At 42.0% G+C, this 61,498-nt stretch overlaps 1 protein-coding gene across 1 annotated transcript; it reads left to right on the top strand.

Moving 5' to 3' along the window:
- Nucleotides 1–19,851: 19,851 nt before the first annotated feature.
- On the top strand, nucleotides 19,852–27,912 carry LOC147432376 (aspartyl protease 25-like). Its single transcript, XM_086491917.1, has 5 exons — nucleotides 19,852–20,002; nucleotides 20,058–20,197; nucleotides 26,389–26,617; nucleotides 26,757–26,944; nucleotides 27,505–27,912. Exons 1-5 carry the CDS (start codon nucleotides 19,852–19,854, stop codon nucleotides 27,910–27,912), a joined length of 1,116 nt encoding a protein of 371 aa, XP_086348043.1.
- The last annotated feature ends 33,586 nt before the right edge of the window (nucleotides 27,913–61,498 follow it).

Raw genomic sequence — 61,498 nt, 5'->3', positions numbered from 1 at the left:
CATTGTATACACTCACATGCAATTTTTATGGCCGGATTTCTTTGTTTTACCAATATTTTGCTCGAAAAATGACTATTTCTACTTATATACACACTCTTAGGGGCTTGATTTGGCGTTTGGCCCCATATACCTATAGATACATGCTGTATAAGGGCATATAAACTTGGGTTAGTCCAAAAAACTTCGCAATCAAACAACAACCCTTAAAATAGTCAAAAATCATTCCCTTTTTTGCTCTTTCTGCTATTGGTTCCGCATTTGAGAATGCCTCCCCCCCCCTCCTAGTCGGAGTCCTCCCGGACGACAAGGTATCACCTCGGAGTATGTGCGGTGCATAGGTTGAAAAAAAATTGTGCTAATGCTTGGCCGATTGATGTGGCCCTATTTTATGCATACTCGGTCAATGCATTGAAAAATTAATGTTGTGCAAGAGAAGGGAATAAGCAAGATGCTTATTGGCATTTGCCGTCGAGGTTTCCTGTTTTCTTTGCAAGTAACAGCTGTAACTCTATTGCTCTCTGTTTAATTGTCTTTTTTGCAAAAGGCAATACTGTTGACATAGCCGTAGTTGTTTCTATGGAGAGGATTGGCTTAGCCGGAATGGCTATGGACCGTATTTCCTTTGCTTTCCATTGGTATTTTGTTTTTTTCGGTTTTTGTAGATGTTTTGCTACTTCCTGTTGCCACAGTTTTGTTGCTAATTGGCATCCACATAAGTCGGTTTCCCTTTTTCAAATGCAACTGTCTGCCTTTCGTTGTCGCTTGTACTGAAGGGAGTTCCTTTTGCTTTTGTTTTGGTATCCAAATGCGAGTGACATATGGGTTATTGCTGAGCATTTTCTTTGGGATCCATATCTGTTTTATGCCCTTGGTTTTTGGTTGAACTATCTGCTTCGGTTGAATTCTTTCGTTGCATTGTTGTTTGTCTGCCATGTCATTTCTATCCTTCCGCATCCATACTTGTTTCCCTTGCTTTGGTAACCTAGATCTTTGCATTGCGGTCGGTGACTTCGTATGTATGTAGCTAGCATGGTTTGCTTTTACCTGTTTGTTGGCCTTGGATATCATGTTGTTCTTTGGTGGCATTTTTGCTTTTGGCTCTTTTTCCAGTGATTGCATTGCTTGTAGCAGCTGATTATTCCGGTATTGTTGAGCAAAGGCTATCACCTGTTGTTCTTGTGCATGATGAATTTTGACTGCATTCGCATTCCAATCTATCTACACATTGTACTCTTTTTGTCAAGGTTGTCCCAACATGATTGGGTGTTGTGTGCTTTCATCCCCCACCATATAGAATTTGTGTGGGTAAATATATTGATGTACTTGTACATGCAATATAGTCCAGTCCAATGTTGTCAACGAGTGTGATGTACTACTTTCCAGCACTTGAGGAGTAGGATGAAGTTGGCCTGCAGATTTGAGTTGTTGGTATAATCCGTAAGAGATCAAATTTGCTTGAGCTCCAAAATCAAGCAATGCCGTCGATTCAACTTGATTGCTACCCAGTGTGACTGCAATTATTGGCTCCACTGTGTCTTCATCCAACTTCGTTAGTCGAATGGCATTGATTTGCAATGGCGCTCCACTTTGTTGTTGTTGTCGCATAAGTCTTCATTTTGCAATGTGTTCCTTTGCTTCTGCTTGAGCTTCCTCTCGTACTCTCTGTTTTTCCTTCATTCATTGTTTTCCTTGATGAATTTGTTGAAGCATCTCCTGTGTGAGTGGTAGATGATATTTCTTCAGTCGACATCCACTAATCCAGTTCGGCATTTCTTCACCTGCTAATGTAGCAAGCTTGACAGCTCCGCTTTGTGATAGATCACTAATCACAAAGTGTCCCATCCCTCACTTTTTAAGTTTTTTGGCATGTTGCTTTAAAGTATAAACAAGTACATAGTCACCTGTTTTGAACTCTTTAGTGCGCACATGCTTGTCAAAAAACTCTTTTTGTATTCTTTTTTTAGCATAGATTGAAGCTACAGCTCTCAAGCAGAGTTCATCTAGCTTTTCAAGATCATCTATTCTTGAAGAGATCTCATGCCCTGTCCATTCTAAGCGTTTCGCTACTCGTAGAGTAGGAATTTAAAACTCTATGGGTAGTATAGCATTTAGGCCAAACACCATGTTGTACGGTGTTGTTCCTATCGATGTTTTGTAAGCTACCCTGTATGCCCATAGTGTTGAGTGTAGCTGTTGATCCCAGTCTGTTCTTGACTCTGACACTATTTTAGTAAGAACTGTGCATAGTGTTTTATTCGTGGCCTCGGCTTGTCCATTGGCCTGTGGATGGTATGGAGCAGATTTCCTATGTATGACCATGAATTCCTCTAGCAGATATTCAATGACTTCATTAAGAAAATGTGTCCCACAATCACTGACAATTTCTATTGGTAAACCCTATCGTACAAAAACATTCTCATACAGAAATTGTGCAGTAGTTCGTGCATTTGCTTTTTGCTTTGCCTTGGGTTCCGCCCATTTTGTGAGATAGTCCGTAGCCACAATGATATATTGGGTATGGATGCAATATGCAGGGGGTGAGATAGGTCCCACAAAATCAATGCCCCATTTTGCAAATGCTCTTGCCCCCATCATTGGCCGTAGTGTCATCTCATCTCTCTTTATCGGCACCTTGGTGCGCTTACATGCGTCACAACGCTTTACAAACTCTTCAGCATCCATGTGCAATGTAGGCCACCATATACCTGCGGTTAAGACAATTTTTCCCATCTTATCGCCCGAAAAATGGCCTCCACTTATTCCGCTATGTCATGTTCTAGAATCAGCAGGTATTCGCTTTCACTTGCACAAATTCTAAGTTGATTGTCCTTTCCTTGCTTATAGAGTTGGTTCCCAATTAACTGAAAGTCGCGAGCTTCCAGCTCTATAGCCCTTTTTCGTGCTCTTGTGATGTTCTCAGGAAACGTCTTGGTGGTTAAGAAATCAATGATATATTGACTCCATGCAGGTGCAATGTTTACCTGAAACAATGACGCATGATCCACTGGTCGTTTGGCACTACATATAGTACAATTGTTCACATAAGAATGTGTGTCCGCATACATAGTTGGCCAATAAAACCCTAACTGTTTCAGTCTCTGGTGTGTTTTCACTGTTGAACAATGAAATGCACAATCCTGGATATGTGCTTCTTCAAGGTAGCACTCAAATTCTTCCGGATTTATACATAATCGTAGGATTTGGTTCGATCCTAGAGGATACAGCCGTCTTGCTATCAACTGGAAGTTTTTGGTTTGTCGAATTGTTTGTTGTTTGGATCTGTATTCCGTATTATCAAATCTACTTCCAAAGAAAAGAATGCTAACAATTTTTTGAGACCATTTGGGTATCATTTCAATGTTTAAAAGATAAGCATCTGGTATGTCATCATCTAGTGCTTCAGGAGCTCCCCCGTTGTGTATCCTTGAAAGATGATCCGCTCGTAGATGGGTTTTACCCTTTTTGACCACCACTGTGAAATCAAACTCTAGCAATATAATAAACCAGCGTACAATTCTCCCTGTATTACATGGTTTATTTACCAGATACAAAAGAGCATGATGATCTGTAAAGAACACAAAATTGTTTGCGAGCAAATAATGCCGGAATTTCTTTACAGAATAAATCATTCCTAACCCTTCTCGTTCGGTGGTTGTGTAGTTCTTTTCCGCAGTGTTTAACTATCGGCTTGCATAACAAACTGGAAAATCCATTGTTCCGTCTCCTAGTTGAGCCAAAATACTGCCGATTACATATGCAGAAGCATCAATGTGAACATGGAATGTCTTTTTCCAATATGGTGCTTTCAGTACAGGTGTTGATATAAGGTTTTCCTTCAGCTTTTGGAATGAAGTTTCACACTCCTCGGTCCAATCAAAATTGACTAGCAAACGATACAAAGGTTGTGCGATAACCGCATACATGTATATGAATCTTCGATAATATCCACAGTGTCCCATGAAGGATTGCACTTGTTTAGCATTAGTAGGCCTGGGTAGGTCTACTATGACTTTGACTTTGTCTAGGTCAGTGGTTATGCCATTTCTTGAGACATTGTGTCCTAAGATGTGGCCTTGCTTAACCATAAATATACACTTTTCCGGGTTAAGGCAGATTCGATATGTCCTGCATTTTTCAAAGACCTTTTGCAAATGGTCAATATGTTCCTCTCATAGAAGAGAGTGTACACAAAGATCATCCATGTAAATTTCTAAGAATATTCTTAGGTATTCTTTGAACGTGTGCGTCATTAACCTTTGGAAGGTGACTGGGGCATTAGCTAAGCCAAACGGCATAACTCGATACACATAAATTTCCCATTCCGTGGCAAACGCTGTTTTGTGTTGATCCTCCCTTGCAATTGCCAGTTGGTTGTATCCTGAAAACCCATCCAAAAAGGAATAAGCTCGTTTTCCAGCCACCCGCTCAAGTACATGTTCTATGATTGGCAAGGGATAATTATCCCTTATGGTGGCTACAATATTTACCTTTTTGAGGTTTACACACACTCGCAGTTTTCCGTTCTTTTTGGGAACTACCACAATGGGTGACACCCAATCTGTATGTTCGACTTCATAGATGGATTCAGCTTCCATCAGCTTATCAATCTCCTCTTTGATTCGTTTAGCAAATGTGTCAATATATGTATAAGGACGTTGTTTGCTAGGTTTTGCATCTGATTTCAAAGGAATTGTATGTTGGCATATCTATGGATCAACTCCTTTGAGGTCTTTATAGGACCATGCAAACACATCTTTATATTTTTTGAGAAGTTGTGTTAGCCGTTCTTCTTCTTCAGGCTCTATATCCTTTGCCATATAGACCGGCTGAGGTTTTTCACCTAGTTCCGCGAGGTCTATCCTTTTTGCATTTTCTGTCCCATCGTAAAATTCTTGGTTGGTTCTTTCCTTGACTAGGGGCGTCATAATGATTTTTCTGTCCTGGATGGTAAATTTCCGATAGTGTGATGGTACATTCATGTTTCCCTTTTCTGACTCCCCTTTACCATCACTATCTTCTTCCGTAGTCCATATCTCACGTAAAGACCGTTTCAGTTCTTGGTATTTCTATTTACGCTCCAGTTTGGTCCCCTCTTGATCTTTTGTTGTTTTTTTTATTTTTTGATATTTTTATGATTTTGTTTCTGTTTTAGCTTTTCTTTCCCATTTTATTTCCTCTCGCGTTCTTTCCCTTCGATCTTTTGAGAATCTTCCGGATATTTGATCTTTTATACAATCCTCTCCTTTTACAAGCATCAAATAGTGAGTTTTACCTTTTATCCTGGGCATCAGGTTCTTTCTTGCTTTGTTTCTTGCTCGTTTCCTCCTATAGCATTCCTGGCGTCTAGGGTGCTGATTAGCAGAATCATAAAACTTGATATTCTCGGTTTCCCTTCCAAGCTCACTGGAGGTATCTGAACACTCATTATCTGCATCATCATTTACTTCCAGATGTTCAGAGGAGTTATAAAACTCTTCTTGTCCTGGTGGTTCTATCATCTCATCTTCTCCTGGCATAATGTTTAACATGTAGTAAGGTAGCACATCATAGCCATCCTTATCGCAAAATTTTGTTGTTGGACTATCTGTAATGGTACAGACATCCCAATGTTGCTAGTATGTGTTCCCATTCTAGAGGTTCCAAGGCATCTTCAGGGAAAGGTTCCAGAATATACTCCTTGTCCTCAATTGCTCTTTCTAAGACGTATTCCTCTCTTCTTAAGCTTCCACAATGTGAAGCTTGTAGGATGCAAGAGAGCTACACAAGACAAGCACAAAGCACACAGAGATGGAAAGCTTCTTCTTCTTCTTCACAGAAAAGAGAGTACAAAATGACTAAGTGCTAAACCTGAAAAATAGCACATATGTACATGCGGTCACTAAGTGTGAACTCGCTAGAAGCGTACTAGGCTGGCACTATAAGTGTAGTCCAGCTGTAGAATCACTGGCAGAGATCCTCCGTGTCGGTCACCTAACGCGCCAGTGAGTAAATGCCGTAAGCGGCCAAGACCCGTAGTGGATGCCAGCTCAAGGTGTAGAGCTCGGCATCTCAACACTCCCCCTCGAGATCTGCATGTCGCAGAGTCCAAGCATAGTCCGAAAACGTCGAAGCTTCTTAGCTCCGAGGGCCTTGGTAAAGATATCCGCTATCTGCTCCTCTGTGCTGACGTAGACCAAGTCGATGTCGCCCGCCAACACTCGCTCTCGAACGTAGTGGTAATGGACCTCTATGTGTTTGGTCCTGGCATGGAACACTGGGTTCCTAGCCAACTGCATGCTGCTGAGGTTGTCACAATGGATGAAAATCTGCTGGTCCACCTGCACTCCCAAGTCCTCAAGTAATGTGCGTAGCCAAGCTACCTCGCACGCCGCAACTGCTGCACCTCTGTACTCGGCCTCTGTGCTCGATAAAGCAACCGTAGGCTGCTTTTTGCTGCTCCAAGTAACAGCAGCACTCCCAAAAGAGAACATGAAGCCACTCGTAGATCTCCTATCAACAATGCTACCTGCCCAATCTGCATCTGTATACCCATACAATGCTAATGGTGCATCTGCTGCATAGAACAATGCGTAGTCAAGAGTCCCTTGCACATACCTAAGTGTGCGTCGTACTCCATCCAAATGTGGCTTCCTCGGAAGCTGCATGAACTGACTCTCCAAGCCTACTGTGTAGCTCAAGTCTGGCCTCGTGATAGTCAAGTAGATTAGACTACCCACAATCTTCCTGTACATGTTGACATCCTCAACAACATCACCCTTTTCTGCACTCAGCTTTGCATTCACATCCAAGGGAATAGAAATTGGCTTACAATCAGCCATACCATACTTTGACAACATGTCCAAAGCATACTGTCTTTGTGATAGCCATACACCCTTTGGAGTCCTGATCACTTCAATGCCAAGAAAGTAGCGCAACTCGCCTAAATCTTTCATTTCAAACTCCTGTTTGAGAAGACCCTTCACATGGTCAATCTCCATAGCATTGTCACCAACAATAATAAGGTCATCTACATATATGGTAATGACCACAATCCCCACATCACTCTCACGTACATAGAGTGAATGATCAGCATGAGCTCTCCTAAAACCAATACTGACAAGATACTTGGCAATCCTGTCATACCATGCTCTAGAGCCCTGCTTCAAACCATACAAAGCTTTGAGAAGTTTGCATACATAATCTGGGTAACCTGGATCGACATAACCAGGTGGCTGATCCATATACACTTCCTCTTGCAACTCACCATTCAAGAAGGCATTCTTTACATCCATTTGATGCATAATCCATCCTCTAGATGCAGCCACTGCTATGACAGCTCTCACTGTCATCATCTTTGCCACTGGAGCAAAGGTATCCTCATAGTCTATGCCATACGTCTGTGCATAACCCTTTGCGACCAGCCTTGCCTTGTGACGCTCAATGTTACCATCAGCCTTATGCTTGGTTTTATACACCCATTTACAGCCAATAGCTTTCTTGCCACTTGGCAATGGCACCAACTCCCATGTGTCATTTGCTTCCAATGCAGCCATCTCTTCATTCATTGCATCATCCCAATGCACATTTCCAACTGCATCCTCAAAACATGTGGGCTCCACATCCTGTATCACCTTAGCCATGTAGGCTTGGTGATGCGCTAGATACCCATCATAAGTCAATTTCTGAACTGGATTTCTGACTCTATTAGATCTGCGCGGTCCTGGGTCACTCCTTTGCCCTCTAGCATCTTCTTTTACTTTCCTTACACCAGGTGTCCTGACAGCCGGAATTCCAAATTCCTCATCAAGACTTTGTTCAGAACCATCTGAATCCATGTCTACATGTGAAAAACCTGATGATGCATCAACCATAAAGGGAGGTTCATCAACCATTTCCTTTCCTTTTCGTGATACATTCCATGTACCTGTTGGTGGAGTAACCTGCGTACGTAGTCTACCATTCCATGGTTTCTCAACAGAGCCACGAGAAGAGGACTCTTGTGGTCCACTCAAAACCTGTGACTGTGGCCTCACATTTTGTACAACCACATCATCTTTTACATCAGCCCCAATAGTGCCATGTGCATTACTGTACCAACTGCTCATCTCATCAAAGACTACATCTCTGCTCACTCGTAATTCTCGTGTAGTAGGATTGTAGCACCTATACCCCTTTTGTTCAAGGGAATATCCCACAAGAATACATTTCTCTGCTTTAGGATCCAATTTCCTACGCAACTCATCTGGTACATGCACGTAAGCTATGCAGCCAAACACTTTCAAGTGTGCCAAATTAGGCTTTGTACCTGTAAACTTTTCCTCAGGTGTTACATCATGCACCGCAGCTGTAGGTGTCCTGTTCATAATGTACACAGCTGTATTTACAGCTTCAGCCCAGAAATGATGAGGCATGTTCTTCTCATTCATCAATGCACGTGCAACCTCTGCAATGTGCCTGTTTTTCCTTTCTGCGACCCCATTCTGTTGTGGAGTATATCTGCATGTAAACTGCCTGTGTATACCATGCGTTCGCAAAAAATCTGAAAAATCATTGGAGAAGTACTCTCCCCCTCCATCTGACCTCAATGTCTTGATTTGCATATCTGTCTCCTTCTCAATCATGACTTTGAAGTCTTGAAAGTGACCAAACACTTCACTTTTGTTACGCATGAAGTAGACCCATACTTTCCTTGTATGGTCATCAATGAAAGAGACATAATACCTGCAACCATGTATACTTGCAGTATCGGTTGGACCCCAAACATCTGTGTGCACCACCTCAAGTGGCTTTTTACATACATTGCGCTCATGTGGAAATGAGCCCTTTGACTGTTTTCCAAACTGGCATGCTGCACACACTTTATGCATACCATCCACCTTGAATTTGGGCAAACCTTTTACAATCTGTTTTGATTGCATGCTGCGCAATCTCTGCTCATTGACATGGCCAATGCGTTTGTGCCAAATGTCAACATCAGCCACAACACCTGTGCCCTGTGCAAATAATGCAGCTTTTACCTCAGGCATGTCTACATTCAGCGTAAACATTCTGCCCACACATTTGCCCTCTGTGATCAGCTTACAGCCATTCTGGAAATCTTCTACATAACAGCCATTTGGATTGAAGCGAACCTGCAAACCCTGCTCAACCATTTGTCCAACAGAAACAAGATTCTTTGTAATGTTTGGGACATGAAGTACATCTGCTAAGTACTTTGATTTCCCACTCTTCGTATTTAGAGGTATGTCCCCTACATGAGCAATGGGGTGAGCTGTGTCATCTCCTGTCTGCACATAGCCTGACACATCTGGTTTGCGCATATCTCTAAACCACTCTCCACGAGACGTCATGTGATTAGAGGCACCTGAATCCACATACCAAACATCATCTTGGGTGGAATTCTCTGCAGTCATTGTATTCATTACATGTTGCATAACAAACATGCGCTCGTTTTTGCTGTCATCTGCATCTCTGCTAGTAGATGCATAGTTGCCCTGTTCTCTCTTTCTACTTGCTTTTCCCTTTGGACAGTCACGTGACATGTGACCTCTTTCACCACAAGTCCAACATTCTCTACTATCTGGAGTATGTTGCTGCCTGCTTGATCCTGCACCACGACCTCTTTGACTCCCCCTGCCTTGAGACTGGTTTCCCCTGCCACCTGTATTGTTTTGATTTGATTGACCTTCCAGAAATTGGCCCCTGCAACCCCTTGGGCCTCGACCACGACCTCTACCTCTACCTCTGTTGGAGTTAGAATAGAAGGCCTGTTCAGAATTATTTCTGCCATGAGAAGAAGATGTGTCAAGGTTCTTCTCCTCAAGAATAAGCATAGAAATCAAATCTTGGAACACGGTGATGTCGTCTCTTGTATTCATGGAAGACCTAAAATGTACATACTCATCTCCTAGACCATCCAAGCATGCACGGACAATGTCATCGTCTTCCACTGAGACTTTAATAGATCCAAGAGCCTCAATGATACTCTTGATCTTCAAAGCATAATCATTGATGGAGAGGTTGTTCCTCTTAACCTGATTTAGCTCCGACTTTAGTTGAAGCTTCCTGGCCTTGGTGTTCACCTCGAACACTCTGCCTAAGTTTCTCCATGCAATGGCGGGGGTTTCCGCATCCTGTAGATAGCCCATCATGCCATCTGTGATACTCATAGAAATCCAATACATCACTTTGCTCTGGCCTTGTTGCCAGTCCCTCAAAGCTTTCCTTTGTTCTGCTGTAGCATTTGCCTCGGGAATCTCTGGTTCCTTTTCATTGTCTCCTTCTACATAGTCCCAATAACCTTTTCCTTTTAGGAAATTTGTTATTCTGAACTTCCGTGCAGGGTAGTTATTTTTCTCAAGCTTCTCAGTAACAATCTGACTGAAACCGTCAGACATCTTGAAGCACTAAGACAAAATAGCTGCAATCTGCAAAAACCTGCAAATCTGCTGAACCTGCTATCGTGGTTCCTGTAACGCTTTCTACACTCAACGAGTGTCCACAATCAAGCGTACATACAACCACTGTACTTGTACAGTAAATCTCTGTATACTGCACTTTGGAGATTTACTGTACAAGTACAGTGGTTGTATGTACGCTTGATTGTGGACACTCGTTGAGTGTAGAAAGCGTTACAGGAACCACGATAGCAGGTTCAATAGATTTTCCCAAATTCAAGGTGGATGGTATGCATAAAGTGTGTGCAGCATGCCAGTTTGGAAAACAGTCAAAGGGCTCATTTCCACATGAGCGCAATGTATGTAAAAGGCCACTTGAGGTGGTGTACACAGATGTTTGGGGTCCAATCGATACTGCAAGTATACATGGTTGCAGGTATTATGTCTCTTTCATTGATGACCATACAAGGAAAGTATGGGTCTACTGCATGCGTAACAAAAGTGAAGTGTTTGGTCACTTTCAAGACTTCAAAGTCATGATTGAGAAGGAGACAGATATGCAAATCAAGACATTGAGGTCAGATGGAGGGGGAGAGTACTTCTCCAATGATTTTTCAGATTTTTTGCGAATGCATGGTATACACAGGCAGTTTACATGCAGATATACTCCACAGTAGAATGGGGTCGCAGAAAGGAAAAACAGGCACATTGCAGAGGTTGCACGTGCATTGATGAATGAGAAGAACATGCCTCATCATTTCTAGGCTGAAGCTGTAAATACAGCTGTGTACATTATGAACAGGACACCTACAGCTGCGGTGCATGATGTAACACCTGAGGAAAAGTTTACAGGTACAAAGCCTGATTTGGCACACTTGAAAGTGTTTGGCTGCATAGCTTACGTGCATGTACCAGATGAGTTGCGTAGGAAATTGGATCCTAAAGCAGAGAAATGTATTCTTGTGGGATATTCCCTTGAACAAAAGGGGTACAGGTGCTACAATCCTACTACACGAGAATTACGAGTGAGCAGAGATGTAGTCTTTGATGAGATGAGCAGTTGGTACAGTAATGCACATGGCACTATTGGGGCTGATGTAAAAGATGATGTGGTTGTACAAAATGTGAGGCCACAGTCACAGGTTTTGAGTGGACCACAAGAGTCCTCTTCTCGTGGCTCTGTTGAGAAACCATGGAATGGTAGACTACGTACGCAGGTTACTCCACCAACAGGTACAGGGAATGTATCACGAAAAGGAAAGGAAAAGGTTGATGAACCTCCCTTTATGGTTGATGCAACATCAGGTTTTTCACATGTAGACATGGATTCCGATGGTTCTGAACAAAGTCTTGATGAGGAATTTGGAATTCCGGCTGTCAGGACACCTGGTGTAAGGAAAGTACAAGAAGATGCTAGAGGGAAAAGGAGTGACCCAGGACCGCGCAGATCTAATAGAGTCAGAAATCCAGTTCAGAAATTGACTTATGATGGGTATCTAGCGCATCACCAAGCCTACATGGCTAAGGTGATACAGGATGTGGAGCCCACATGTTTTGAGGATGCAGTTGGAAATGTGCATTGGGATGATGCAATGAATGAAGAGATGGCTGCATTGGAAGCAAATGACACATGGGAGTTGGTGCCATTGCCAAGTGGCAAGAAAGCTATTGGCTGTAAATGGGTGTATAAAACCAAGCATAAGGCTGATGGTAACATTGAGCGTCACAAGGCAAGGCTGGTCGCAAAGGGTTATGCACAGACGTATGGCATAGACTATGAGGAGACCTTTGCTCCAGTGGCAAAGATGACGACTGTGAGAGCTGTCATAGCAGTGGCTGCATCTAGAGGATGGATTATGCATCAAATGGATGTAAAGAATGCCTTCTTGAATGGTGAGTTGCAAGAGGAAGTGTATATGGATCAGCCACCTGGTTATGTCGATCCAGGTTACCAAGATTATGTATGCAAACTTCTCAAAGCTTTGTATGGTTTGAAGCAGGGCTCTAGAGCATGGTATGACAGGATTGCCAAGTATCTTGTCAGTATTGGTTTTAGGAGAGCTCATGCTGATCATTCACTCTATGTACGTGAGAGTGATGTGGGGATTGTGGTCATTACCATATATGTAGATGACCTTATTATTGTTGGTGACAATGCTATGGAGATTGACCATGTGAAGGGTCTTCTCAAACAGGAGTTTGAAATGAAAGATTTGGGCGAGTTGCGCTACTTTCTTGGCATTGAGGTGATCAGGACTCCAGAGGGTGTATGGCTGTCACAGAGACAATATGCTTTGGACATGTTGTCAAAGTATGGTATGGCTGATTGTAAGCCGATTTCCATTCCCTTGGATGTGAATGCAAAGCTGAGTGCAAAGAAGGGTGATGTTGTTGAGGATGTCAATATGTACAGGAAGATGGTGGGTAGTCTAATCTACTTGACTATCACAAGGCCAGACTTGAGCTACACAGTAGGCTTGGAGAGTCAGTTCATGCAGCTTCCGAGGAAGCCACATTTGGATGGAGTACGACGCACACTTAGGTATGTGCAAGGGACTCTTGACTACGCATTGTTCTATGCAGCAGATGCACCATTAGCATTGTATGGGTATACAGATGCAGATTGGGCAGGTAGCATTGTTGATAGGAGATCTACGAGTGGCTTCATGTTCTCTTTTGGGAGTGCTGCTGTTACTTGGAGCAGCAAAAAGCAGCCTACGGTTGCTTTATCGAGCACAGAGGCCGAGTACAGAGGTGCAGCAGTTGCGGCGTGTGAGGTAGCTTGGCTACGCACATTACTTGAGGACTTGGGAGTGCAGGTGGACCAGCAGATTGTCATTCATTGTGACAACCTCAACAGCATGCAGTTGGCTAGGAACCTAGTGTTCCATGCCAGGACCAAACACATAGAGGTCCATTACCACTACGTTCGAGAGTGAGTGTTGGCGAGCGACATCGACTTGGTCTACGTCAGCACAGAGGAGCAGATAGCGGATATCTTTACCAAGGCCCTCGGAGCTGAGAAGCTTCGACATTTTCGGACTATGCTTGGACTCTGCGACATGCAGAGCTCGAGGGGGAGTGTTGAGATGTCGAGCTCTACACCTTGAGCTGGCATCCACTACGGGTCTTGGCCGCTTACGGCATTTACTCACTGGCGCGTTAGGTGACCGACACGGAGGATCTCTGCCAGTGATTCTACAGCTGGACTACACTTATAGTGCCAGCCTAGTACGCTTCTAGCGAGTTCACACTTAGTGACCGCATGTACATATGTGCTACTTTTCAGCTTTAGCACTTAGTCATTTTGTACTCTCTTTTATGTGGAGAAGAAGAAGAAGCTTTCCATCTCTGTGTGCTTTGTGCTTGTCTTGTGTAGCTCTCTTGCATCCTCATTCTTTACAGCTTCTCCATGAACCCATCTCCCAATTGCAATTTCATTCTGGTAGCTCTCAAAGCTGGTTTTTCCCATTTTTTCCAGATTTCCTTGGTGACGATAACAACTCCTGCTCCACTGTCAAGAATAGCTTTGGAAACTACTCCTTGGAATTCTACTGGTAGCGTGGTTTTTCCATCTTCTCCCTCGCAATACTCTCCAGCCTTGTTTAATGGTACTGGCCTAGTGTTTAGTTGAGGCATGTCCAACTCTTTGATCCCTTCCTGTAGCCTCAAGATGGGGTCTTTCACTCCAAATTTTTCTAGGCATTTAACTACTGTGGTCCACATGTTTGGTCGTAACCTTAGGAGTTCTGCTAATGTGATTGTGCATGCCACCGGGGTGGACAATAACTCAATCAATCCTTGTGAATCCATCACTTTGTTAGAAGAAACTCTTTGAGATCGGACTGATCTCACTTCAGACTTGGCTTCATACTCTCCTAGGTAAGAGGGTAAACGAGTCTGGTTGGCTGGGCCCCGAACTAATTGATCCTTCGTCTCCCCCTTGTGAATGTATCTCAAAGCTCATTTGTGACCTTGCCTCAAATTCTTCAATAGGAGGTAAGATTACATTCTTTTCTTTTCTCGTGCTATTCATGTGGTTACTCATCCTATTAGCCTCGTTGGCCTCACGGATTTGCTTCCACAGATCGTCTAGGCCGTTACAGTCCTTACCCATTTCTGTCAATGTTTTAGGCTGGAACCCGTCACTTGCCTCATCTGTTGTATTTTTCACTATGATAGGCTCTCCTCTGGACTCATAGGCATTAGTGAGTCTTTCCTTTGTTTCTACATGTTCCTCTAAACTTGGTTGGATAGGGGTTGGAGCTGGTGCCTCATGCCAATTTGCAGGTTTATCCAGCAGGTCTTCCATCAATGATTGAGCTGTTTTGATCATCTTTTTACACATTTACAACCTTTGTTTTTCTATTTCCACATATGGATAAGGCATCCACCTTTGCTCTTGGGTTTGGTTCTTTTTTAGTCTAGCTTCATAAGCTTTTAGAAGAGCATCCAAATGCTCATTTACCTTGTTTGCCAGTACAGATCCTCCTGATCCTGCACTTTTGGGCTCTGCTATTTCCTTGGGTGCTATGGTTGCCGTGGTGTGTGAACTTAAGCTAGCTAAATCCTCTAACCGCTCTAATCTATCCTTTGTATGTTTCAACTCCTCGGATAGAGATGTTTGCTCTCGTTCCTTCTTGGCTTTCAGACGCGCCTTTCTAGCTTTCCAAGTGCTTCTCTGATTTTTGGTTTCTGAACTTAGGGCATCGGTTTTTGGCTCTTCAACTATGGGTTTGTTCGTCATTCTTTGAGCTTGGGCTCGTGTAACTGCCTGAATAGGTATGATTGTTTCATTTTCTGATCCTCCACTAGATACTGTTTCTAGCATGTTCAAGGTGGTTTTTGCTTCTTTGCTCGCGTTTTTAGGGCAATTGGGAATCAAATGAGTAACTCCACACTCGGTGCAATATGCGTTGACTCTAATGATTTCATCATGAGGACAATCTCTTAGCCAATGGTCTCCACCACACTTGTAGCAGGGTCCCTTGGGTTGTTGAGGTGCTCCTTGAGCTCCCCTTTGTTGGTATGCATGTCTCTGTCCGCCCATGCCTTCGTTGGCTATGAACAACAATGTTGGCTCATCTAAGCTATATCTCCCTTCTCCTGCTACCTGTGCATCTGTTGGTGGTCCTATACTTCCTATCATGCTCCATGGTTCTGGTGTCAAGGGTTCTTTCGGTGGATAATAGACAGAGTTTTCCGCATATCCATTGGGATCTTCATAATATGCATGCATAGGCACCAAATCCTTATCCTCTGATTCGGTTACGGTTGGTGTGTATCTTATACCGACTGGTCCTAATCCTGGTAGGGGTGGTTGTTGCCCCAACACCGGTTGTGGTCTTTCTACACCTACAAGTCCTAGTAGGTTGCCTGCTTGATACCTAGGCATCGGTGGAACTTGAGGAGAAGCTACCGGAGCTTGGGGAGCGTAAGGTATCTCTCTCACATATCCCTTGTTATAATAACATTCCTCGGTCCCATGGTTTGTCCATTTTTGTTCAATAGCACACCACTTGGGCTGTTTAGCCTGGGGTTTGGTGTACAAGTTAATCTTTCTTAGCACTTCATCTACAAGCAGCTCTTGGTTTACAGCTACTTCTCCTTTCGGTACCGTCTTAGAAGACTTGCTTCCACTTTGGTGTGAAGATGAATCGTTGTCAAGGTCCTTGAACTCCCTCTCTTTGTAGACCGCACAATTTTCCACAAGGTAAAGAGCTTCCTTGGTCAATTCATTCAACGTCGTGCTTCTCTCCATATGTAAGTCTTAGATCCGCATTCCTTAGTCCTTGGATGAATATAAGCATAAGTCTGGATTGAGTTGGCATTTCTTCCACAGGACAGAACTTAACATATCTTTTTAGTCTTAGGGTTACCTTTCGTACAGATTTCCCATCTTTCTGTTTGAATTTATGGATTTGTGAGACGATATCATGATCTATCCCCTTTGTGAGAATTCCTCGATAAATTCGTCAAACACTTCCTCCATAGACTCAAAGTCTCTACGCTCTACAGAGTCAAACCAAGTGGCAGCTTCATCCTCTAGGGTTAGTCCAAACCCTGCAAATTGGGTAGGGAAGTCTAACACCTCTTCAACTCTAATTAAACGCACAAAGGCTGCTACATGATCTCTTGGGTCTCTGCTTCCTGTGTATTTCTTGTTTACCCATTTTTGCACATGAGAAGGTCTAATTCTACGATGGTCTACAAATCTCATCATTGGATCTCCACGTCCCAATCGATATACCTCCTCAGGTCTTCTGTAGTAGGCTGGTTCCTCTCCCAGTGGTGCTCCTAAGCCATAATTTCTAACTGTTCTCGCCAGAGATGGTTCATCTCTTCGAACTCGTTCTATGGGTGGCCCGCCAGGCTCTGTTGACCCTTGAGTCTTTGGCTTACTCTCTCCTTGATATCTTGAATAGAGTGGTGGTTCTTGCAAATCCCTTAGCCCTTGTGCGGCTTGATAACCATCTCGGGTTCGGTCTTGTTCCAATGTTGCACTCTGTCGAAGCCATGCTTGCAATGATGGCTGGTTTGCTGATTGGTTTTGGCTGTTGGATGCCTGCGGGTCGGGTGGAATGTGAGGTGGTGTCATAATATTCTGAAAAGGGATTTGTCGAGTTGCTTGGGGTGTAGGGGTCTCTTGGCACTTCCTCAGGGGCATATGTTGATGCTCCTGGACCTGTTGCCCTTTCTACCTCCTCTGAGAGAATACGTTGGTATTCTCACCCATATCTATCAACAAAAACTATACCCTTCCCCATAGCAGTTTCATAAGAGAATAAGTAAATAACTTTGTCTTTTCTTAATTCGTTTAAGTATGGTTCTTTGTTGTGAAAGTAAGCGACTATACCCTCACTCTCATGCTTGTAGTTTCCCACGTTCTCATTATAAGTTGGAACCCTAGTTGTTTTCTTATCATACATAAAAATAGCTCCGGGCCGATCAATGTTTGGTGGCGGTTCTTGAGCTTCTGAAACCATTTTCCATTTCGCCACGTTATCTCCATATCTGTTGTAATCTTCAGGGTTACTAACTATCAGATAGTGGTTCCCGTTTTCGTCTCGGAATCTATCTCCATCATCATAGACTCGAATTATCTCCAATCTCTGAGCCAGCATTTCTTCGCTACAAATGCACTTGTGTCCTCGATAGTAAGAATAGACTAGGCCTCCCCTCGAGTTTGTTCCCTCTAAGAAGATCACACTGATCTTGGAATCATTCAAAGGATTTAGGGAGGTGCTTCCTCCTGGCATTGGTCCGTCATGGGTGAAACCTCCTAGCTGTTGACTACCCATCATGAAGAAATATTTGTCTGACGAAGTGTCAGTATCACTACCTTCCTCAATAATCGGTGCTAGTGGATCTAGCCTTGCCTAAGTTACACTCTCCTCGGTGGACACTAAGCTACCTTGGTCACCTGCCACCTTCTGGTCTCTAAAAATGTATCTTCCTGATCGTAAATTCATTAAACTTATCAATGCAATTTATCACAAATCCAACCACTCACCTAGCAAAGGATCAGTCTCTACACAACTTCCTGCTTTGCTGCTGCTGAATATACCTGTACACAAGCGTTTAATTTCGGCAATCGAATCAAAGCATTTATCTGCTAGAGGTTATCTTAGTAATGATTGGTATAACTGGAAAGTTAATCTCAACAACTACTGTATTTTATACACTGTTGATGTTCTGGATTAGGTCTGCTATTCTGGAATTGTACTTTCCTCGGATGTTGGTCAATTTACGTGATTCGCACTAGGGTGCCTCAAGCAGGAGGCCCCTGGCGACCTTCGACCAGATGGATCTTCACAGAGATGCGCAGAGTTGGTTTAAGCAGGAGACTAGAGGACCGCTTAGCTGTGAGTTTGCTTCGACCTTGGCAGCATTTGCGACGAGGCCTAGAGCAGCGACAACCTACTTGCATGGAGGAGCGCCTACGACAACCCCTTGTTTGGAACCCCATGGTTAGCACTCATAGAGGCCACTCGTTTGGTAGTTGGCCTCATGTTTCCTGGGGTCCCATGGCAGCGGGTCCAACACACTCTTTAGGTGACTGGTTAGAGTTTTCCCGCTTGTCAAAGGAGCTGCAAGGTTTCCAGCTCTACAGGGCATGAGAGGGGTGTAGAGCATGTGCGAGGACATCTCATAGGTAGTTCCAGCAGAGTGGCTCACACCTCTCGATCTAGTAGTGCCCAAATGGATGGGAGCCTTCACGCGACTGGAGGTTCTTATCTCAATTCAGGCCTGTACAGAGACTGCTCCCTCCCTATTTTTCAAGTTACACGGTGAGGGATGCTTATAGCGAGTTGCAGTAGAGGCCCCGCAGGTGGCAGAGTGCTGTTTTCAGAGGACCCGAGTGGTGGGCATCTGTGGGAGGACTTGTGTCATCGATCCTGACCCAGCAGCTATGGGCTTGGGAGTGCTGTCCACTGGCACGAGTACAATGGGATTCTGGAGAGTGGCTTTGGAGGGGCCCTTTCTCTTCTACAGACCACCTAGGCGTCCCTTTCTTTCAGTACACTATTTGACTGGGACGTCACATACTAGCAGCACAGAGAGAGGCTCACCCTGCTGCAGCACCTCATTGGCATGAGGAGAGTCTCACAGCTGAGTTCTTGGTAGCTTTTTGGGAGAGGTTGTGGGACTCCAGACAGCCGAGGCAAGTCACCTTGTTTTAGTGGCTGGTCGCACACAGAGCTACAATAGTTGGGAGCTGGCTTTGCATAGTGGTCTTTCGGCCGCATGTGCAGCTTGTGACCATCTTGTGGAGGGTCAGCATCACTGTCTTTGGGAATGTCCTTTGACACAGTAGGTGTGGGTTTGTGTTCTTTGGTTGATGCCTGCTCTTTCCACGGCTCGACATTACACTTGGGGAGCAGCTACTTGGTCCACCCTCACGGGCCCGACACCTTAGTTTGAGCTATCTTCCACCAGCAGGATGATAGTGATGCAAGGGGGGCGACCTACACTCCAACTTGCCACACAGCTTACTCCACTAGAGTGGTGCACTGAGAGAGAGGAGTGCTGGGAGCTCATCAGTGGCCTGACACTCTGGTTCATTTGGCGGGCCCGCCTCTTGCGCATCTTTGAGGCTCGCCCTGTACCACTAGCAGAGACTGTTCGCGATCCTTGTCTAGAGATAATCCACACTCTCAGAGGACAGCTTGAGAGACTCCAGGGCAGCTCCGACCGCATGCGGGAGCCGCAGAGAGGCTTTCCTTCGACTCTGGAATCCTGGGCCTTTTTACACCATGTTCTAGGGTGTACTCAGATGGCACTACCGTCCACCTGTGTGGCTCTTACCTCCTCCCATCTCTTGATTTACCCTCTTTGTACATTTGGTGTTTTTTCATTGGAAGAGTCTCCCCATCATGGTTGTTTTAGCCCTTTCTCGAATAGGTGGTTGTAGCCCTATGGGCAGTTTCATTAACTAATAGAAGGATCTTTTTCTCGGGGGAAAAAAAAAGAAATGGAGGAAGAGGAAGCACAATCTCCATATGTAGCCACTGTGGCTAATCGTGAGGTGGATCAAGTTTTGGATCAAGAGTCTGAAGAATTGCCTCCACCAAAAGTTGTTCTTGTGGAATTAGATGGCAAGGAGGATTTGAAGGACGAGCATGGTCCTTCTCTCCAAATCGGTACATAATTTTGAAGGAGATGAAGTTGTTGAACCAGAAGTTGATAAAGCAAACTTGGATCACAAGCGAGTAGAGGTAGTAGAAGAGCAACAACATAGGTTGCAAGACGTTGCAGCACGTTCTGTTGTTGGGGCGGATGATGATAGTGCAGAGCTGACGATGCTATCCTTGATTCAGGTGTGGAAGTTAATCTTAATCTAGAGTTGCAGCTTTAGTGGTGGCATGACAAATATCAACCCTAGAAACCTGAGTATTTACATGGTGAGCCTAAATGTTGTTGGGCTTTCTTGACAATACATGCAGCCCCTTGGCATGATCTAAGCCATTGCTTTTCACTCAAGCTGGATGGCCTTAGTTATTATGAACAACACAAAAAAACAGCGTTGCTGCTCAAAAAAAAAAAAGCAACCAACACAGCCCTGAAAAGAGCCGTAAGCATGACGAGCTAAGCATTGTTGCATAACCGTTTCATTTTCACTGTGCGCTCTATTGCACCTCTCTCCGGCTTCTCAAAAAGCATTAGATAATAGGTATGCTCCTCTCTCTCTCTCTCTCTCTCTCTCTCTCTCTCTCTCTCTCTCTCTCTCTCTCAAGCAGTGCCACCGTTGACAACTTAGTAATTGTCTTCTTTACTTTAGTGCTTGATGAGTACGGCCGGCGGCCTTCGACGGCCTCTCTCTCTCTCTCTCTCTCTCTCTCTCTCTCTCTCTCTCTCTCTCTCTCTCTCTCTCTCTCTCTCTCTCTCTCTCTCACTTTATCGCGTGCACAGGAGCTTCTCTCATTTTTGGAATTTAGCCTTCATCTCGTAGACTTTGACACGTGTAAAGGACACTGATCCCTCTCTCATTATAAAATACATTAAGATTTGTGTATGTTTTATAGATGTACTATAGCTACGCCCACCAAGAAAGACTAGTTGAGGAAAAAAGTGCATACTTTGATCACTCTTATATCCCTCTCAAACACCATTCATTCTCGCACACATAGCTTCTACCTTTTTTTCAAAGCTTCATAATCTCATGGCAAGTAAGAGGGCTTCCTAGACCCCATCATCTTCCTAGTGGAACATAACCCTATTCTTGGCAATAATCCATGGCCTATCTACTTTAAGTCGCCCAATCCTTCCAAAAGATAGTCTGCATCGTTGTGATCCCTTATAGTTGGGACAGAATCATGTTGAGTTATTGCTTGTACTTAGACACCCACTAGTGGTAATTGGTGTCTTCATCTTTGGGAAGGTACTTCAACTTCTCTAATGTATACTTCACAAATGCATATGTATCTTGTGATTTCGTGAAAATTGATGGGTGTGTAGATACACATTCAAGTACAACCTATCGATATTTTTCAGTATGCTCTTCTTATGTGGATGACAATAAGTTTTGTAAAGCAAAAGATTCCTTTTCAATGGGATAAGGAGTAAAAACAATAAAAAATGCAAATACATATATACAAAAATATTATTATCCACCCGATTTTTTGATAGAAATTGCCTATTTTAGAAAGCAACAATTTTCCTCGTTGTCTATTCTAAATAGAGCTTGCCAAGTGCCAAACAAAGAGGCCCTCTTAGACCCCATTCACTTCCTATTGGAAGAAAAATATTGATGTGTCGAAGCTAATACGTGCATGTTTAACGGTTATGGATCTCATTCAAAAGGATAGAACTTGTTGCTTAACCTAGATTTTAAGAAGATATATGGTTCAAAGATGTCACAATTGCAGAGATTGACATGTGGTCTAAACTAACTTCATCAAGCTATCGAGAAAGCCAAGTGAAGGTTCTGAGACATTAATCATACATAGTATCCACGATCACTAATGAAAGTTTACCAACAAGTGCTATATCTAGACAAACACTAGTGCACTTCTTGAACCCCTTTTGTCTTTCTTCTCCCCTTTCTCTCGTTGGGTGTATAGTGCATCTTTTCCCCTTGCCCTCGGCAAGCTTTGCAATTGTTGGGTACCTTGTAGTCGTTTCGAATAGGATTTATTAGATCCGACTACCTTTGACCGTACAATAAATTACATATACTTGTTGACACTAAGAGTGTAAATTTAACCTTCGATGGGATCAGCGTTCACGAGAAGCGATGGAGGCTCAGTCCAGTTTTTGACGCTGTCTCTTCTCGGGCTGCTCTTGATAACGCTCAGACGAGATCTGGCTATGGGGTCGCCTGCCGCTGCAGCTTCGCCTCCACGTCTCATGGAGGAGAACAATCCCGTAGACTACTTACAAATCACAGAAAGGAGGCAGACCCAGAATGGCAGCCACGATCAGGATTCGAACCCCAATCGCTTACGGCACGAGGCAACAATATTGAACTTGTCCAACGTTAGCCATAGTTTGGTGGAGGGCCGATCCTCCTGGACTGTGCCGGTCTTTTATTCCCGCGAGACCCATTTTTATGTGGTGCAAGCACTAATTGGTGGTAACGCCAATTTTCCTCCAACTCCACAAACCCTAAGGATAGATACCGGAAGTGATATTACTTGGGTGCAATGCAAACCCAGCATGTCCTCTTACCCCCAAAATGACCCTTTCTATGAGCCGAAGGAAGGAGCGCAAACATTTGAGGGTATCTCATGCGACGACAGGCATGTCAATTTTCCACTTTACAAGCTACACGCATGTGACCATTACACGAATGTATATGTACAGCCATGTGCAAAAGTATTTGTACCATGTGTGTGGGCATATGTATGAGTGTGTGTGATTGTGTTTGTGCAGTGCACACCCATACATCCATGTATCATGTGCTTGCATGTTTGACTTTGACAATGTGTGTATGTGTGTGTGTGTGTGTGAGTAAGAGAGAGAGAGAGATAGAGAGAGGAAGATATTTTTTTAATTAAAAATATGCTCATTTGAGCTTGATTTGTATTAACTCAAAATAATACATGTAGACCCTGGCATATCCTTCGCAGAGGGGCAACCAACATTAACAAAAGAGACAGTTCAATGGGAATAAACATCTCTAAGGGGTTTGACCCAAAATGTACCAAGTTCCAATATTTCTTGCACCATGTTTGAGTCAAAGACATATCTTCCTCTTAGCAAGCCGCTTTATCCTTCTTGACCGAAGCCATCTGCAAGTGTTCAATACTAGCTCTGCATGCAAGACTTCATTCTTTCCTTCGGAAAGTTGTTCATTCTTAGAAACCTAGATGGATTTTATAACTTCAACTCTAATAATACATTTTTTTGCTCTCAAAGCTCCATCTTTCAATTGCCTAGAGTCGAGCGCTAGGTCCCGTCTAAAGAAAGAGGTGTCTAGCGAGCAAAACACCCATCTGCAACGCTTTCAGTGAAGCTCTTAATTATCGCGCATCCCCAAATAAGGTGGGATAGGGTCTTAGTGTTGTGCTAGTGGCATATGATGCAGGTTCCATCTCCAAGGCCCCTTACTTGAGACTTATCTCGGTCGATAGGATACCAAAAAACATTTTCCACAGGAAAATTTTCTGCTCGTCTCATCGCAGTCAGAGTGCCATATGTTCTCCAACACCTGGCTCCATTTGATCCTGCTCCATGTTTTAGACCAAGTTTTGTTGAGATGCCCAACCCTTTGATCAAAGAAAGCCAACTTCTCATAAACACTCTTTGTCAAGGGGGGAAGAAATGACTTTCCCCCTAGCCACTTCCATGCCTTCCATTTGACTGTCTTAGAATAGATTGGGAGGCAAGTATGGGAAAGAAGATTAGAAGTCACTAGGACCTCTTCCTGAAGAGGTAGGCTTTTGACAAATTTCAACTATTCTAGAGATCGACATCCTCCATCATGCTCGCCATCACGATGGTTCCACGTAGACACCAGGGTGCCAAAACCTTTGTTGTTGAGAGAGGAAGATAAACTTTAACATCATAGGTACCCCAACAGGATGGAAGGTAATTTGCTATATGTTACAATGCCACGCCATGACATGAATCTTTTTTTTGGGGAGGGCGGGGAGGGGAAGAAAGGGGGAGGGAAAATACCCATTTGGGTTGCAGTTAGCTCAAGCTCTTGATTAAAAGTATTAATTTACCTTGGGATTTTATGAATCGCCTAGTCTAGGGCTATAAACATTAGACTATGCAATACTTGGGGTAAACTGATCTTTATATGATCTGTGGGTATATTGGGGCTTTTTGAAATTTGAGAGATATTTTGGAATTTCCATAACTTACAAGGTATGTTGGTAGCTTTCCGTTGAGTTTTTAGCTTTTTAAAGAAATGAGTTTTTGGCTTTTTAAAAGAAACCCTTAGTGTTGGGCTGGGTTAGGGGGCTTCATAGTTTTAAGTGCATGATAAAGACTTACCTTTCATTTCACATCCTTTCTTTACTTTCTCTGCATGCATGCTGCATGCTTGAAAATGATTTTAGACATCAAAACATTAAACAAAATATTCAGTTTGATCTTATGATGCAATCTCAGAAAAAGTCTTTTTTTTCTAAATGGCAAGTTTCCTCCTTATAGAAATACAAAACGAAAATAATAGTAGAATTTTTTAAATTTGTAAAATATTCAAACTATTTTTTAATATATTTTATCGAGTTTTTCTACTTTGCCATCTTTTGCAACTGGCTAACTTCGATTTTCAATCGGCTTAAGCTTAAGCTCAGACATATTTCTCAAACACCGAGCTATTGATAAACAATTCTCTCATTTGAGGATTTCTTAAAAAAATCACTTCACTAAATTGTTTAATTATTTTTTATGCTTATTTGAAAGCATTAAAATATTCTTTTGTTTTGATTTTTAACGTGTCTTTTTATTTTACTTCCTCTTTTTTTGTATTTTGTTTCAAAATACTAATGTGCAACGTGCACCATTTACCTTAAGATTGGGCCCTTTCATAATATACAAGCCATTAGTTTTAGAAAGCCATCGTGATCTTTTCACTTGTTTACTCTTACCTTTCAATTTTTCTAAGGTCTTCAATTTTTCATTCTTTCAGAGCTCCTTCATTTCGTGTTTTCTTTGAATATGAGCTCCTTCATTTCGTGTTTTCTTTCATATATTATTCGGTCCATTCTTTCTTTCATTAATTAATTATCCTAGAAGATTCCCTTGCCAACAATTCCGAAAGCAAAGTCTCGTTATTCCCCCATTCCCACGTTGGATCTGCACCCTTCTTCGTCCACTCCCTGCACACAGATGCTCCTCCATACCTTCTCGGCTCCATCTCCAACCTCTCTGTCCACCTTGCCTTGTTTACACCAACCCACCTTGCCCACCTTCCTGCACTTTGTGTTCACTATCGCTAATCTGGCCTCACCTTGCCTGTACTGCATGGTTAGACAGTAGCCCGCCAACCAACTCCCTGCGCATCCCTTGCACACAAACGAGAGAGACAAAGAGAGGGATTCTACGTCGTTTCTCTCTATTCCTCTTGAGAATATCGGAGCTACCGTGCCGTACATTGACACTTGCCGTGGCACAGCATCGACACGAATTTGTTGTTCGCACACAAAGACACACACACTGCCCCCCCCCCCCCCCCCCCCCCCCCCGGCCTGACAAACTAGCCAATCCCCTCTGGTGTGCACCCCCTCCCAAGAACATTCCCACCATAGATATATTCAACTAGTCTTTATGTATATGTATGTACTATATATATACATACACACACACACATATATATATATATATATATATATATATATATAGAGAGAGAGAGAGAGAGAGAGAGAGAGAGAGAGAGAGAGAGAGAGAGAGAATATATCCCATTCTCATTTAAATTTCAAGGCAGTGTGGGTTGAAATTTTAATACTCTAATTCTTCCGAAAGTAGCTTTTAGACCTATACTTGGAGTATTGTATATGGAAGGACATTGTGGCTTGGAAATTAGTTCTCCAATTCTCTCCAAAGTGGCTTTTTGACCTATAAATCGTTCATGTATCTACCAACGAAGTAATGCAATGTGGGTCTTTTAATGTCTCCATCAAAAGATGATATGCAGGACTTGTTGTTTGTGATTTGCTAGAGCCTACCACTTCAAGTACCTCTTCACTATACACAATGCAAGGATTCTTCTTGTAAATAATATTGGTGGACATAACTTGTATTTTTGAGGCATTTTTTCTATCAAACCACTGTGTGTGTGTGTGGGTGTGTGTGTGTGTGTGTGTGTGAGAGAGAGAGAGAGAGAGAGAGAGAGAGTGAGAGTGAGAGTGAGAGAGAAAAGAGAAGAGATTTGTGTGCAATATTGATTCTTTGGTTTTCATTTGAGTGCAACATGGAGTTCTTTTAGCATGTAGCAAACACATGCACATGGGGGCATTAATCATATTGTGTCTATTTTTGTAGGCTATGCCTATTAATACATCCAAGTAAAAGACGTTGCGAGGAGCAAACAAACTCATGCATATATGTCATACAGTATTTCGATAATACAAAAACCATGGGGTATCCAGGGATGGACATCATCCGTTTGGGTAGCTTGGAGACCAAAGCTATGATTGGATGTACTTTCTATGCAGATTCTCAATTTTTGGTCGGTCAAGCAGGATTACTTGCACTTAATAGAAATCCTGGTTCTATTATGTCCGCACATGGATCCTTGTTTGGAAGCACATTTGCTCATTGCTTACCTCGAGAGAGAACCCCAAGTAAGTGACATATTATGTGATAGAAATGTTCTAGACAGACATAATGCAAATAAGGGAACTTATTATGCAAATGAACATTTTAGCCATGAACTCTACAAATAATGTTTTGATTGTCTTAGCTATCATACATGTTTTGCAGCTAATGGATACCTAAGGTTTGGGAATAGTGGTCAAGTGGATACACGGAGACAATGGATCACTATGCTGACAAGCGAAGTACACTCCCATGCATACTTTGTGTCATTGATCGGATTGCGTGTCAATCATCGACTTTTACCAATAGATCCTGGAGTCTTTTTCATGTATCCTGCTAGTGAACATCCACAGGTACAGATCTTAGCACTCTTTCTATCACAAAGGTGCCATATTATGCATTTGTGTTTGCATGTTTGCCTGTGGCTCTCTCTCTCTCTCTCTCTCTCTCTCTCTCTCTCTCTCTCTCTCTCTCTCTCTCCCCCCCCGCCGCCCCCCAAAATAAGAAGATTTAGAAATTTTCTCATGTAGGAAAACAGAGTCTTTTCCAGTTTTTTTCATAGAATGAATAACATCATGAGCTTCTGCTCGAAAGGCACCGCATACCTAGCTAGGTATGTAGTGCCTCCCTCACAGAAACTCATGATGTTGAGGTAAGTCTATATGTGGGAATTATTGTGAGAATTTGTTCAAAACTCCTTGTGCCCCTTCCTTCGATAAAAAAATGAGGACTTAACCCTTCGTATTATGTAACCCAGTTACAACCGTGTAAGCATTACATAAGCTTCTAGATTATGTAAAATACAAAATCTATGATATTTGAGATGTTATTCTTGCAATTATTTTGCTACAATCTAATTATAGAAGCATCTCTAGGAATCTCTAACAGATTGATTATCTTTTATGTGATGCAGTTGACAGGCGTAGTCCTTGACAGTGGCTCGGCAGCTACTAGGTTTCCCCTTCTTGTTTATAATGCACTAATGGGTGCAATACATGAAGCTATGACCTCAAATGGATACACTTATGTCGAAGGATTGTATGGCCAGAAGGCATGTTATGCACTTCCATCACGAGATCTAGCAACCATAAGGGGCATTCCCCTTGTAGAGTTTATATTTGAAGGTGGAGTCTCTGTGCCACTTGACCCCTACAACCTACTCAAGTACTTTGATGCAGTACAATTCCATTGCTTCATGTTTGATGCTCAAACAGAGGGGAATACATTTAGTATCATTGGTGGTTATCAAATGCAAGGAACAGAATTTACCTTCGACCTTGCTAATCAGAGAATTGGAATTCTTATTGGAGCATGCTCCTAGATCCCTTTCCATGTCTATTCTTAGCCAAGCATGGTATTGCTTCTCATTTTGGTGCCAATTGAGAAGAACCATGAAAAGCTGACATTTTGTTCTTTTTCTAAAACGCATATATTTTATCCCAATGTGCAGAGATTCACACTTGTAACAACAGAGTACTAAATTACAATCTTGTCATTTAAGATTTCCAAACTCTTGCTTGAGAGAGAGTGGAGAATAAAAATAGGGCCGATGTATCGTGTATGTTTTTGTGGTTTCAAGAAGACGCTGTGGCTCGATATGAGCATGACTTCAATTTGTAAATTTTTGTGTTTATTCTAATTTATTACACTCACCCATTGTGAGTTTTGCTATAATATAAAAAAGGTTCCAAAGTATGAAAAAGAAACTCAATTGTTTTCTGAGATCCCCATTTCATAGAAAGAGAGAAAAAGAAGGGAGGGGAGGAGGGGGGGGGGGGGGGGGGGGGGGGGGGCGTTCACTTTACCCCCCTCGCTCTTGCATGTGTCTTTGTGGAGAATGGCAATGAAATATCACATAAATCTTTTCTTACCACGTACCCCCTCTCGTTTGGGAAGCACCTCGGTCTCTGTGTTGTCTACTTCTCCACCTTGCAAGGAAATAGAAGTACAATATGTGTTTTATATCTAGATTTTTGTAAACATACAAAATTTGGTATAGATGCGCAAAGGTCGATCTCTGACTAAATCTCTAAGAGGTTGCTCCGTAAGTAGTCATCTGTACGATGTGAGCTCTAAGTTTGTCAGGATTTTTTTATATTAAAACTAGTATGTGACCTGCGCGTTGCTACGGTCAAGAAGAAGCTTGGTCCAATTTAGGTAAAGCCTCCTATGGTAAGAAACATTTGAGCCCATGATCGAAGAAGCACCACAACCTTAAATATGTGTGATAATGAAAAGTGCATAGAGAATTGAATTAACATTTAAATGCTTGATGTTTCTAGATGTAATTCATTATTGTCTTTTTACCTGAAAAATAAACTTGACCAATATAATTATAATATTTTTATATCTTTTAGAACAAAATGAGGGTTATGTTCTCTTGTGGCAATACTAACATCGTCTAGAGCATAGAGCAGCTAATTCAGGAAAATACATATTTTTCATGAGAGAAGTGTCTAAATTTTTTTACCTTTTAGTATGTTAGGTAGCATGTGTGTGAATATATAGTTTTGACCTACATAAGTAGTTCTTAGTAAAGGGTTGGATTTTGGGTGCATATTTGGACCATTGGATAAAGCTTGTGGAATTGTGTCACAAAGCAAGCTAATGATGAATACTTACTTTTTAACTACTATTTTATGCAGGTCCTTACGAGAGAGGGTGTTGACGTTTGTTACCTACCTCTTTAAGAGGAGGCATTGGGTATTGGGTCACACACAATCTTCTCCATGTGTTTTTTCTCGATTTCTTACAACTAGTATGTGACCCGCGCGTTGTTGCAACCAAAGAAACATCGCCTCTGTTTTTGTAGGGCTATCTTATCTTCCAAGTAAAACACTGTTAATTTGTTTTGTTTTGTTTTTGGAGTCGGGCGGGGCAAGCCCGGCCGCTCTCCTTATCCACCATAAAAAGTGAACAAGAAGAACAACCAGAACTATGCCCCGAGAAACCGAAGGTAGACGCTTTTGTCACTAGTTTTCTCTGGACTTGGGAGGCCATAATTATCTACACTCTTAGGGCGATGAATTTTCCCTTGAGAGACCCATTTCGGTGGGCATGACAACGACGAAGTACCTCTGTTCAGAGGCCCAGGTACTGCGGAAACACTGTTAATACTCTCTTCCTACACGTATAGTCTATCGCATTTCTAAAAGTGATGCATGACACAACCTCTTGATAGATTCTAACAAACATGAATATATGAAAGATGCTGCAAAGAATTATTTGATACCAAGCTTGGGAGCTTCTCATAGACATTATTTTTCATGAGGTGCTAGCGCTTGTTCAACAAATTCAGAAGTGTTGTACTTCTATTGGGGTAGAGAGAGAGAGAGAGAGAGAGAGAGAGAGAGAGAGAGAGAGAGAGTCCTTTTGGTCTATCTTGGTCCAACAATGCTATGAAACTTGATTATACAGATTAGATAAGTGAACATGGTGTGAAGAGACAAAAGCTACTAAAACTTCTTTTGAGAATGGAGGGTTTTGGAATTGGTTTCAACAATTGAATTCAATTTCTCTGCTCTACTCTCATACTTGCTTCTATTCTTGCATCTTTCTTCTGAGCAAGGCTTGGTAGTAGTGCACATCATAATCTCCTATAATAAGAAGGACGTCTTTCCCTTGGTTGTCATGCCAAGGGCATACCCAGGGGAGGTCACAGACCTAGGCCAGTAAGTGGCCGACTGCCACTGTGGAACAAGGGATTTCCTCAACCTAACATTCTCTCTCTCTCTCTCTCTCTCTCTCTCTCTCTCTCTACAACTTCTATGCGGGAAAGGTGAAACTAGACACGATTTATTTAAAATATTTCTATGATAATATGGTAACATGAAGGGCTTAGAGCCATCACTTACCACCTATTTGGGCATGGCTAAGAGCCATTTGTTTGTAAATGGACAAGCAAGAGTCTTGCCATTAGTGATTTTTTGGACATTATTTTCGCACTCCACACTTCAAGTGTGCAACTCAAGTTGAGTTTTTTGAACGTCTTAAACTCGTCCTGGCTTATCTCTACCAAGGTGTAAGGATGAATCTAGCATTTCAGACCGTACGACTACTCACAAAAACCCCACATTATGGATTTTGGGTGTGAGAAAGATCTAGTTGTGCATACAACTCCAATTTCAGTGGAACTCATGTTAGCACCAAGAGTGCTCCAATTTCAGTGGAACTCCTGTTAGCACCAAGAGTGCCTATATGAGTACAATTCGGGGTAAGACCCAGTGCGTGATTACTAAATCACTTAGTAAGGGTTGATGGTCCATTCTTGGAACCTTCACACTTACAGTTTCAAGAAAACAAGTCCAAAAACTGCCAAGGGGTAGTGGAAATATTTCAACTTCAAAAGTAATGTCATGCCAAGGGCAAACCAAAGGGGGGTCACGGACAAGTGCCACAGCTGCTCGTTGAGCAGTTTTCATGCAACATTTAACCAAGGGGTTTGACAATGTTGATTTGGGTAGGTGTTTTTCACTCCGCTACAGGTACGCATCTGTTTTGGTTTTGTCTCTTTTGGTTTTCTTTTTCTTCGTAGGATGCAGATCCTATAAGAGCCAAAGAAATTTGGGCTATAGTATCCAAAATAAGTTTCTGCATTATGCAATAATAGACACACTTGTAGGGTTTATCTGTCACATGTTGCCACATGGGATGCAACATGGTCTAGGAACTCAAGGATTTCAATTTAGCCAGTGTGGAGAAAGGCTAATGAGGGTCCCTCTCACTCCCATCGTAGAGTGTTTGCAGTTACCTCCACACACAAGTACATCTTGTACTTGTAGGATGTTCTTTTTTTAGACATCTTTAGTTGAGACATATTCCACACGTGGTGAATATGAGTCTCTAAGACTAACACTGGCACCCACTATTTCAAGTATGTGTCACGACAAAGTCTCTAGGTGCTGGTCACATCTATTTTCTAGACCATTTTCAGCACGACGTATCAGGAGCAATTTCGGTGGCCAAAAATTGTCGGATACTTAGAATGACTTGTTCAAGTACAAGTACTATTAAACAACATTACAAATGGTTGTTTATACATATAGCAAGGCTCTGATTTGTTAATACAAAAGTTTCATTGTTTGTCCCTAGAAGTGATTAATGTTTCATCTTCTATAATGGTTCAAACATTTCAGCAAGGCTTGAAAATGATTGCCACTGAAAGTATTTAGTTTCTTTTCAGAAACTATTTACATTCCTCTTTACTATGTGCTACGAACATCACATTCGCCATAAGTATTGGCAAGGATGATCATGGATATCCAAGTTTTGATCTGTTTTTTGCTAAATGCATGCACACTAGGTGTTATGGGCCCTACTATTTAGCAAAGGCTAATTTGGAACGGAATGCATATTCATCAAGTTGTTGCTTATGAAGCATTTTGCATTCTATGTGCAGTATCTCTATGAGCTTATTTTGGGGTCCACCAATGACCAATAGAGGTCATGGCTCGGTTTGGGTGTTTGTGGATCTTTCTAGCTAACCACGATGGTTATTCATGACATTGATGATTCCTCATCAATCTTGTACGATATTGTGATCCTTGTTTACCAGTCGTCTGGGATGACTGTCTGTAAACCGTAGGGAAAACAACATCTCAATAATGTCAGAATCCAAAGAGGATAGGCAGATTACAAGCTCCAAGTGTGCTCTTGTGATGAAGGATATACAAAGCCCGTACATTAGCACCAAGCAATCCAATTGGCAAGAATGTACTGTTCTAGTTGGTGTTGCTTACAATAAGGTAAAGCATGCTTGTGACTCAGTTTAGTCCCCTCATGTTTAAGTCGGTTCTCAACTTTGAACACTAGTTATGGTGGGGTTGTTTATTGATGGACTTTGAGAACAATTCAAGGACTTAACCTTGGCCAATGATTATGTTATCAAGTTATTTTCATGGACAATGAAAGGAGGTACTCTTTCGGGTACATCTTTGTTGTGATAGCTTGTTTAGCATGCTCATGTGCATTCTAAATGGAGTCTACACACTATGATTGGATAGGAATTTGTAACACAAGATGGTTACAAAGGGACAACAATGTGGAAAATCAAGAGTTACTCTTGGTTTCATTGAACCTCCTACTGAACCGTGTTCCACTCAAGCAAACAATTGGATCCATGAAGGATGCCACTGTGGAAAACATTAGTGTATCATCACTCTTGTTTTCGAGGATGAAAACACTTCTCCAAGGGGGGAGTAATGTCATGCCAAGGGCATACCCAGGGGAGGTCACCGACCTAGGCCAGTAAGTGGTCGGCTGCTAGTGTGGAACATGGGATTCAGTAGCCAGGGGCTATATAAGGGAGGTTGGGCGGTGAATCCAAGCAGGCAGTTCCCTGGGCATTTCATTGGTCTACCTAGGGTTGAGAAAAGTGATACCATGTCAAGAAGAACAAACTCGGTAAGCCAGCAAGTTTTTAAACATGAAGGCCATAATTGCTACACTGTATAATTATAAAACTTTTCATGTCTAAGAGTAGATTTGTGAAAAGATTAGGCTCATAGTTTCCAATATACCAATATACTCAAGGTTTAAAGAGATGAGTTGGATTTCTTTTGTGCACAAGGATGTTAATGGTTTACATCATCACCTAATCACAACAATGCATAAGCAGCTTAGTACAATAAGGTGCATACTATTTGTTCATGTACACTTTCACATCATTTGCATCTTAAATTGTGATAGAAATGAAAGAGAAATAACTTCGCGTAGTTGTTTATTTTTGCAGAATTTTTGGCCATTATGCTGTGGTTCAAAACTGAGGTTGTGACCTAAAATCATGCATTTCATTAATCTCTATCTCCCTCTCCCCAGATTACAAAAGCATGTTTCTCTTTGAGAGAGAAAAATGTATTCAACTATTTACATGCTTGGGCATAATCCCTCATGCACAATCTCTACCATACCAAGCATTTAGCTTCTCTCCTACTCTCTTAAATGTGAGACCAGACATTGAGGCAGTGTAGGAGAGCCTCCTTTTTGTATACACATTATGTCCCTTTAAAGTTTGAGATAATGAGTATTATCCCCTACTTTAGTGCTCATCATTTGATAACATCAAATTTCTTTTCTGTCATTTTAGCCTGAACCATTGCCTACTTTTATTTCTCTCCCCAAACCTCCATGGATTATATTTATCAGTTGTGACCGTTATATCTAGGTAAAAGCGTGGTTTGGTGGTACAAAAAAAGGATCTATTTTACTTCTACCAATGAAAAAGTGGGGACTAGTAAAAGTTTTGTAGTTTAGGTGAAAACTTTTCGAACCTTGTGTTTTTAGATTCTCCTTTTGAAGATCTATGCACTGATATATAGTATGATAGGTAGTTTTTCATGTGACATGTAGAAATTGTAACTCAAAGATTTGTCAAAGGTGTTGTCAAGGGCATTCCTTTTGTACCACCAAAGCGTGCTATTAGCCATCTATAGTCTTCAAGCATGCTACATGTTGAATTTAGTCCAATAGGTCAATCTAACCTTTAAGGATGCAATGTCGACTCTCTCTCTCTCTCTCTCTCTCTCTCTCTCTCTCTCTCTCTCTCTCTCTCTCTCTCTCTCTCTCTCTCTCACTCACAGGTCATTTTCTAAGATATTAGAAAGCCCACCCCCTTTCCCTCCTTGAGAAAGTATTTGCACATGTAAGTGATTGCATTCAAGAATTACGACTTGTTGCCTATATTCTTTATGTCTCTTATGTATTTCTTCTTCTTCCTCTCTCTCTCTCTCTCTCTCTCTCTCTCTCTCAACTCATTTGATAGTATGTCTCCCTCAATTATTTATTCTGGTGATGTTGTGTGTGTGTATGTGTGTTATTTAAGCTATGGAATAGGATGAAACCTTGTGACCAGTGTTTGGAAAAGGTTTAGCTAAGCTTAGCCATTGAGATTTCAGATTCACCAATTCCAAACCGGGCTAAAAGGAATTCAAGTGGGTAAAAAAGTCCAAAATGCTATAAAATTGCTGATTTGAGAGATTATTAGTACTTTTGGTGTGCATCTTGATTTGAAAGGACATGCAAATTGTAGATACATCAATAAAATGAAGGCCATTTTGGCTACAAAGGGAAAATGCCAAAAGGTTCTTGAGGGCTTGAGAGAGAGAGAGAGAGAGAGAGAGAGAGGCACATTGCCTAGTCAAGGGGTCACACACGGGGCCACTTCTATTTATTAATACACTGGACTATTAGCATCTTCTCTCAGTGACACTATGCATAGGTAGAAGGAGAGGGTTATGTGTGGAGAGGTCATGAGTTTAGGAAACTCTTCATTTCAATAAAGAAGTTATAGGATATTATAACCTCATAAAAACAACAATTTTTTTTAAAGATTTGAAGCATTTAATAAAAATTAAATTATACAAAGATGACATGCATACGTTGAGATGTCTCTCTCTCTCTCTCTCAATATATATATATGTGTGTGTGTGTGTGTGTGTGTGTGTGTGTGTGTGTGTGTGTGAGGCCTCTTGCTATTGTTCCAATACAGTACACCCCGCTTGTTATGAGCGCGTGTAGAGCTAGAAGAGAGCAAGAGGAGGCGCTCACAATGTACAAGAACTTGGACTTGATGAGATAAGCTTAATATTGATAATATGACTTAATACCTTATTAAGAGAGCTAGATACAACACGGGTTACATGACCTGAGTACAAGACAAGGCTTGATTGCAAGGACAAGACTTGAACATAAGAACTAGAAGAGGGATTTTCTCATAGGAGCCTCACAACTGGTGCTGGTAAGATGGAGGGGCTTGTGGCCCAAGACCCCTATTTATACTAGTGCTTGAGGAGGCTACTTAAGGAGTTTAGGACTTTCTAGGTTCTTCTTGAGGAGGTTAGAATCTTCTATAACCTTCTTGATCCTTCTAGTTCTTCTAGAACCTTCTAGATCCTTCTAGTTCTTTCTAGAGCTTTCTAGAAACTTCTAGATTCTTCTAAAATCTTCTCCATGCTTCTAGAAACTTCTAGAATCTCCTTGATACTTTTTAGAACCTTCTAGAATCTTCTAGATCCGTTTAGATTCTTCTAGAGATTTCTAGTGATGATGTAGGTGATGACACACACGATGATGCAAGCAGTGATTGACTCTCAAGAATCCATGACATTATCCCCTCCTCTAGCAACGAGTTCCACGAGGAGTAGTGGTTTTCCTTGACTGGGGCTTTCATGGATGTTGTTGATGGAACTCTTGGACTTTGAGAGATGCATGTTGAAGATTGTGTGCTGGTTCCCAAGTTCATTCACTGACTTTATAGCCTTTCCAATGCCCCAAGTGTTGTAACCTGCCATGTGAAACTCGAGAATCTAGGACTTTCTCGACCTAATATTCATCATGTCCTTGAATCTCAACCGGAGGAGGTGGTTGTAGGACTCTTCCTGGGATCTTAGATGTGTGACAAGGTTCTAGGGCTGATACATGAAAGACCGGATGGATTATCATGGATGAGAGCAATTAGAGTCGATAGGTGACTGTATTGACTTGACGGATAATTTTAAACGGCCCAAGTCTTCGATAATCAAGCTTTTGAGAGGGACGAGATGAATGCAGATCACGCCGGAGGAGCCACACCTTATCCCCTTCTTTGTATTTTGGATGCTGCATGCGACGGAGATCTGCACTTTCCTTATACTTGGATTGAGTTTCTTTTATATAAACTATAAGTTCTTTGTGGATTGCAGATAATTGTTGTGTAAGATAAATAACATCTAGATTCTTGACTTGATGGTGTCTGTGTGACTTGATGGTGTCTGTGGATATCCTATTTGGGATGTTGACCATAATTAGCAAATAATGGAATGTGACGGGTGGAGGCTTGAAAATTGTTGTTATAGGAGAATTTTGCTAGCGGTAGGACCTCGACCCAATTATCCTGGTGGTAATTGATAGTACAAGGGAGATACTGTTTCATAACTTGATTTACTCTCTCTCTTTGTCCATCACTTTGTGGGTGATTGACTGAGGAGAGGTTGATTTGTACTCCGAGTAGCTTGAATAAGCTTTTCCAAAATCTAGAGATGAATTGTGGGCCTCAATCAGAAACTATGTCATTCGATATTCCGTGATAACGATAGATATGATGTAGAAAGATTTTGGTCGTACCTTCACTGGTGATGGTTTTAGTGGTTGGAATGAAGTGTGCCATTTTTGTAAACCGATCCACGACTACTCAAATGGAGTCAAATCCTTGTGACAAGGGTAGCTCTACAATGAAATCCATGGAGATGGATGACCATGGTTTGCTTGGAATGGGCAAGGGATGGAGTAACCCATAAGGACGATGACGAGGGTCCTTTGATCTATTGCAAGTGTCACAAGTGCCTACATACTCGTTGAGAAGCTTCCACATTTGAGGCCACCAAAAGTCATAGGAAAGAAGCTCAATTGTCTTATTAACCCCAAAATGCCCTACTGATGAAAGATTATGCCATTTTTCTGAAGTACCTCCAAGCGTGTTGGTCCTGCAAGAATATAGAGAAGACCTTTATAGTAAATTAGTCCATCAATTTCTTGAAATTCCTCATTAACCTCTTGTCCTTGTAGTTGTTGTCTAATATTCTGAGCAAGTGGGTCTTTGGCAATTTGCATCTTCACCTTAGAAAGAAAAGTAGAATCTTTAGGAGCTTGGCTCATGGTGGCATTTAGCTTAAGCTGCTCAGGTTTCAAAATCACTGACTCTTGTTGATCAAATGCTGCGTTGCCTTCTCTAGGTGCAAGATAGGATCTTCTTGATAAGGAATCTTGCTTACCTTGTTGATGGCTAGGTCTATAAGAGATAAGAAAATCAAACCTTGATAGGATACCACTCCACCTGGCTTGGTGACAATTCAAGACACGGGATGCAATGAAGTATTCCAAATTCTTGCGATATGTATAGACAGTGATCTTATGAGGAGCTCCTTCAAGTAGGTGACGCCAAGTGTCAAAGGAGTTGATGATTGCTAAGAGCTCTTTGTCATGGATTTCATAATTGATTTCTGCAGACATCTGAGAACTTGCGAGAATGAAAAGCCACTAGATGTACTCGACCATCCTCTCCTACTTGGGATAGAATAGCAGTAAGGACAAAATCTGAAGCATCTGTTTCTATGATGAAAGGCTTTGTAGGATCCGTGTGAATTAGAATGGGTGCGATCGTGAAAGCTTACTTGAGAGTTTGAAATGCTTTCGTGGCCTCTCATTCCCAGACAAACTTATTATGGCATGTCAACCTTGTGAGTGCTGTAACCACCTTGGAGTATCCCTATATAAATATATGATAAAAAATTGTCAATCCGAGGAAACATTGAACATCTCTTACCGAGGTGGGTGTCTCCCGATCAAGGATGGTTTGAACCTTCTTTGGATCCATGGAGATTCCCTTTTCAAAAATTACATCACCAAGGAATTCCACCTTAGTTTGATGAAAAGAGCACTTCTCCAACTTTTCATATAACCCTGATGCATGAAGCTTTTCAAGCACTAATCGTACATGGTGCTCGTTCTCTTCTTGATACTTGGAAAATATCAAGATATCCTCCAAATACATTACCACAAAATAATCCAAATACTCCCGAAAGATATCGTTCATTAAATGTTGAAAAACAGTTGGGGCATTTGTGAGGCCAAACGGCATGACGGTAGATTCAAAGTGGCCATACCTTGTGCGAAAGGGTGTCTTCCATTCATCACATTTTTTTATTTTGACTAGGTTGTAAGCACCACGAAGGTCTATTTTTGTAAATATTCTGCCTTGCCAAGGTGCTCAAGAAGCTCTAGGATCAAGGGAAGGGGATAAAAATTCTTGATAGTGATCTTGTTCAGGACCCTATAATCCACGCACATCCGGAGAGTTCCCTCCTTCTTTTTTACAAAGAGTATTGGAGCTTCTGCTGGGGACTTTGAATTCCGTATGAACCCCTTAGCAAGATTATCATCAATATTTTTTGTAATTCTACCAATTCATATTGAGATAGCTTGTATATTGGGCCAAAAGGGGGTTGGGTTCCCTCTTGAATCTTTATAGTATAAGCATAGGGTTGATGCTCCGGTACGAGGTCTGCATTCTTCTTCTCAAAAAAATCATTGTAATCTTGATATTGACGTGGCAATGCCTCCATGATTTTTGTTGTCGATGTGTCGATTCATGTTGCAAATATCAGAAAAGTTGGATATTTCTAGATGCACGCATGAAGACCTTGGTTCCAAGATATATAGGCCTATTATGCCTTCCCTTCTTCTTTTGGACTTTTCATGGTTCAATTCTCCGAGCCCTCCAATCGATGTCACCATTATGTAACTCAAGCCACGGTAGCCCAATAGCAATTGGACTGCTTGGGCTTTGTATAATATTGAACGCTATTCTTGAAACATGCTCCTTCAATGTTACTTCTATGGGGCGAGTTTCATACCTGACATCCCCTGAAGCCAGGGGCACTACAAGAGGTTGTGTGCACTTGTGACGTTTTTAGCGACAGAAATACATTGGGTTTTTATACTCCCCAGCGTCGCTAAGACCATCGCTAATAGCATTGATACGAGGATGTCGCTATAACCGTCGCTATATGCATTTCTATATTCGTCACTATATAGCGATGCATATAGTGACGCTTATAGGCTACCTATAGCAACGATGCAAAGCCTTATATAGAGACGCTTATAACGATTTCCGAAGAGTAAAATTTTTTGGTGGTAGGGTATTGAATGCCCTGCCACCCATCAGCCATATTGAATGTTTCAATAATAGAGTAAACCTAAATGAATCCAAGATAAGCTCAGATTCACCTTTGAAAGAAAATGCAAGCTTAGGTATAGACCCAAAGTAGTCACCCACAAGACAATATAACCATTAACTCCATCATCCATAGTATTTTTTGCAGAATAAAGATACAAAACTAAGAAAAGTAAATTAATGAAAGTAAATCAATGACAATTGTACACATCATAAGCAGAATCACTTGATTGTTAAGCTTTGCAAATGTAGTAGTTACAACACCATTGTCATTATTGAGAAAATATACATGGTTTTCCAATAGTTACAAAAAGACGTATACACGTCATCTCATGATACATATGCTATGACAAAAGGAAACTAATGATATCTAGCTACGGCTAGACTGACGTCGTCTAATCAGACGTCTCATCGCGTCCAAGTGGCATATATGTCGGATTCTGCAAAAAAAACAATAAGACAACTTTTTGTAAGTATAAACATATAATTTACAAAACAATACAACAAATAGAAAAGACTAAACCCTAATACTAACCATGGCACCGCGAGAACTCAGAATGTCCATCAGGGCGTTTAAGCCCTTCCTGCCTGCGTACTCACGCTCGTACGATGTGGGGACATACAAAGAATCCATTATGTTAGAATTTAAAAACCCCTAAACCCTAAACTATCAAACCTAAAGAGAAATGCAAAAACACTTACAAAATCGACCTCAAATGATGCCCATTCGCTGCTCCCCAAGTGGTGCAAGCTCCTCGCCTCTAGTCGTGCTTTGCCTGCCTCCTTTTATTGCTTCCACTTGTCAGGATTCTCGCACACTGCTTTCTTCGCATTCTTCCAATCTTCTTTGGCCAGCCAATTTGGTATGTTCCATCCATGCTTTATTGCTTTTTGCACTTCAGAACGCTTGCTTGCAGTATGTGTGCATTCGAACGTTCATCAGGTCTTCATTGAAGCGGTCATCCCATTTTGACACGGGAAACTCATCATGCAGCATGTTGATGACTCAGTCTTTTAATTCACTTGGTACTTCACTCCATGTTTTTATTATGTAGTGACTAAATACCTGAGAGCAAAGACACGCATGCGAAAGATCACCTTCTTGCCTTCATCATCCAAGATGATGTGGCCCGTTGAAGTCGACGGAGTAAAGCAAGCCCTCTCACATGTTATGCATGAACCTGGGTGTCCCGGCAGGGGTTTCTAGCAGTGTGTTGATGGGGGTACGGACGTCAGGTGTCTCCACTGGAGTCTGGGCCCCGAAGCAAGGAGTGTTGACTAGGGTGACTCTAGGAGGAGTAGATAGTGCTGTGTAGCCAGGAACGGTTGTCGACTAGGGTGACTCCCAGAGGAGTGTGTAGTGGTGTGTAGCCAGGACCTATTGTAGATGGCGATGCCATGGCTAGTGTGGGGGCGTGCAAAGAAGGGGAAGGTAAAGAGCCTCGTCAAACACAAGGCGGTGTCGAGGCTCCGCGATGGCATCCCCACAACAACAGCCACCGCCACCACTAGAGCGTCGATGCTAGAGGAGTGTGAAGATTGTCTCATCGACATCGAAGCTTCAGAGCGTGCTGAATGCTTTGAAATAGAGGGAGACACTGCAGGAGTATAATGACGTGATGGTTCTCTAGAGCGATGACGATCCTCGTACCACTGCCTCTGGCGGGGTGAAAAACAAGAAACAAACTCATCATCATCCATACGTGCATTAAACACACAAACATTTAATATTAATATTGAATGAATGGAGAAGAAAACATGGACAAGTAGAGAGAGAGAGAGAGAGAGAGAGAGAGAGAGGACTCATAAAGGGGGAGGGATTCCTGTGTAGAGAGATTTCGTTGAAGTTCTTGTGAGTTTGTAAAAGCACTGCGCTTTGGGTGTGATGGAGACTGAAGCTGCGATCGCTAAGGTGATCCGTCTTTGCTCATAGATGCTAATCTCCCCACCACTAGATCTATTTGATCGGGTGAAAGAGACGCTAAGGAGCAGTAGTAGTGCTTGCCAGCGTCTTTTTCACCCGATCAACTAGATCTAGTGGTGGGACGAGCAACATCTATGAGCGGAGACAAATCACTTCCTTTATGATTGCAGCTTCAGTCTCCATTGCACTTGGAGCACAATGCTCGTCGTCCCTACTTGTGAGAACATACCTGGAGCATATGTACCTCGAGTGGATGCAATGACGATTAAATACAATGACGGAATGATGCATATAGACAGGAATGGGCAAAAAGCCACAGAAACACAATATATATTATAAAATGGAGCAAAATTGTTCAAACACAATATTAATGGCTTTAAGAGGTCTCTCTCTCATCCTTGCATAGCTCAGTATAACTTCCCATATCTATATAGAGCTCTCTATTTAGACATACGTCCTCTGTTTCATTTTGTAGATTCTCTGCATGCACCCCATAGAGAGTAGCAACTTGATGCTCGTCTGGCACTATCTCAGCGGCTTCTGACTAAGCATCTTCATTGATCTCCTCCATTGATGCCGCTGTGGTTGGCACATGGTAGCCCTCATACGTCTGTGCACTGCAAGGGGCTACCTCTATGACGTACCACCAATTTGATGCACATTTGGTAGGATGAAATATCACCTGCCAGAGCCACATAACTTACATGAGAGCTTTCAAGCACATAGCTTCTAAAACTAGATGTTAACTATTTACATACTTAATTTCTCACAATGCTCAGGTAGTACAAAATTGTCTCTTAGGTCAGTCCATTTCTTAGTTGAATCCTCCTCAAGGAAACGAGACTCTCCTCTGCGCACAGAAGCGTTGCGACCCTCCATGATTATCTTGAACCATTGCACGTCAAACAAGTCGACAAAAAATCCTCTATAATTGATCCTCAAAATCTCTTGTAGCGTGCCAAAGTAAGTGAGTTCCGCCACCACAGGATCTGCATCAAAGGACCGTCGTCGACTAGACTATTCCAATTCTGTCATGATTCCCCAATCTTGAGTAAAATGATTTTTGTTGATTCGTTCCACCCTAAAATGTCAACCTTTATACCATGCTACTGTGTATGACTTATACTACAACCAACAAAGATTATGATTGAATGTTCAAACATCTAGAGAGTCACTAGTCATACGTTGCAAACTTACCTTGGTCATGAAACCCCGAGAGTACTTCCACTCCTCCTCAGTCACTTCTTGATCGCACTATTGTGTGCTTTTCAATTGGTTTTGCAACCATCTTAAGCTCATGAATGTTGGTAGGCTCTCCAAACCCGCCGGATAATGCATCCGTGGTCGTATTCCACGTCTCCACTCGATCCGTGCCCTTTGTCGCTCTTGCTTTGCATCCTCGTATTGTGAAATCCACTTTTTCATCACTGGATTGTGAAGCATGCAAAATTGATTGTTTTTAGCCTCGAGATCTTCTGTCGTCTTCTTCTCAACACCGAGTTTGCACATGACAATCCCAGATATGCGCTCATCATCTATGGTTCTCCATAGCGTGTCCCGGGCTTTATCAAATCCGTCTAGCTACTCTTCAATGTAAACTAGGGACTCTGATACCAACCAACCTTTTGCCATGCTACCCTCTGGACGTGCCGTCTAACGCACATATCTCTTAAGTGTTTTCATGAAACTTTCTAAAAAGAACATCCATCTGCACTACAACATAACACCCAGATTTCGACCCACTGTACCTTTCCATGCGTCTTTCGACAGGCATGCTGCTTGTCGATATAAACGTCAACAGAGGCGTCGAAATACTCGTGGCAATGCCTGTCAAAAGGTAAATATACCACGCGTATTTCCACACGTATTTCGACGCGTATTTTGACGGCAAAAATTTGGGGGGAAAAAAAGAAATCCGTACACAGGCGGTCATCCGGGCAAAGTGTGGCAGCCAAATACGATAGAACACACACGTGCCTAAGAATCGACGAACCTTAGTAACTGAAAAACATGTGTCCTTCATCTTTTGGATTGCTTCAACTTTTATAGGACTTGGCCTTCTTCCTCCAGAACTACACATGTGTCCAACAATTAAGACCTCCTTAGCTCCAAAAGTCGATTTTTGACCTGAAAGTGTTAAGTTAACTTCTTCAAGCCTTGATAATATAGCATTACAGTCAGAGATATGTTGAGAAACAAACTGTTTGCACCCCCTCTGGTATTTTGCTTCATCTTTTGAGCCTTCTTCATAGCCCTTAATTGGTAGATATCAATGAAAGGCATGGTAACATGTGGGATAAAGTCCCTTAATTCCTTATTCATGCCGTTCATCATATGAGCTACCGAATTAGTAGCACCCTGTGGTAGAGTGCACATCCTACCAAACCAAGAGGAGTACGCATTGTAGTAAGATCCCTGCTCTCCAAAGCTAACTGGAATTGATCATATCCTGAATAAAGATCACCCATGGAGTAAATAGATCTACCTGCAAAGGACTCAACAAATTCATCCACAATAGGGCCAGGTGCCACATTGTGGATTGTTACCTTGTTAACTGGTTGCATATCCTAAATGAACCTTAATGTACCATACCATTTTTCTTCGGAACGGTAAACCATCGATTAGAATACGGAGCACATGACGGCTCCAAAATTCCCATTTGAATCTTTTCATTAAGCAAATTGATAAGCTTTGGCAAGTGAGCTTTAGGAACTGGAATAGGACGCAAGCTCCATGGCATATGTGGAACAGTGAAAATAACTATTGGTGAAACAACACTCGGATCCACACACCCTATCTCACTTGGCTCAAAAGCAAAATCTTTACCATGTTTTTCGAGCATACCTTGAAAACATTTGATCGTTTCTTCATTGAGGAAACCATCTTCACCAACCTTCATCTGTTGCAGTGTCTCCTTAGTAAACTTATGCCCTATGTTCTTCGGATCTCTGAGTATAGGCTGTCGAGAAGCCTCCTTGATCATCCCATCACTTCCTTCTAGCATCCGTGTATCCATTGGCCTCACTTTCTTTGCAACAGTCTTGTATTTGGTCTCTACCTGCGCTTCAACAGTTTCACCTGAATCATCTTCAATATACATAAGTGCTTCATATAAACTTAACTCATCATACATGTCCATTGAATGGACCTTGACCACTCCAGTTCCGCTTTGTAACCTGTTTTGCCTGATCTCTTCAAGCACTGACATAGTATCTTCATAAGATACCTCTTCAAAGACTCCTGAAATCACATCAGCAAATTCAAGCACATCACAACCCTGCAATTCACTTTGAATACGTAAGACATACTGTATGAGATGTTAACCCCAAAAACCCCAAAGACAAAGATTCTCTTTGCGAGAACTTCTCCTCACTTGTACCACCATAGTCCCGCTTTATAATGGCACTCCGAGAAAATCCTGTGCAAACCTGTGTTCTCTAAACTCCTTGCGTATCTTTGGCATTGGATGATCACGTAGACTGTCCTTATTCCTAACATGGTCAACACATACAATCAAGAATTGCACTGCTTTCTTCCCATCACGGCTCCGAACCCTGGCATAGTCCGAGCCATCATCTAGCACTTTGGTTTCCATTTGCACAGCCGTAATGTATGGTTGCCCTAGAATTAAAGAATAAGAGGAATGCTCCTGTATAAAGAAGTTTTGCTCATCACAGACATCCCCTACAGTTACCTTAACATTGGCACATGCACCATAGAGGTCACCTGGAAGCATATTGGAAGCTCGAATCCATCAACCATGGTCTACATCGATAGGCCATTTCCCCTTTTTGTGCAAGTTTTTAGCCATTAAATTGATCTCCGATCCATGATCTATGAGTGCTAAGACCGGTTCTTTGATGTCGCCAAGCTTAACAACAGTTTCGATTGTTGCTCTTGCTCAATGAGTCCTTGAAAAGTGACTCTTTGGTATGATTTCACTATCTTCATCTTCATTGAAATGAACATGCCCTACCTCAGGTACGGTTGGACTTGACACCACCACAGACCTCAACTCTTCTTCTTCTTCAAGATTCGCCAAATACTCTTCATAGTCATCTAGAATTGCTTCAATGTGGCGTACCGCCTGGCTCTTCACTAACTCCGGCTCCTGTTCACTTGGTATCTGCCGCTTCCTTTTGATGATATCTATTATCTCCTCATGAAACTCACGTGCTATTTAGAATTTGCTCTTCAAAGACTTTCTTAATATCTATAGCTAATTCAATGTCAGACTTGAGCTTATAAGAGGGTCCCCTGGGTTTACCTTGCTTTTTGTCCTTAGGTGCATCCTCCATCACCACTTCAGGAGCGGGCATAGGAGCATGACTTTCTTCTTTCTTGCTGTTGAACCTCGTTGTCCTCTTCGATGTCCCAGGAGCTTCTTTATCTCTTTTCCGCTTCTCCTCCACCATAGCCTCATTAGCTTGAGACTTCGCAATGAATGCATACACTGAGAGGGAATCCATTGGATCAATCCACCCTGTGGTTTCTTGAATTGAATTCCCTACTTTCCGCATCTTCCCATAAGTTACCTGTCCAATTTTTGTTGTCTTCAAATCATAAGGCCATAATTGACCCTTGGTAACTGCACCATCTTCATCACCCTTCCCGCAGACTTGCAGCCCATAAGTAGCTGCCTCCACAAGAGAAACATTATGCTAAATCTCATCAACTATCTTCTTCATGCCACCCCTATCAAAGTTTAGGCGGAGCATCTCACCTCTTGCCCTAAGGTGTATCTTCTTGTCCTTCCAGAACACCACATTCTTTTTATATGCTTCGTCAAATTCATCACATTCCTTAACATACTTGTGGTCTTCACTGTCACACCACATGCATCGGTCCTAGCCTTTGCGCGGTGGCTACTGCCTAGGCTCCGATGTAGGCCCCTTTGCAGCTAGACCATCAAATTTAATAGCTTTAAAATTCAAATTCAATTCTTGAATACCTTTTACCAATTCGTCAAGAACTGGCTCCTCCACTCTGGGTATTTTCGAGGTTGTTTTCTCTTTAGGTTCCTCCTCCGCAACATCCATGATGTCAGTCACAATCATCTTGTCAACTCTCATCTGTCGTTTCACGATCATGTTGACTGCTTCGGTGACTACCTTCCAGTCGGATGTTAAGCCCAATTCTCCACTTGGATCCTCTAGCAACTGCAGTAAACTCTTCTGAAGTCGAGGATCAGCAGCCTGAATGAACATCTCAACCTTCTGATCCCTCATTGAACGTTGCTCTATCGAAGACAATTGATCAAATTTCTTCTCAAATTCCCGCATTAACTCTCGTGCAGACAGATTTTTGTTCTTCTTCTGCACCCACTTCATGAAACTTTGCCTGGTTACTCTTTGAGAATCCTCCAGGAATTATTCCTCCTGAAACGCCTTCTTGAAATCCTTCCAATTCGGTCCTTGAAGCACTTAAATTTCTTTAATTCGACTCCTAAGTTCTGGCTCAGTAATCAGATGGAACCCTTCTACTGCGTTCTGGTCATCAATTCCATTCTCTTCCATTGCTTGTCATAGATATTGCAGAATTTGCTAATGACTTGGCCTTCAAATCAATGCAATTTCTCGGTAATTGTGTGCAGAGCTTTACAGATCCTCTCCTGCAAATTGTATTGCTATTGAGCAGCGTGTTGTTGTTGCATGTAAGCAGCAAATTGCTGCATCATTTGCTGTATGGCAGCCTCTTGCGGTGTCGACATCCTTATTCACCACACTACTCACCCCAGCTCGTTTCACGTCGGGTTCACCAAAAATGTCTGGGGATATTTGTGCGAAAGGTAAGCCGAGAAGGCACCGGGCCCTTGGCTGTGAGAAGTGTGGGAAACAAGGTGTAGCAGATACAATTACTGACAACAGTATTCAAAACAAGTAGTCCGTCTAATTTCTAGTTAATCGACAGAATCCATGAATAATCAATCCCTAATGGAAGCTTAAATGCTCTTACAAGGAGAAATCTGGCTTAAACCAGGTGCTTAAACAAGAAATTGATGAAATTCTGCTTGCTTTGCCTTCTGCTCTTTGATTCGAGTGGTTAATAAGCTTTGAGTAGATTTCGAATGGCTAATGAGGCTTAGGGAAGGTTTAAGACGGCTTAAGAGCGCTTATGACTCGGGTATTGAAAGCTTAGAAGATTAGGCTCGGTTTAGGCGATAGAAACATGATTAGGCTTAGCTTATGGTGATAGATTAGATTAAGAGAGGTTAAAAAAATTAAGCTTGAGGGTTGACTCCGCTCTTGATAGCTTAAGAGCTTTGGATTATGGCTTATGAAGGGGTTTAAGCTTACGAGGATTAAGCAAGTTTGAAGATTCAGAGGAGAAGCTTAAGGAGTTTTAGAGCTCGAAGGCATGAGGAGCTTCAGACTTTAATTAAGCCAGCTTAAAATATCGAGCTTTAGAATTCGGTTTAATCTTAAGAGCTTCCGGCTATGGAGGTTTGAAGATTCGGGATTATCAAGAGCTTAAGGGTATGAGATCCGGATTAAGCTTAAGAGCTTTCCGAGATTAACTTCCCATGAGGAGAAAGAGAGAGCTTAAGGCCTTTTTTGTTGGTTATGAAGAGGCTTAAGAGAAATATGAGGAGGAGGAGTAGGTGCTTTCAGATTATCAAGAGCTTAAGAGTATTCAGTTTAGGAGGAGGAGGAGAAGAAGAGCTTCCGCCAAATATGAGGAGAAGATTACCCCCTTTGAACCACACGTTCTTTATGCATGTTCCATTTCTAAAATTAGCAGGGCACCCATTAGCGATGTCCCTAATGGGTCCTCCCCCTTTTGACGTGGCAAGGCCGAAAATTGTCTTGCACAGTTTGCGTCGGCAGTGGCACCGCGTTTGATCGCACCTGCGTTCTCGTCCTTTTCCGTTTCTACGGCGAACTCGTCCCAGCGCTGTAGTGCGCGCAATAAGCGCTTCTTCTTCTCTGCGCTGTGCTGTTCGACGCCCCAGCCCACCATGCGCCTTTTCTTTCCTTGCTTACATACTTAACCCTTAGTGAGTGGCCCTTAATTGGCTGCATTGGCCTTGGGCAGCCGGCCTTGCTTTGGGCGGCCAGTTTAAATCTTTGGGCTTGGACGGTTTTATGCCCTTGTAGGGCACCGCATTTGGCATACATATTGGCAAAGGCCTTACCAGGCTCAACAATTGGGCGGTCGGCCTTTGTAAAGGCATCACATTTGGCATACAAATCGGCCAAAAAGCTTGGGACTTCATGTCCGATGCACATGTCGAACAAAGCTTTGCCAGGCTTATTCATTGGTGGCCATAAGCATCGTAAGGGAATCACATTTGGCATAAATATCGGTTAAGGCATTGCCTCCTTGACTTCATTTTCCGCATCCACTGATTAGCAATATCACCGTGAATTCTACTGCCCACTCTAGTGTGTTGAATGGCACCATGGCTTCCAAGATGCAAGTATCTCTGTCTGTCAAAGCTAAGCGTATGATAAAAATGCTCCCGCATCGGCCCACATTTGGCATACAAATTAGACACCACACTACATTAAGCCAGTTGGATGACTGATCAGGGCGACCATGCTAGTTCGACCATGGATGACTGATCAGGGCGACCATGCTAGTTCGAACCCGGCCCCCGACGGTCCTTAAAGTGTCCATATCTTGCCAAACGAAATCCCAATCACCGATTTGAAAAGATCGACGCGCTCCACAAAGTGAGCACTTTAGTCCGATGCATTCATTTCATTTTTTATTCCTTCAGCTGCTGCTGTTGCCCAATCTAGCATGGATCTGCAATCGGCTTGAACTTTCAACTGCCATAACTTCTTCGTCGTAGCTCCAATCGACGAGCCGTAAAGACAGGCCGGTAGAGCACATCGAGCACTTCAGTTCTAGGGCACAATACCCCATCTGTGTTCACTTCAAGCATAACACTTTTAGCATCATTAAGGAATGTTTCTGTCCTTTCAGCCGCATTTGACATACATTCTACATTGAACTCGGCCTGCAACCAACCCTTAATCACTGTTCATTAAACATATAAGCTTCAAACAGACTTAATGTGCATTTTCCTGGCATCTTTCTTTGCATGGCAGCGGAGCTGCATGACACCGTTGGTGAGACAGAGTTATGAGCTTAACAATAAAATCTCTCTCTCTCTCTCTCTCTCTCTCTCTCTCTCTCTCTCTCTCACACACACACACACACACACACACACACACACACACACACACACACACACACACACACACACACAATGCCCACACACACACAAACTCACACTAAGATACACACACACAGGCAATGCGATGGTCTCTCTCTCTCTCTCATGGCCAATAATGTGAATAAGGTCCCTTTTATTTGCATGCACGTCCTCAAAGTGAGACAACCCCAAGTCGATGCTAATCGAGCTTTTTTTTTTCTCAAACTCTCTAAAGAAATACAACCCTTCCATTTTCTTTGAATAATATCAATATTGATCTTGAAAAAAATCCCTTAAAAAAATAAAGCCAAATATATTTCCCAAATTTAAATTCTCATAAGTAACAAAATTTGCACTAATAGTATTCCTTTTTTGTTATATGCATTTAAACTAGAGCATTTTTTCTATGTAGAGTACAAAGTCATTTGACTTTACAGTCTGGAAAGCTAAAGCTTGTCATTTCTTACAATGTTCCCCTTCACTTTTGCATTTTCAATCTTACTCTTTACTTTTGCATTTTAGAGCATATGTTTTGTAAGGCTTTTTGTCAAGTGAGCCAATGGAAATATGTGGATATCCTCTCCTTCCTTGAAAATTTTAAGCTGCATTATATATAGTATAGATATTGAAATTTCCAAGTGTTTCTACATCCATAATTTTTTAAGCTTTTGGAATATATGGTCATCTACTGGATGTTGTCATGGCTTAACATGAGCATGACAAAACCTTGTAATTTTTTGGGTTGCTCAATATAATCCACTCACAATTGTGAGTTTGGCTATGTAAAAAAAAAAAGGAATATATGGTCATCTAAATAGTTCATTGCTACATTTCTTTTCGATAATTTGATACTTTATTACAAAATTCAACACCCTCTCACAAGTGCTTAAAAGAAATAATTTAAAACAAAGTTTATTATCATTAACTTGTCGTGCGGCATCAATCGGCAAGCTTTATCCAATGGTCCAGATTTGCACCCAAAAATCCACCCTTTACTAAGGACTACTTATGTAGTTCAAAAATGTTTTAAAATGCTAGTGTCACTTTCTCATTTGCTGTCTCACAAAGAACTCTTCATAATTATGGAAGCCTCTCCATAGCCTTATGTAGGCCATAGTGAACTTTCACCTTGTTTTGTCTTTGGAAGGGTGCCCCCAAAATTTTCTCTTCTAAGAAGGGGAAATTCTAGAGGAATCCCTTCAAATGGCTAGTATAGTTGCACCAATAAAATTTGAAATTTATCTATAGATTCAATTAGAAATGAGGAAACCTACTTATTTTGGAGAGATTTATCATATATAAATCTTCAAATATGGTCAATCATCTCTACTCTTTTCTATTGGTGAGCTATTCAAGTTTTTTTTTGAAGGGTCTTTTCAAACAGTGACATTTAACGGTTTCTTAATTTTGATTATTAGCATGGCAAAAATTTGTACTTTTTTGGTTTCGTTAATATAATCTACTCACCATTTTGCAAAAGAAAAATTGATCATCACTTATTTAAAACTTCCTTTAAAGGAATGCAAGTGTGTCACATAATGTAAATTTTTGCTTCTTCTAAGTTTGGGAAAATTTTACTATTTCTCATATCTAGGTTTGACAAGTATTGGAGATTTTTTCAAGTAGTGCCTTTAGTATGCATTAGCAGTATTTTGTTTCATTAAAGTAGCACTACCTTTAAACTCTTTTTTTAGCACTTCCTTTAATATGAAGTAGCAATGTTTTGTTTGTGTACTGAGTGATAGAGAAAAACCTAAGCCTAGCACAATCCACGTACAAATTTTGAGATTCACTTATAAAACCTATATGTGCCAATGAGTGTGCTCCCTTTTTGCCAAAATTTTCTCATGCGCTGCTACTCAATTTTTCTTTCTTGGTGGCTTCTCTTCTTGTGTGAGCAAAGGTAACCTTTTCTTCCCTTAACCATGGTTGCACTGGGTGGGACTTAAACCTTAAATAGTACACTATAACATATACATTTCTATGAAGCCTCATCTACATAAATTGTGCCATTCATCTCCTCCTGCCACAAAATTGATAAATAGTTGTAACTCACACATTGCGTTCGAGAAACATGTGTCTTTGCTTCATATCATGCCGTTTTCAATTTCAAAAATGCCGGTTGACGGAAAGGGGAAAGAAACAATTCCGTCCCAAAATAGAGAAAAAATAGTGTAAAATATAGAAAAACTAATCTAGTTTTTTTAGATCTTCTTATGGAAAATTCAAGGAAAGGAATTTTGTATGTTCCAAAAAATGATTTTCCTCAAACACTCCTATGTCCTCTCGATAGATAGGCATACACATCTCTCTCTCTCTCTCTCTCTCTCTCTCTCTCTCTCTCTCTCACACACACACACACACACACACACACACACACATAGGCACAACCGCATACGCTCACAACCAAATTGTCAATCGATGCAATCGTATATCTCTCTCTATCAATCATGCACAATGTTGCATAAAGTGTGCCTATGCAACCAAGATCAGTGAACGTCTCTCTCTCTCTCTCTCTAGACTCTCTTCGTCTCTCTCTGAAGCACATTCTTTGAAGAACACTTGTACATCTCTCTCTCTCTCTCTCTCTCTCTCTCTCTCTCTCTCTCACACACACACACACACACACACACACACACACACACACACACACACACACACACACACACATTGTGACACACACATACACACGTGACACAACCTGTGCCCAACAAGCCAACTTGCCAAGAGTTGACACGGGGCTCTCTCTCTCTCTCTCTCTCTCTCTCTCTCTCTCTCTCTCTCTCTCTCTCTCTCTCAATGTCATGCACATGAGTTACTTGAGCTCCGCCACACACATCAAATATGATGAGGATGAAATTGAGCTCTCTAATTGGTTGGAGTTGAGATATTGGTTGCTTGACTAGACATTAGGGTTGGAGACTTCTTATAGAAGGCTGCATAATGCTATTATATAATATAGCTTTCTTGTGTTGTTGCAAGCTTAATTATGACGTGCTAACTGAGTGTGTTCTAATTGCTAGATGCAAACGTGGATATGATCAGTAACGATGCTTTCCTCATTTGTAGTCATCTTTGCTTCTCAGAACTACCTGCCTCAGATAGTGACAAGCTCGTTTGATGGAAATGATGGTCCACAAGTGGGGCACAAGGAGCGAGGGCATCTGGGCCAGTTGCGTGGCGAGTTGCATGATGGCGCGGGGACGGGGTTTCCCGCTACAAGACATAAACCAGGGAAAATCGGGGGGTTGAGAAGTGCCGGCGTGGAGGGGTGACAAGGTAGACCACGGTGGACGAGGTGGGGCTGCAAGTTCCACATGTCTGGACATCATTAGGACATGTAAGGGATGGCTACCTGCTCCTCGAGGGTAGTACCTTAGTTAGTACCTTGTACCCTCGGGGATGGGGCCTGTATTTAGTCTCGCTATTTCTGAAGCTCTCTAAGGCGCTCGCCAGCGCTTCTCCTCAGGTCCTCTTCTCGGGGCTTCCCTGCTCAAAGTGAAGTTGCAAAGCAAAACACGAGGCACGGTCAGGGGGTGGGAGGTTGTCGCCGAAGGATGAGTGCGTCTGCACATGGTGGTGGAAAGATGACAAGGAAGGGGAAGGGTGGCGGCATGCGGGATGCTTATTCCATGCCCCTCCCTAAGGCTGCAAAAGGGGAAACCCGTGGTAGGAGAAGCAAAGCCCGACCGTAGGTAACAGGGAGAGGATTCCCTCTATATGTCGTGCATGGGGGTGTTGTTAAGGCTTTCCCTTTGACGTGATGATCAAGGAGGAGGAGGACCTTTCCTCAAAAGGAGGGGAGGCGGCATGCCAAATAAAGAATAAATAGGGGTCTAGGGTGTTGCTCAATTAGCCTGGGTTCAGGACACAAGAGGGTCATGGGATTATCACCCTTGCACAAACCACATTGCAGGCCACAACGAAGGTGGTGGTGTTGAAGGAAAGGGAGGAGGATGATCCCCCTTCCACTCCTCCTATGAAAAAGAGCCCAAGTAAGCTCCCTGTCAAGGGGGGTAAGGGTGAGAAGCAACCTCCTGCACAACCAAGAAACACGTTGTTAGGATTTTTTTGGAAGAGGTGATTGCACATATGTACATACACATGCATGGTGCATCGCATAAAGGATTGCCCATTTTCTAGAGCCAGGTGGTTACGTGGGCCCCACATGTGTACAGGTAGGACATCGTGTACATAGTACATCAATTTTCATCGTCACCAGTATCATTGTGTTTTTCTACAATAATGATGAGTTGGTAGCGCGTAAAACTTCTCAAGGAATCTATCATCAGGTCAATGACATGTGGTAAGCAGGTGCATCAAGTGGCATCCAGTGGCGTCAGGAGGTCGAATGGGGTCAATACTTGCACGTGGATAAGTGAGGACACAACAGGAGTGTTTTCTTGTGATCAATTATGTGAAAAGGTCATCATGAGAACTATATTTGGGGGCCACTTCACGTGATTGCAGGATGCATTATTGAAAAAAGTTGAGTGAGAGGTGTGCGGATGGATGTAGAAGGGTGACAAAAATGCACTACGTGGCCATTTTTTGGCCTATTTCGGGGTCCGTTTGAGGTCAAACAAAAGGCCAAAGGTGCCCAGGGGATAAAGTGAAGTGTAGAAACTGAAAAACCTGAGAAAAAAACCAGAAAAGTGTGGAGAGAAGAGGAGGAACAACTGCAACTCAGGTTTTACTGTTTTTGGAGCCTGTTTTGGCCATAAACTGCTCATCCGAGGTCGGATTTGAGCACTTTGATATTGTAAACTGGGATTTTGGGGCGTTCCAAACACAATGGTGCTATCCATTTTTCCGGATTACGCACTATGATTTTGCTCTTTTGGCTGTGTAAGTTTCTCCTGTGAGCGAAGCCTCTACTCAAATTTGTAATTGTATATGGCATATTTCATCCATCTTGTGTGAGCTATTTGCCCCATTGTTCTTGTCCCAAGCTCAATTGTATCTAAACATAAAAAATCTTCCTCTTTTGAGCTAAGTTTTTTGGGTGTGTGTGTGTGTGTGTTTCTGTGTAAGCGGGCAAATGAACAATCTCTCTACTCTCACTCTATTGATGTGTTCCCTGTCTCGACCAGGTGAGTTGTGTAAGCCAAGTGGTGCCCCATAGTGTGTGTGTGTATAATCAAAAGAGTGTTTGCTGGGTGATTATAGAGGCAGTGTGTGTGTTTCCATACTGCTCACATTCTTTTGGTGCCCCCACGGAGGATCTTCTTTGAGTACATTCATCTTTAGGATTACAGGTTGCAAATTACAGATCACAGATTACAGGTACAGGTACATGTGATTCAAACAGGTACACTTAGCTAGAGTAGATTGATATATTGGCAAGTGAAAGTCACTTGCAGTTGTTGTGGGTATGCATCATTTGGCATGTTTAAGCGCATTGTCTGGTATTGTACGTTACTTGTGGATACTGCCATTGTACACTTTTGTGGAGCCATACTTGGTTTTATTTGGCAGTCCCAGCCATTTCAGAGACTTGGTCTGGAAGATAGTCATTTCTAAGACTTGACTATATGAGATTTTCATAAGCCTTCGTGAGAGGGTCATGGTGAGGTTTTATTGAGCTAGGGGATTCTCAAATGTGAGATCCTTTCGGTGATACAAGTGGCTGGAGCACCCTTTTTGTGACCTCGTTCATAGACTATATACTAGTGATTCCTACTTGATGCTTGGGTTCCATTGTTGGTAGGTTATGCATACATGTACAGTTTATATTTTGGGTTCTTACTGCTCCACTTCTCGAAAAACTCTGCCAAAAAAATTCCAAGTTGTGATGGCTAAGTTTTTGGTCTTTTGAGCCATTTATGTTGTTATGCTACTGAAATTCTGGCAAAATCAGAGGATAAGTGAAGTGTGCCTTCTTGGGAGCTGCATGGTTGGCTTTAATAGATGATCAAAACAGACCTCAATTCACTCCTTTTGATTTAACATAAATAATCCAGATAAATGTTCATGTGTCCAAGAAGATTTTTTTCCAGTAGTGCATAGTCTTTATGTTCGGGCGAAGAAGATTAAGAGAGATAGCGGAATCCCCTTTGCATGTTGTAATTGTGATGATTAAATATGAAAACTCATTTGATGTGCATGTGTTTGTCCTTCTCTAAAGATGAGATCCATTGAAGTTTTTAGGGATAGAGTTAGTAACAAGTTTTGGGTTCTTGCACCTGTGTTAGAAGGAGTTCTCAAAGCATCAAAACTTGGGTAGCCATGGCTTTCTCTTATCCGGAATTTCATGGAAGAAGTGATAAAAATGTGGAAGACTTGATGGAGTTTGCCTACATATTTTGCAACCAGATTACCAGATTCATGATCCCGCACAGATGTTACGTCTTCTCCATATTTGTTTGAAAAGTGATGCACCAGTTTGGTTGAAAGCATTTGAAGAGGAGTTGCATGTGGTTGATCCACCTATGAGATTAAGTTGGGACAATCTAAACCACGGATTGGAAGTGGAGTTTGTGGAGACAGAAGATCCTAACAAAGTGTGACAAGAAGTTGAGGGTTTGGTGCAAAGGGAAGGTGATCCAATAGATGTGTAGATACGTAAGTTTTCAATGGCATGGGAGCGGATGTGCAAGGCCTTAGCACCACAGGTACCTCCATCTGGCATGATGAAGAAGGATATATTCTTGGATGGTCTTTGGGAGAATATACGTTGGAGAGTGGAGCTAAAGAAGCCTAGAACATATGAAGATGCACTGGATGTAGTGAGGAACAAAGAGTGAAAGCTTAGAAGAATGATTCAGATAGGAGTAGAGTCTTTGCCCAGGAGGTCTTGGTTTCAGCCTATGGATTCTTTGCAAGGTCACATGCTAGGGGTTCATCATGAACCATTGGTTTCTGTTACTCCTCAGGTTATGCCAGCAGTGGTCACTACAACAGTGCAAGATGATGGCCTAAGGCAAGACATGAGGCAAGTGGTAGATTTAATGAAGAATCTAAGCCTAAACATGCTAGGTAATGTGGAAAATAATTAAGGTCAGGGGAGGTTTTCAAATCAGCCAGGAGGTGAAGAAAGACCCAAAAATGGTGTTGGACAAAGCAATAGTAGAGTCTGAAGGCAGACACCCACGTGTTATCATTGTGGAGAGTTGGGACACATCAGCCCACAATGTGATAAGACACCAAGGATGGGAGGAGACATGTATCCATTGCCAAAACAGGTGCTAACTAGGTCAAATGATTATGGCATTGAGATTAAGGGAGAAGAAGGAACCAGTGAATTAATCCAAGAGGAAAAGGGAAAGACATAAGTGATAAATGTGGTCACCTTGGAGAAGGAAGCAAAGCTGGAGGATAGTGATGCCTATTGGGAAGAGGACCACAGAGGATAAGGAAGGAAGAAGTGCCCCAGGTCCTAGTAAGAAGAAGGGAAAGATCCATGAAGATGAGGATGTCAAGGCCAAGAGGAAAGCAAGGGCTCGTCAAAGTTTCATGTTTCAGATTTTCCACTAGGAAATGGGCAATTAAGATATCACTTGAAGGAGGATCTGACAAGTAGGAAAGCATATGTTACTTTTGGGTAGCTTATAGAGATGGTGCCTAAGCTAAAGCGACAGTGGAAGAGGATGGTTAACCCAATGGAGAAAGAACCAGAGAGAGGTTTAGTGAAGGTGTTGGTGATGGATGAGCTACCAGATATTTGTCCAATAGTAGATGTGTGGCACAAAACAAAAAATCTAGAACAAGGTTATGTGGATGGTGGAGCCCAAATATGTGTCATAACACACTCATGCGTTGAGAAGATGGGTCTTATAGTGACTGGGGTGTCAGGATTTCGGGTCAGATTGGAATACCATAAGAAAGTAAAATGTTTGGATGTTGTAAAGAGATTAGAAGTGGAGGCATATGATGTAAAGGTGGTGGTTGATTTTCATGTGATGCCAGCGGGGTTGGGAGCATATCCTATTATACTGGGTAGACCATGGTTACATGCAGTGGGAGATATTTAAGATTGGCAATGTGGTACGATTAGCCTCTATGGAAAGACAAGTGCCAAGAAGATTTATAACATGGACACGAGGATACTTTGGATGAAATTTATTAAGATGAGGATGAGTCTAGTGATGAAGACTATTCCACAGTGTGAGTGACGAGGACAGTGATAGTACTACCAACAGTGATGAGGATGTTGATGTTGCATTTTTTTTGATGGAAAAAGAAATCCATGATTATGGTTAAGTTGCATTTGCAAATGAAATTGAAGATGAAAGTGAAGGGCCTTATGAAGTGATTGAAGGACTAATGCAAACCAAGGTTGAATTTTCAAAGGAGAAGGAATTGATGACACAAATGATCAGTGGAGACCTCTCAACTATGGAGAAGGAGATATATTTGCACATGTTGGCTAGTTTTCCTGATTTGTTCATTACTTCAAATGAAGAGACTAGAGGGTTCAAAGGAGAACAGATGCATATAGAGCTGAAAGAAGGTGCTAAGCCAGTGCAACAAAGGTTAAGAAGGATGGGTCAAGAGAAGATGGAAGCCTTGCGGAAAGAGGTGGACAAGTTACTAAAGGCAGGGTTCATAGTCCCAATGGAGACCACAATATGGGTGAGTCCAGTAGTAGTTAGCCCAAAGAAGGATGGAAAGTAGAGGATTTGTGTAGATTTTAAACCCTTAAATGCAGACAAAAGAACCCATATCCTCTTCCATTCATTGATCAGATCTTGGATGCAGTGTAGGTTATGAGAGGTACAATGTGTGTGATGATTTTTTAGGCTATTTTAAATTAAATATTTCTCTTAAATACCAAACAAAGACAGCTTTTATTATGCCATGGGGCTGTTATTGTTACACGGTATTGCCATTTGGATTAACAAATGGACCATCCTTCTATCAATAGAGAAAAAATTGGGTATTAGAACCATTCATTGGTAGTCATGTTCAAGCTTTTATGGACAATTTTTGTGTATATTGGGCCATATGGTGTCAGAAAATGGCATTGAGGCTGATCCCGACAAGGTTAAGTCTATTATTCTTCTTCCATCACCTAAGAATACAAAGCAATTGGCAACCTTTATACACAAAGTGAAGTACATGGCGTGGTCTATTCCATTGTCTTCACACCTCCTTTATCCATTACAAAAAGCGGCAAAGCATGATCCATTGCAATGGGATGACAAGTGTGAAGAAGTGTTTCAAGAGGTGTTAGGGGGGTTGTCGGCCATCCAGGCTCCTAATTGGGAGCAAATTTTTAATGTAAATCCATCAGTAGGGGATGATGCCATTGGAGCCATGCTATTACAAAAGGGAAAGGACATCCATTGTATGAGGCCAGTGTATTGTGAAAGCCGAGTGAAGCTGGTGGCAGAAAGAAAATCGTTGGAAGTAGAGCTAGTAATGGCCATTGTAATATTTTCTTGTTGACAATTTTGCCGTTACTTGCTACCACAACCTTTTGTTTTCTTAATGAGTTACGCCTTTTTGCCACAGTTAATTAATGGCACTAACATGTAAAATGTGGTCTAGAAATGGGTAATTGAGCTGCAAGAGTTTGAGTTCTCTTTTTTAGTGGAAGATAATACAAGAGCTACCCTAGCTGATTTGTTGACTTACAAGGAGAATCCCCTCTTGTTAAGGAAGAGGTGGTGATAAGGGTAGTCGAAGATGTGCCACATATCAGCAATGCACATGGTTTGTTCTCCGATGGCTCATATAGAAAGAGCCATGATGCAGCTTCAGGGGGTATAGCACTTTATGATCTAGAGGGGAATCTAGTATGCAAGAGAGGGTTCATATTGGATGCTCATAGTAACAATGAGGCTAAATATGCTACTTTGGAAGCCAGATTACACATTTGTTTGAAGCATGGGATTACAAGTTGAGAATAAAAGGTGATGCCTTGCTAGTTGTAAAGCAAATGTTGGGTGTGTGGAAGAGCAAGAACACCTCATTGAAGGAAATGTGTTTCAGAATTAAAGGCCTGTTATAAAAGTTCAAAGCATGGAGCATCAGACACATTGAACATGCTCTAAATGGAGAGGCAAATGAAGCAGGTCAAAGCATGATTAGGGAGATATTTGTGTTGAGGATCAATTTACCTCTTTGTCATGGCCGGGAAAATTTGGCTCAAGAAGAAGAGGTTTTGCTAACAGGAATCATTCCAAAGGACATTCAAAAGTCTAAAAAGGTATGGTTTTCTGCGTAGAGCATCCAGGTACAAATTGATTCGTGATGTTTTATACATGGAAGGGGCTGATCTTGTGTTGAGACGTGTACCTTGGCGAGAGGAGCTTTATAGAGTGCTGGAAGAAAATCATGAAGGCGCATGTGGCGGACATTTTGCTCTAAAGATCACCTTGCATAAGATCTTTCAAGAGGGGTATGTATGGCCTAGTTTGCACAAGTATCTCCGCCATTGGGGTAGGTCTTGCAATAGGTGTCAAGCATTTGGGAAGAGAGTGTTGAAGCCAGATCTACGAAAAACCATTATGGCGTTTGATGTGTTTGAAAAGAGGGGAATTGATGCAATAGGCCCCGTTACCTATCACAAGCAGGGGCAAAAGCTATATTCTGACTGTAGTGGACTATCTCTCTAGATGGGAAGAGGCTATAGCAGTAAAACAAATCACTGTAAAGGATGTGGCAAAATTTGTGTACGATGAAACATGTTGCAAGTTTGTGTTGCCACTTGAGCTACTTTCGGATAAGGGGCCAGGATTTAGAGCTAAACTATTAGACTTTTTATGTGAGATGATGAAGATTAAGCACCAATATACCAATCCATATTACCCACAATGTAATGGCTTAAATGAAATATTTAATGGTGAGCTGGTACAAATTCTTTCAAAAATGACAGAGCACCAAGGAAAGAATTGGGATTTGAAATTGCCTAGTGCATTATGGGCTTACCGTACTTCGGTAAAGACAGGTATATGGTTTACTCCATTTCATTTGGTATATGGAAAGGAAGCACTATTGCATGTGGAAGTAGAGCTTCCTACGATCAAGATGTTAGAAAAGTTTCTTGGGAAATCCAATCACTGCACTCAAAGAGACGCTCTTACGATTACAAGAGGTCCAGGTGGATAGGATGAGCGCATTGGAACATTATGGGCAGATGCAAGATAAAGCTTTAGAAAAGATAAATGAAACGGTCAAAAGTAAGGGTATCAAGAAACATGACTTGGTTCTATGCTATAATAGTAAGCTAGACAAGACATTCCAAAAGAAGTTTCAAATAAAGTTGAAATGTCCTTTCAAGGTAGTTGAGTGTTTTTCGAATGGTACATATCAGCTAGCTAACCTGGATGGGATTCTACATAAGTCAAGGGTAAATGGATTACGTCTTAAATTATATCATGCTAGATTAATCATTGTGGAGCAAGATGAGTTGTTTGTAGAACAAGTAATGTATGTGAGGGATGAGGAGACTTGTGACACGACGAGTCTCATATCTCTTTTTGTTGCTGCTGAATGATCTAGCAGGATAGGGGATAGACAAATTATGTCAGGATTTTTTTGGAAGAAGTGATTGCACATATGTACATACACATGCATGGTGCATCGAATAAAGAATCGCCCATTTTCCAGAGCCAGGTGGTTATGTGGGGCCCACATGTGTACAGGTAGGACAACATGTACATAGTACATCGATTTTGATCGTCACCAGTATCATTGTGTTTTTATACAATAATGATGAGGTAGTAGCACGTAAAACTTCTCGAGGAATCTATCAGCGGGTTGACTCCATGAGGTAAGCAAGTGTGTCAAGTGGCATACAGTGGCGTCAGGAGGTCGAACGGGGTCAATACCTGCACATGGATAAGTGAGGACACAACGAGAGTGTTTTCTTGTGATCAATTATGCAGAAGGGTCATCATGAAAACTATATTTGAGGGCCACTTCACGTGATTACAGGATGCATTATTGAAAAAACTTGAGTACCAGTGTGCGGATGGATGTAGAAGGGTGACAAAAATGCCATTTTTTGGCCTCTTCGGGGTCTGTTCGGGTCCGTTTGAGGTCAAACAAAAGGGAAAAGGTGCCCAAGGGATAAAGTGAAGTGTGGACACTGAAAAACATGAGAAAAAAACCAGCAAAGTGTGGAGAGAAGAGGAGGAACAACCGCAACTTGGTTTCTGTTGTTT

This window comes from Adiantum capillus-veneris, chromosome 20 (assembly GCF_014529385.1).
Source record: "Adiantum capillus-veneris isolate H3 chromosome 20, ASM1452938v2, whole genome shotgun sequence".
NCBI classification, from domain to species: domain Eukaryota; kingdom Viridiplantae; phylum Streptophyta; class Polypodiopsida; order Polypodiales; family Pteridaceae; genus Adiantum; species Adiantum capillus-veneris.
Note: the sequence above shows the minus strand (reverse complement) of the source record. Positions and strands in the feature narration are given on the sequence as shown.

Bases quoted from the DNA above. Each gene is read 5' to 3' on its own strand.
- LOC147432376 (XM_086491917.1), top strand. From the start codon at position 19,852: ATGGAGGAAGAGGAAGCACAATCTCCATATGTAGCCACTGTGGCTAAT. The intron at 20,003-20,057 runs GTCCTTCTCTCC...TTGTTGAACCAG, and splicing joins GGATTTGAAGGACGAGCATG to AAGTTGATAAAGCAAACTTG. The intron at 26,618-26,756 runs GTAAGTGACATA...CATGTTTTGCAG, and splicing joins ACCTCGAGAGAGAACCCCAA to CTAATGGATACCTAAGGTTT.